Source organism: Pan paniscus, chromosome 5 (assembly GCF_029289425.2).
Source record: "Pan paniscus chromosome 5, NHGRI_mPanPan1-v2.0_pri, whole genome shotgun sequence".
NCBI lineage: Eukaryota > Metazoa > Chordata > Mammalia > Primates > Hominidae > Pan > Pan paniscus.
In genome coordinates this window covers 109,257,074-109,316,899 of record NC_073254.2, presented here as the reverse complement: position 1 = coordinate 109,316,899, position 59,826 = coordinate 109,257,074, and the positions used below count along the sequence as shown (strand labels likewise).

Here is a 59,826-nt window from a genome sequence, read left to right as displayed (position 1 = left end):
CGTGGCTTTAAGCCTAATTGATCTCACAACATTTCCTTTTTTCACCACCACATCTGCCCCTAGTGACGTCCCTGAAACCTGACAAGCATATCGAATTTGATCAAAAAGAAGCCTGGGGACTTCTTGTGAGTCTGTATTTGAGCCTAGAAGCCTATGGATTTCAATCAAAGGCAGGCTTGGAAATGAAGAAAAGGTTGCCTTAAACAATTTTTACTATGATTCCAGCAGAGGGAGACAGGACTGCACTTTCCCACAGGATATGCATTTTAATTTAAAGGTTTACAATATGAAGAGCCTGCCTGCCTGCCTGCGCCTGCCCGCCCGCCCGCCTGCTCGCCTGCCCGCCTGCCTTGCCTGCCTTGCCTGCCTGCCTGCCTTGCCTGCCTGCCTGCCTTCCCTTTTCCATCAAATCATGGTAGTCATGATTTTAATGCCCCTTGGTGGAGAAAGTACATGGCTGAAGGCCATTACAAATTCAGCTATGCTTCCAAAATGAGTTTGTGTCTATTGATCACAAAAGCCACTAGGGCATTTGGAAACAGCAGTCAAGGCACGTTATATATTCTTACTGACTCTTCATTGATAGTTCATATTTATAACCTCTAATTTAAACTGGAGATTACATTTTAAAAATCGCTTATGGCTCCTGGTGGAAAGAGCTAGCAAAAGTAAGAAGTAGGGGTTGCCTCATTGGAAGGAGACTAAAGTGCCCAACTTCCTAAGAAGGATTTTGGTCAAGTATTTAATGGATTGCTCAGAGAATCACCAGATAATTGGTCTGAGTAGTTGTAAGACATTTATTATTTGTGGGTTTTTGTGAGCCAGGCCTTTAAGCAGGAGACGTTTATTATTTGATCAACAATGAGAAATAGGCCAGGTGTGGTGGCTCACGCCTGTAATCCCAACACTTTGGGAGGCCAAGGGAGGTGGATCACCTGAGGTCAGGAGTTCAAGACCAGCCTGGCCAATGTGGTGAAACCCCATCTCTACTAAAAATACAAAAAAATTAGCCAAGTGTGGTGGCGGGCGCTTGTAATCCCAGCTACTTGGGAGGCTGAGGCAGGAGAATCGCTTGAACCCGGGAGGTGGAGGTTGCAGTGAGCCGAGATCATGCCATTGCATTCCAGCCTGGGTAACAATAGCGAAACTCCATTTCAAAAACAAAAAATGGTGAGAAATAAGAACTCAAAAAGAAATGTAATTTTTCATCCAATAGTGTACAAAGTGTTATTCTGGGTGCTGCCTGTAATAAAAAGATGAATAAAATACAGTGATGCCATTTAGATTGTCCTTTGAGAAAGAGGACTAACAAGGAATATGTGAAACAGTAGCCAAATATTTTAGGCAGCAAATAATTAAACCCTAAAGTCATGTGGTACAAAATAAATACCACTGGTACATGGACAAAGAGAGCTCCCAGTGAGCTACTGTGGTCAGGAGAGGTTATTTTATGGAGGAGATGAGCTTCACATAATGGTTTGGGTTTAGATAGACTTTTCAAGGTGAGAAAAATTGGGGCAATTATGGTATTGGGTTTTTAAAAATGAAATCAATGCTAATCAGAAATACTTTTTATTTCAACCCTTGTTGAAGTTTTTCCTAAAATGTAGGAATATATGGACATCTGAAATTGTTTCCTATATTTTGAAAATACTTCAGAATTAAACTCAGAAAAAATTTAAATGTATTTATGCATTTCCTTTTTAGGAAATAAAAGCTTTAGGCATTTGATAGGTTAATTTATTCATTTGTTAAATATTTATTGAACACCTACTGTAAGCCAGGCAAGGTTCTAAGTGGTGAGCAAAATAAATATGTCTCATTGATTATTAAAGCCTTGGGGAGATCAACAATAAAAAAGTAGTTAGACATGCTTCAAAGGAAAAGAACAAATTGAAGTGACAGCAAATAACAGATGTAAAATCTACTTAGGTAGAACAGTCAGGGAGAGCTTTGGTTGAGATTTAAAGAATGAGCAAAGCCAAGCCAGCAAAGTGGGGAGCAGAGTTCCAGGCAGGCCCCCAGGGCTAGTTTGAGGTGCCCAGGTATAGCATCATATGTAGGTTGTATGTATATGTATATAAAATCATATACATTATATATGCTATATATCCTACTTTATTTGCTTATTTATTTCAAGGAATTGCTTATGTGATTTTAGGAGCTGGCAAGTGTGAAATTTGCAGGCCAGGCCAGTAGGCTACAACTCTTGGGCTATTGCTGTAATCCTTTCTTTTTTTTTTTTTGAGATGGAGTCTCACTCTGTCACCCAGGCTGGAGTGCAGTGGCACTATCTCAGCTCACTGCAAGCTCTGCCTCCCAGGTTCACGCCATTCTCCTGCCTCAGCCTCCCGGGTAGCTGGGACTACAGGCGCCCACCACCACGCCTGGCTAATTTTTTGTATTTTTAGTAGAGACAGGGTTTCATGGTGTTAGCCAGGATGGTCTCGATCTCCTGACCTCGTGATCCACCCGCCTCGGCATCCCAAAGTGCTGGGATTACAGGCGTGAGCCACTGTTCCCGGCTATTGCTGTAGTCTTAAGGCAGAATTTCCTCGCCCAGGAAACCTCAGTTTTGTTGCGTTTAAGGCTTTCGAACTGATTGGCTAAGGCCCACACACATAATTGAAGGTAATCTCCTTCTACCTAAAGTCAACTGATTGTAGATGCTAACCACATCTACACAATACTTTCACAACTAGATCCAGGTTAGGGTTTGATTAAATAACTGGGTACTATGACCTAGCCAAGTTGACACATTAAACCAACCATCCCAGCAGGAAACCATCACATCTAGCACAGTGTCTGGAGTACTGTGAGATAGGACAAGAAAGTCAGATAAATTTGGGAAGTTGGATAGAGGTCTTGAGGCTAAGACAGAGTTTAGCTTTTATTCCAAGTGCATTGGGAAACCACAGAAATGTATCAGCAGGGAATGGAGATTCATGCATCTTACAGCCTATTTTTCATTCTCTTAATCAGTGGAAACCAAATGAAAAAATAAGTCACTCTGGCTACTCTCTGGAGAATAAAATAAAGAGTGTATTTTGGGGAGAATAAAATAGGGAGCCTAGTCAAGATCTAGTGGAGAGGCAGAAACCAGTGGAGTGACTTCAATAGAGAACATTTGATAGAAGGAGTTGTTAACTATGCACAAGGTAGATAACTTTTAAAAGGTGTAGAAGAGGGAACAACTGCCGAGAACACCTGTAGGGCTGAGAGAAGAACAAGGAAGGAACTTGGAAATCTAGAGGAGGTCCTGTAAGGTCTGTGATCAATGCTCTGATGGGAAGGCGTGACTCCTGCAGGAACACGCTATTCACCACTGCGGGGAAGAAGAAACTTGCAGGGGGCTGCTTGCTGGAACCATAAGGACCTCAGCTGCTTTGAAGAACACCACAGGAAATAGCTGCACACTGTGCCCCTTCCTGCCACTAAAAAAAAAAAAAAAAATAGAAGAAAAGATTCTTTTCTCCCTCTTCCAGCCTTGTAGACTTCATCCTGCACCTTCTACTGGCAGCATCCAGCATTGTATTGACTGGCAAAGGAGAAATGTGGTTTATAGAGTCAGTTCAAGTATTATACAGTAGGGCAAAGAAAGGTGGGCTTGAGGATAAGAGCAAATAAGTGGATAACTGGCACTGGGATCAAGGGTGGACTTGGTGGCCAGGTGTGGTGGCTCATGTCTGTAATCCTAGCACTTTGAGAGGTCAAAGTAGGAGGATTGCTTGAGACTATGAATTCAAGACCAGCCTGGGCAACATAGTGAGACCCTGTCTCTACAAAAAATATAACAAATTAGCTGGGCATGAAGGTGCATGCTTATAGTCCCAGCTACTCAGGAGGCCGAAGTGGGAGAATCGCTTAAGCCCAGGAGATTGAGGCTGCAGTGAGTGGTGATTACACCACTGCGCTCCAGCCTGGACCCTGCCTCAAAAAATAAAAAAAATAAATAAAAAAGGGTGGACTTGGAATTGAAGCTTTTAGGAAGCTATTGCAGTGGTCAAGGGGAGAGTTGATGGGGGCTGGATGAGAGTGGTGGCAACATAATTGGAGAAGTAGATTCATTCAAGTTATCTATTGGAGGTGGGTGCTCAAAAATGTTAAGTTGACATCTTTAATTATTCATTAGAAGAGAATATTGAAAATATGAAAATTCCATGGTATGACTCAGGCTCTTAACATTACATAAATAATTCCAAACATGAAGTCTTAGTGGCAGTATTTATTAATTCACTTATTTGTGTAGCAAAATAAATAAAAAAGTTTAAATAAATGGAGAGATATTCCATTTTCATGGATAGAAAGACTCAATATTTTTAAGATGTCAGTTCTTCCCAACTTTATAGATTCATTGCAATTCCAATCAAAGTCTCAGTGAGTTACTTTGTGAATATTGACAGATTCTAAACATTTATATAGAAACAAAAAAATAGAATGGTCAATACAATATCAAGGAAGAAGAACAAAATTGGACTACATATACTACTCAACTTAAAGACTTGTTATAAAGTACAGTAATTAAGACAGTGTAGTATTGGTGAAAGAGTAGACAATAGATCAATGGAATGAAATAGAGAACCTAGAAATAGACACAAATATATTCAACTGATCTTTGATAAAGGATCAAAGGCAATTCAATGGAGAAAGGATAGTTTTTTTCCAAAAAATGGTGCTGGAATAAGTGGACTGCCACATGCAAAAAAAAAAAAAAAAAAAAAAATCTAGACATGGAAGGTATCTGGCAGAAAATGGTGGATAGGAGGCAGGATCACATTGCAGCTCTCAATTGGACAGACAGAGCAGCCTGTGGAGACTTGCACTGTGAAATTTTGCTCCAAGATCTACTGCAGGAATATACCAGTAAAACTGAGAGAATCCATGAACCCTTTGAAGGAAGTGGATTGCTCTTGCAAGACCTAGGAGAGAGCCCAAATACTGCAAGTGCCCATACTGTGATAATGGGAAAGGGGAATTGTCCACCCACAAACACACAACCTCACTGGGGAACCTGAAGGTCCAGATCACAGAAAAAGGATTTGACTTTACCTGAAGCTGAGACAATTTAAGGAGCCATGCGAAATACAAGGGTAGAGGAAGCAGTAGGAAAAGCCCTGTGGGCTCTCTGGGTCCCAGGGAAGCCATTTCTGCCTTGTCTCACAGGGGTCCTTGGGGAGGGCTGCCAGAGGAACTGGGAAAATATCATAGGGAGAAGGAAAACTCCTGCTGAACTTTATAACAATTCCAACCAAACATGAAGTTTCTTGGCCAGAACTTGGGGGAGGGCATGAATCCGGTGTGCAGATCCCACAGGTGGGGAGGCATGAAAGCCCTGTTTGCTTTCTCAGCCAGGAGGCTGGTACCCTCGGGCAAGTTCTCAGCCCTGTTCAACCATTTCCTAGAAACAAACTTGGTGCTGTTGGAGTGGGGGCATGGCGGGAGTGAGACCAGCCTTTTGGGTTGCACAGGAGCTGGGTGAGGCCTGTAACTGCTGGCTTTCCCCTGCTTCCCTGACAACCTGCATGACACAGCAGAGGCAGCCATAATCCTCCTGAGAACATAACTCCATTGACCTGGGAACCACATCCCCATCTCCCACAGCAGCAGCAGCAAGCCCCGCCCAGGGAGAGTCTGAGCTCAGACATGCCTAACCCTACCCCTTCCTGATGGGCCTTCCCTCCCCACCCTGGAAGCCAAAGACAAAGGTTATATTCTCTTGGGAGTTCCAGGGTCTCACCCATAACCTGGTCTTCCCCTATACTGCCATAGCTAATGCTCTCTTGAAAGTTCCACCTCCTGGCAGGAGGCCAACCAGCACAAAACTACAAGTGCATTAAACAACTACAACTAGGACCCTCACAGAGTCCATTTTACTCCCCTGCCACCTCCAATGGAGCAGGTCCTGGTATCCATGGCTGAGAGACCTGAAGACAGTTCACATCACAGGACTCTGTGCAGACACCCCCCAGTACCAGCCCAGAGCCTGGTAGCCCTGCTGGATGGCTAGATTCAGAAGAGAATAACAATCACTACAGTTCTGCTCTCAGGAAGCCACATCCCTAGAAAAAGGGGGAGAGTGCTACATCAAAGGAGCACCCCGTGGGACAAAAAAATCTGAACAGCAGCCTTGAGCCTCAAATCTTCCCACTGACAGAGACTACCAAAATGAGAAAGAACCAGAAAAACAATTCTGGTAATATGACAAAACAAGGTTCTTTAACACCCCCCTAAAAAAAAAAAATCACACTAGCCCACCAGCAATGGATCCAAACCAAGAAGAAATCCCTGAATTGCCAGAAAGAGAATTTAGAAGTTGATTATTAGGAGGCACCAGAAAAGGTGAAATCCAACTTAAGAAAATCAAAAAGATGATACAAGATATGAGGGGAAAAATCTTCAGTGAAGTGGATAGCATAAATAAAAAAAATCACAACTTCAGGAAATATAGGACACAGAGAAATGCAAAATGCCCTGGAGAGCCTCAGCAATAGAATTGAACAGGCAGAAGAAAGAACTTCAGAGCTCAAAGACAAGGTTTTCGAAATAAACCAATCCAATGAAGACAAAGAAAAAAGAATTTTAAAAAATGAACAAAGGCCTCCAAGAAGTTTGGGATTATGTTAAATGACCAAATCTGAGAATAATTGACATTCCTGAGGCAAAGGAGAAATCTAAAAGTTTTGAGAACACATTTGGGGAAATAATTGAGGAGAACTTCCCCGGCCTTGCTAGAGATCTAGACATCCAAATACAAGAAGCTCAAAGAACACCTAGGAAAATTCATCACAGAAAGATCATCGCAGAGGCACATAGTCATCAGGTTGTCTAAAGTCAAGATGAGAGAAAGAATCTTAACAGCTGTGAGGCAAAAGCAGCACCAGGTAACCTATAAAGGAAAACCTATCAGATTAACAGCAGATTTCTCAGCAGAAACTCTACAAGCTAGAATGAATTGGGGCCCTATCTTCAGCCTCCTTAAACGAAACAATTATCAGCCAAGAATTTTGTATCCAGTGAAACTAAGCTTCATAAATGAAGGAAAGAGACAGTCTTTTTCAGACAGACAAATGCTGAGAGAATTCACCACTACCAAGCCAGCACTAAAAGAACTGCTAAAAGGAGCTCTAAATATTGAAACAAATCCTGGAAACACATCAAAACAGAACCTCTTTAAAGCATGAATCTCACAGGACCTATAAAGCAATACAATAAATACATAAATAAATAAACCAAGGTATTCAGCTAACAAATAGCACAATGAATAAAATAATACCTCACAACTCAATACTAACTGAATATAAATGGTCTAAAGGCTCCATTTAAAAGATACAGAATTGCAGAATGGATAAAAATTCATCAACCAAGTATTTGCTGCCTTCAAGAGCCTCACTTGCTCACACCTGTAATCCCAGCACTTTGGGAGGCCAAGGCAGGTGGATCACAAGGCCAGGAGTTTGAGACCAGCCTGACCAACATGGTGAAACCCCGTCTCTGCTAAAAATACAAAAATTAGCCGGCGTGGTGGCAGGCACCTGTAATCCCAGCTACTCAGGAGGCTGAGGCAGGAGAATCGCTTGAACTCGGGAGGCAGAGGTTGCAGTGAGCTGAGATCGTGCTACTGCACTCCACTCCAGACTGGGTGACAGAGTGAGACTCCGTCTCAAAAAAAAAAAAAAAGAGCCTCACTTAACACATAAGGACTCACATAAACTTAAGGTAAAGGGGTGTAAAAAGACACTTCATGCAAATTGACACCAAAAGCAAGCAGGAGTAGCTATTCTTATATCAGACAAAACAAACTTTAAAGCAACAGCAGTTAAAAAAGACAAAGAGGGACATTACATAATGATAAACAGCCTTGTCCAACAAGAAAATATCACAATTCTAAATATATATGCACCTAACACTGGAGCTCCCAAATTTATAGAACAATGACTACTAGACCTAAGAAATGAGATAGACAGCAATATAATAATATTGGGGGACTGCAATACTCCACTGACAGTGAGAGGTGACAGCGTGCTGGCAGTCCTCACAGCCCTCGCTCGCTCTCGGTGCCTCCTCTGCCTGGGCTTCCACTTTGGCAGCACTTGAGGAGCCCTTCAGCCTGCTGCTGCACTGTGGGAGCCCCTTTCTGGGCTGGCCAAGGCCAGAGCCGGCTCCCTCAGCTTGCGGGAAGGTGTGGAGGGAGAGACACGGGCAGGAACTGGGGCTGCACGTGGTGCTTGCCGGCCAGCGCGAGTTCTGGGTGGGCGTGGGCTCGTGGGACCCCGCACTTGGAGCGGCTGGCCGGCCCCACCAGCCCCAGGCAGTGAGGGGCTTAGCACCTGGGCCAGCAGCTGCTGTGCTCAATTTCTCGCCGGGCCTTAGCTGCCTTCCCACAGGGCATGGCTCGGGACCTGCAGCCCGCCATGCCTGAGCCTCCCCAGCCCTCCGTGGGCTCCTGTGCAGCCCGAGCCTCCCCAACGAGCACCGCCCCCTGCTCCATGGCGCCCAGTCCCATCAACCACCCAAGGGCTGAGGAGTACGGGCACACGGTGCAGGACTGGCAGGCAGCTCCACCTGCAGCCCTGGTGCAGGATCCACTAGGTGAAGCCAGCTGGGCTCCTGAGTCTGGTGGGGAGGTGGAGAACCTTTATGTCTAGCTCAGGGATTGTAAATACACCAATTGGCACTCTGTATCTAGCTCAAGGTTTGTAAACACACCAATCAGCACCCTGTGTCTAGCTTAGGGTTTGTGAATGCACCAATCAACACTCTGTATCTAGCTACTCTGGTGGGGACTTAGAGAACCTTTGTGTCCACACTCTGTATCTAGCTAATCTAGTGGGGATGTGGAGAACCTTTGTGTCTAGCTCAGGGATTGTAAACGCACCAATCAGCGCCCTGTCAAAACAGATCACTTGGCTCTCTGTAAAATGGACAAATCAGCAGGATGTGGGTGGGGCCAGATAAGAGAATAAAAGCAGGCTGCCGGAGCCAGCAGTGGCAACCTGCTCGGGTCCCCTTCCACACTGTGGAAGCTTCGTTCTTTCGCTCTTTGCAATAAATCTTGCTACTGCTCACTCTTTGGGTCCACACTGCCTTTATGAGCTGTAACACTCACCGCGAAGGTCTGCAGCTTCACTCCTGAAGCCAGTGAGACCACGAACCCACTGGGAGGAACAACTCCAGACGCGCCGCCTTAAGAGCTGTAACACTCACCACGAAAGTCCACAGCTTCACTCCCGAGCCAGTGAGACCACGAACCCCACCAGAAGGAGGAAACTCCGAACACATCCGAACATCAGAAGGAACAAACTCCGGACACGCCATCTTTAAGAACCGTAACACTCACCGCAAGGGTCCGCAGCTTCATTCTTGAAGTCAGTGAGACTAAGAACCCACCAATTCTGGATACAACAGCACTCAACAGGTCATTAGACAGAAAGTCAACAAAGAAACAATAGATTTAAACTATATCCTAGAACAAAATGGGCTTAACGGATATTTACAGAACATTCTACCCAACAACTGCATAATATACATTCTATTCATCAGCACATAAAACATTTTCCAAGATAGACTATATGATAGACCACAAAGCAACTTTCAACAAATTTAAGAAAATTGAAATTATATCAAGTACTGTCTCAGACCACAGTGGAATAATATTGGAAATCAACTCCAAAAGGAACCTTCAAAACCATGCAAATACATGGAAATTAAATAACCTGCTTCTGAATGATCATTGGGCCAACAAGGAAATCAAAATGGAAATTTAAAAATTCTTTGAACTGAATGATAATAGTGACACAACCTATTAAAACCTCTGGGATACAGCAAAGGCGGTGGTAAGAGGAAACTTCACGGCCTTAAATGCCTACATCAAAGAGTCTGAAGGAGCACAAATAGACAATTTAATCACACCTCAAGGAACTAGAGAAACAAGAACAAACCAAACCCAAACCCAGCAGAAGAAAAGAAATAACCAAGATCAGAGCAGAAATGAATGAAATGGAAACAAACAAAAATACAAAAGATAAATGAAACAAAAAGCTGATTCTTTGAAAAGATAAATAAAATTGATAGACCATTAGCAAGATTAACCAAGAAGAGAGAAGATCCAAATAAGCTCAATTAGAAACGAAATGGGAGATATTACAACTGATACCACAGAAATACAAAACATCATTCAAGGCTACTATGAACACCTTTACACTCATAAACTAGAAAACCTAGAGGAGATGTATAAATTCCTGGAAAGATACAAGCCTCCTAGCTTAAATCAGGAAGAATTAGAAACCCTGAACAGACCAATAACAAGAAGGGGGATTGAAATGGTAATAAAAAAAATACCAACAAAAAAAAGTCCAGGTCCAGACGGATTCACAGCTGAATTCTACCAGACATTCAAAGAAGAATTGGTACCAATCCTATTGGCACTATTCCACAAGATAGAGAAAGAGGGAATAATCCCTAAATCATTCTATGAAGCTAGTATCACCCTAATATCAAAATCAGGAAAGGACATAACAAAAAAGAAAACTACACACCAATATCCCTGATGAACATAAATGCAAAAATCCTTAACAAAATACTAGCTAACCAAATCTAACAGCATATCAAAAAGATAATCCACCATAAACAAGTGGGTATCATACCAGGGATGGTTTAACATATGCAACTCAATAAATGTGATACATCACATAAACAGAATTAAAAACAAAATCACATGATCATCTCAATAGATGCAGAAAAAGCACTTGACAAAATCTAGCATCCCTTTATGATTAAAACCCTCAGCAAAATCAGCATGCAAGGGACATACCTCAATGTAATAAAAGCCATCTATGACAAACCCAGAGCTAACATAATATTGAATGGGGGAAAAGTTGAAAGCATTCCTCTGAGAACTGGAACAAGACAAGGATACCCACTCTCACCACTTCTATTCAACATAGTACTGGAAGTCCTAGCCAGAGCGATCAGACAAGAGAAAGAAATAAAGGGTATCCAAATGGTAAAGAGGAAGTCAAACTGTCACTGTTTGCTGATGATATGATTGTATACCTAGAAAACCCTAAAGACTCCCCCAAAGGCTTCTAAAACTGATAAATGAATTCAGCAAAGTTTCAGGATACAAAATTAATGTGCACAAATCAGTAGCTCTGCTATACACCAACAGCGACCAAGCTGAGAATCAAATCAAGAACTCAACCCCTTTTACAATAGCTGCAATGAAATAAAATAAAATAAAATAAAATACTTAGGAATATACCTAACCAAGGAGGTGAAAGACCTCTACAAGGAAAACTACAAAACACTACTGAAAGAAATCATAGACAATACAAACAGAAATACAACCCATGCTCATTGATGGGTAGAATCGATATTGTGAAAATGACCATACTGCCAAAAGCAATCTACAAATTCAATGCAAATCCCATCAAAATATCACCATCATTCTTCACAGAACTAGAAAAACCAATCCTAAAATTCATATGGAACCAAATAAGAGCCCACATGTGCAAAGCAAGACCAAGCAAAAAGAACATATCTGGAGGCATCACATTACCTGACTTCAAACTATATTATAAGGCCATAGTCACCAAAACAGCATGGTACTGGTATAAAAATAGGCACATAGACCAATGAAACAGAATAGAGAACCCAGAAATAAACCCAAATACTTACAGCCAACTGATTTTTGCAAAAGCAAACAAAAACATAAAGTGGGGAAAGGACACCCTATTCAACAAATGGTGCTGGGATAATTGGCAAGCCACATGCAAGAGAATGAAACTGGATTCTCATCTCTCACCTTATATAAAAATCAACTCAAAATCTATCAAGGACTTAAATCTAAGACCTGAAACTGTAAAAATTCTAGAAGATGGCTGGGCGCGGTGGCTCTCGCCTATAATCCCAGCACTTTGGGAGGCCAAGGCGGGTGGATCACGAGGTCAGGAGTTCAAGACTAGCCTGGCCGACATGGTGAAACTCCATCTCTACTAAAAATACAAAAATTAGCTGGGTGTGGTGTTGGGTGCCTGTAATCCCAGCTAGTTGGGAGGCTAAGGCAGGAGAATCACTTGAACCTGGGTGGCGGAGGTTGCAGTAAGCCAAGATCACGCCACTGCACCCCAGCCTGGGTGACAGAGCAAGACCCTGTCTTGGGGGAAAAAAAAAAAAATTCTAGAAGAAAACATCAGAAAAACTCTTCTACATATTGGCTTAGGCAAAGACTTCATGACCAAGAACCCAAAAGCAAATGTGACAAAAACAAAGATAAACAGGTGGGACTTAAACTAAAGAGCTTCTGCACAGCAAAAGGAACACTCAGCAGAGTAAACAGACAACCCACAGAGTGGGAGAAAATCTTCACAATCTATACATCAGACAAAGGACTAATATCCAGAATCTACAACGAACTCAAACAAATTACAGGAGAAAAAAATTCCATAAAAAAGTGGGCTAAGGACATGAATAGACGATTCTCAAAAGAAGACATACAAATGGCCAACAAACATGAAAAAATGTTCAACATCACAAATGATCAGGGAAATGCAAATCAAAACCACAATGCAGGCTGGGCATGGTGGCTTACACCTGTAATCTCAGCACTTTGGGAGGCCAAGGCAGGCAGATCACCTGAGGTTAGGAGTTTGAGACCAGCCTGGCCAACATGGTGAAACCCTGTCTCTACTAAAAATACAAAAATTAGCTGGGTGTGGTAATGCATACCTGTAATCCCAGCTACTACTTGGGAGGCTGAGGTAGGAGAATCGCTTGAACTCAGGAGGCGGAGGTTGCAGTGAGCCAAGATCATACCACTGCACTCCAGCCTGTGCGACAGAGTGAGACTCCATCTCAAAAAACAAAACAAAACAGAACAAAACAAACAAACAAACAAAACCCCTGGCGGCCAGGCATGGTGGCTCATGCCTGTAATCCCGGCACTTTGGGAGGCCGAGGCAGGCAGATCATGAGGTCAAGAGATCGAGACCATCTGGCCAACATGGTGAAATCCCGTCTCTGTTAAAAATACGAAAATAAGCTGGGCATGGTGGCACATGCCTGTAGTCCCAGCTACTCGAGAGGCTGAGGCTGGAGAATTGCTTGAACCCAGGAGGCAGAGGTTGCAGTGAGCCAAGATGGTGCCATTGCACTCCAGCCTGGCGACAGAGCAAGACCTCCGTCTCAAAAAAAAAACCAAAAAACCCCACAATGCAATACCACCTTACTCCTGCAAGAATGGCCATTAAAAAAAAAAAAGATATTGGTGTGGATGCAGTGAAAAGGAAACACTTCTACACGGCTGATGGGAATGTAAACTAGTACAACCACTATGGAAAACAGTGTGGAGATTCCTTAGAGAACTAAAAGTAGAAACTATCATTTGATCCAGCAATCCCGCTACTGAGTATCTATCCAGAGGAAAAGAAGTCATTAAATGAAAAAGACACTTGTACACTCATGTTTATAGCAGCACAATTATCAGTTGCAAAAATGTGAAACCAGCCCAAATGCCCAACAATCAACGAGTGGATAAAGAAACCGTGGCATATATATACAATGGAATACTACTCAGCCATAAAAAGGAATGAATTAATGGCATTCACAGCAACCTGGATGGATCTGGAGAATATTACTCTAAGTGAAGTAACTCAGGAATGGAAAACCAAACATTGTATATTCTCACTCATAAGTGGGAGCTAAGCTATGAGGATGCAAAGGCATAAGAATTTCACAGTGCACTTAGAGGACTCGGGGAAAGGGTGGGAGGGAGGTGAGGGATAAAAAGACTACAAAATGGGTTCAGTATATATTGTTTGGGTGATGGGTGCACCGAAATCCCACGAATTACCACTAAAGAACTTACTCATGTAACCAAATACCACCTGTTCCCCAAAAACCTATGGAAATTAAAAAAAAAAATCTAGACAAGGACATTGATTTCTACCCACTGTCAGACATCAAGTTCATGATGATGCTTGTGATGACAAAATAATATGTATGGATAAAATTAAGCCTCTGCTATCAAAACGTCATAGTTTAACGGTCTATTGATCCTTGGCACCACAGTTGTGGCCGGAGCTGTTGTGAAACGCTGGGCTGGGTGTGTTCAGACCACAAAACTTAGACTGTAAAAAAATTTAACTCAAGCTAATTGAGGCTTCCTGTCCATCTAGATCTCTCATCAATCATGAAAATTTCATTTTAGATGGTGGGCAGTCTCCAAAAAGCCTATTGTCATGATCGTAATTAATAAGTAAAGTGCTTTCAGAGTGTCACCAACACCAGCTGGTTTATGGCATTGGTAATTTAGCAGGGAAGGAGAGACAGGGAAATGACAAAAAGAGCACATTACAGATGGGCATTAAAAAACCTCAAGATCAAGGAATCTGACCTGAATTAAACGAGCAGATGCAGAACGGGGGTGGTTCCTTTGGAAGCACACTATAAATACCACAGCCTTCCCGACAGGACTTATATTAACGGTCTGACTGATGTTTTGTCCCTTCTTTGTTTTATTTGGATGTTCTGACTAATCTGAGTGTTTGGCTCCAGATATGCAGTGGGCCAAGGGGAAAAGGAGCCCCACAAAGTGGGTTTACAGGAATCGAATTTAGGATCCAAGCCACTGCTACTTGACTCTTGAGATGGGAAGAAAAATTGGAGAGTTCAGCACATTGCTGACTGTTCCCCCAAATTTATTTTTTGTTTTCATCATGATATAATTTTAGCTAGGTATAAGATGACTCATCGAGAGACCACATTTCTTGGACTCCTTACAGTTAGGAGTGACTATCAGGCCAAGTTTCTTGCCAATGAAATGTGAATTGAAGTGAGGAGTGCAGCTCCTATGTCACTTGCCTAAACAGAAATTGCTTGCTTTTCATGTCTTCTCTGCCTACTGGCAGCCCAACTTTAACCAGGTACACAAAGACCATACCCTGAGAAAGGGCAACAAGACGAAAGGCACTTCTTCCTGGAGCAGATTCCCATCAGTCTGGACCACTCACCTCTAAGCTGTTCCATGACAAAGAAACACTATTCTTTTTATTGATCTTTCCATGGCTCGATTACAGCAGCAGCTTAAATAGTAGGCTTGACGATATAGTGAGTAAAGCAGCAGCTGCATCAGGAACTGAAAAATGGCTCTTCGGGTCATTGTTTCATCAAATTCCTTTCCTTTGCCTTTTTATTTGTCCCTTATCCCCTACCTGGAAAGGGCCAGTCCAAAGCTGGGAGATTATGTTTAGGCATTGAGCTCAGAGCCAAATTGGTGCACGTGTACAGTCATCCCTCGGTACCAAGGGGATTGGTTCCAGGACCCCAAGGATTCCAAAATCCATGGATGCTTAAGTCCCTTCATAAAATGGGGTAGTATTTGCATATAACCTACACACATTCTCCTGTATACTTTAAATCATCTCAGATTACTTCTAATATCTAATACAATGTAAATACTAGCAAGTAGTTGTTATACTACATTAGTTTTTTGAATTTGTGTTCTTTGTTTTTCTATCCCCAGATATTTTTGATCTGCACTTGGTTGAATCTACAGATGTAAAACCCACGAATGCAGAGGGCTGACTGTGGCTAGAAAATGTGCTGCAGGGAGCACGTAGAAACAGCTGATGAGCACCTGCAGCCACTGTTTGGGAGCAGCTGGGGTGTGCTGCCTGCCGTTCACCCATCAGTCAGTGAGTGCCTTGTGTGTGGTGTTGGGTTGGCTCTGAGGGCTTGGGGCAGGGAGACTTTTGATGGCCATGAGAAGATAAGCTGGAGTTAAGCATTGCCTGGTCCCTCTTCTGCTGAAGAAATTATTGCCCTGGAGACCCTGCATTGCTGTAGGGAAGGCCATGATGGCTGAGGAATAAAAAGGAGAGTGAGAAGAGAGAGAAGGCTGGCAATACTCAATAAAGGAAAAGAAGAGGTTTGTCAAAAAATAGTGTTTTTGGCCAGGCACGGTGGCTCATGCCTGTAATCCCAACACTTTGGGAGGCTGAGGTAGGCGGATCACCTGAAATTGGGAGTTGGAGACCAGCTTGACCAACATGGAGAAACCCCGTCTCTACTAAAAATACAAAATTAGCTGGGTGTAGTGGCGCATGCATGTAATCCCAGCTACTCGGGAGGCTGAGGCAGGAGAATCACTTGAACCTGGGAGGCAGAGGTTGTGGTGAGCTGAGATCATGCCATTGCACTCCAGCCTGGGCAACAAGAACGAAACTCCGTCTCAAAAAAAAAAAAAGCATTTTTAAAACTTGGTCTGGAAGTGTTATAGTTCAGTAAGTCAGTCTGGATCCTTAATACGCTCTGATGCTGGCCCTAACTGGTTCTCTCAGGCCTCTTTACAACTCCCTCCTACATCCTTGTCCTATAAAGAGGGCACAGATACTCTCCGCATTAGAGCCACGTGGTGTTAGTGGGAAATAAAGTTGATTAAGAACATTTACAAGCAACAAAGTAGTGAAATGCCATGACTTTCTGAGTTCTCATGACAGCAGTAAGAGGGATGCATGGTTGGCTCGAGCCCAAAGCAGAAAGGGCTCTAAGACAGGGCCCCTCCCCTCAAGGTTCTGCCATAGGAACTTCTGGATGGAGGAAGTGGCCTTGTTGCAAAGGCTCAGCAGCTGGTACCGCCTGTCCTGCCATCAAACTAACTGGGGACCTGCTGAACCAGCTCTCCTTAGCTAAGAGAGGGTAGGAAATGCGTGTTTGAGGCCTTCTGGTTTGCTCTCTTTGGTTATGCCCAGGCTCCTGGTCCCTGGAGCTAGTCCAGGATCCTCTAAACAAGAAAGAAAGGTATTTTCCAATCTGGGCATTAGGAGCCATTTAATGTCCTTTCTACCTCCCCAATTTAATGCCTTATTGTCCTGTTCATTTTGATGTACTCAGCTCCAGAATATCTCCCTTTAGACAATTTGGTCTTTACATCAGCAAGTCACTACAACTTAAGTATCCAACCATGCTTAGCTTACGTTGACCTCGGGAGACATCACATATTCTGCCTTTATTTCTATATGTTGAATGTTTTTGACATCTATTAATTGAAAGCACGTTAAAGGATGATTTATATAAGAGGATATAATCATGACTCTCACATAACTATAAAATGAACAGACATTGAAGATTTTATTTAACTCATTATTTAGTTAAGGGACCAGTAAGATGTTACAACTGGTTCAAATAAGGGCTTGATTTATAGAGATTTATACTCTCCACAGCACGAAAGGAATAATTTGCATAGCTATGGACAGGAAAGCTATGCGTTACTATCAGTTTGCTACGTGTTAACATCTACTATTACAGAATTGTAAAATAGCCTAAAGACAATCAAAGGCATACATCCCTACAGGATCAGACAATCCCTGGAGGACCCGCTGGACAAGGCTTAGAATTCTATTGAAAGAACACCCAGTAATCTATTTTGCTCATTTCAAAGTTTGACGATTTTTCCTGCCCATCTTCCTTCTCCTTGTCATTATATATAATTCTAAAGATTATTCTTGATCACAGAAAAAAGCTGGGCTCCTTAGGTTTGGCTGGTTACTTCTACAGTGCATCATAGAGGCCTCCTTTGAAGTTTGCGTTGCAAAACCTAGAGCCATACAGTGTTGAATGATTCCAAATTAGCTCCTGCCTAGAAGTTATCATAAGGAATCTTAGCTTGGACTTCTAAAAGTGTCAGTTATTTTCTTTTCTTTTTTTGGGATGGAGTTTCATTCCTTGTTGCCCAGGTTGGAGTGCAGTGGTGCGATCTCGGCTCACTACAACTTCCACCTCCCAGGTTCAAGCAATTCTCCTGTCTCAGCCTCCCAAGTAGCTGAGATTACAGGCACCCGCCACCACACCGAGGTAATTTTTGTATTTTTAGTAGGGACAGGGTTTCACCATGTTGGCCAGGCTGGTCTCAAACTCCTGACCTCAGGTGATCCTCCCACCTTGGCCTCCCAAAGTGCTGGGATTACAGGCGTGAGCCACCGTGCCCAGCCGTGTCTATTATTTTCTATCCTGCTAAGATTAGGAGACCAAGCCCAAGAAACTCCACCAAATTTTACCTGCAGTACCTATAGATTTGAGTGAATTCCTTTCTTCTAGATTTTTCAGAAAAATACCCCCAAGTACTTGCCTAGAAGTGACTTTCCTTACTAACTGTAAGACTGGACACTATAAACTGGACCTACGTCAGGTTTCCTGAGAGGACATTGTAGGCACTGGTTCCGTAAGTACAGCCAACCTTTATTCCTTAAAATGGCTTGTCACACCTCGTTAAATGAACATTATTCTCAAATAGGGCATTCAAGGCAAGGCTTTCATTGCATAATTGATGCTTCCAGTTGTATTTTGGCAAAAGGGAGGACAGATTCTTACTAAACCTATGCAAACAACTATATTGCCAAGAAATGTAGAGAGACTGGGTAAGAGTTTCTGAATTCAAATAAGGAGAATCGTGTTAGTGAGAATCATATATAATTTAAGAATACTTCATTCTGGTTTATAAAAGCAGAATTTAAAAGCTTATTGTGAATTACAGATAGCATAAGAAGAGAAAGAAAAGGCTTCTTACGATCTGGGAACAGAACCTTAAAACAACTGCATTTCAAATAACCCGAAAAAAATTTCTCTCATCAATTTTTTTTCAGTCTTGTGTAATTAATTCTCATTCTGTTGGATCTTGGGTTAGCAGTTGTGTGAAACCGCTTTTCAGCTATAGAGTTATGGGAATCCTGACTCAGTTTACCGGTACAGTCTGAAAGTTACCAAAACCATGTCAGCTCAGCTTTGAAGAGTCAATAGTTCGGAGTACCTCATGCGGTCTCTTCCACGAGGCTCTGAGACTGTCTTTTGATGAAGACACAAGATCCGGCCTGTAGATTATAGCAGAGTCTTAAAGTAAGCATCAAAGCAAAAGAAAAACTGTCTACAAATAACACAGACTTGAGGCTACAGTTAATTTATTACTGGTATTTTTCAAATGTGGACAGTGCAGCAAGGTTCATGATAAGAACAGTGCAACTGACAAGGAAATTTACTTGTTTCTGCGCCAAACAAAGACAAAAAAACCTCTTCCCCAGTTGCCCTCCCAATCTCAGCCGTATAGACAGCCCACGCAGGTACCGAGCCCTGGGGTTTCAGGGATTCAGCCACAGGAAGTGGGGGCAGGAAGCTGTCCAAATCCAGCCCTCAGCTAAAGCAAATAATAATGGCCGTAAGCTCAAAATAGATCCAGGGAGGAGCTCATTAACGTGAACATAGAAAGCAGTTCCGCACCTCTGGCCTTACTCCTTTTGGAAATTGCTTTGGTCCATTTTTACTTCCTTTTATTCGACGCACCAGAAAATAAGACTTTCACCAACGTTTTTACTGCATTTGACGATGAACTAATTTAGACCGGCTAAAATAATTGTTCCACTGGGACACAGGAATTCAACCTCAGTTCAGAAAATCCCTGACATCTGACGTAGGAGGATTTATAGGTTTAGTGGAAATTGCTTTCTCCTGCTCTCCAGATTGCATCCTGTGGGTTGATTTTTTTTTGCATGAGTAAACATCCTTCTAATAATGAACAGACCAATAATGTCTTAAGAGAGAAAAAGAACAACCTTTTCCTTTTTGCTGTTTCTGGAGAGAGCTGTTTGAATTTGGAAACCCATGTTGGCTGTCCCAAATATGAGATTTGGCATCTTTCTTTTGTGGTGGGGATGGGTTTTGGCCACTGAAAGCAGAGTGCACTGGCCCGGAAGAGAAGTCCACGAGATGTCTAAGAAAGGCAGGTGAGTGGACATTTAGGGATAGAGGATTTAGGAAAAGAGGGTGCACAAAGTGAGCTTACAGTGTTGTACTAGAAACTGAGCATCATTTCCAGCGTATGGTGTTTTGTGTGGATGCCTTTTTCTTCCCCTTCCCTTTGTTCTCCTGCTGCTCCCCTTTTAGAAAGTTAGAATTACGTTTTCTTTTAAAATGATGCTAGATTAGATCATTTTATCAGTGCATTTTTAAAATTCCTTATGAATTGTCCTGGGTGAAAGGTAGATTCTGGAAAATAGAATATATGCACATTTTAAAAAAATATCAAGGGCAATTGTTTGCTGTCTGTGTCCTAGGGTTAGAACAACTCTGAATTCTCAAATTACCAATGGGACCTGTATTTCATGAGAATGATTCTGCTCTAATTATTTCTGTTAGATTTGTGAATCACTTTTTAATATTTTAAAATAAAGCAGCTTTCTCCAAGCTGTGTGACTAGAAGGATCATTATTAGATGGTTCTCTACCTATAAATTGGGAGGGCCAGGGACGGAGCCGCCTGCAGGCAAGTGCTTGCCTGTGGTCAACACCAAAGGTGCATGCTGCCCTGTCTGCCAGCACTTGCAGAGGGAGCTTAGACAGGAAACCAGGTTCCCCACCAGCCCCTTAGCACTCGGCCTCACCTGGGCCATTCTGACGGCAGCACTGGCAATGTCTATCTGGGATGCACACCTGCTTGCCCGGCATCAGTCAATAATACAGGAGGCTTGGAGACAACCTAATCCAGTGCTCTCTCTGTACTGATGAGGAAATGGAGACAGTAGGGCGTTGTTGATTCTTGGTCCTTTATTAGCCTTAGCTTCAAATTGAACTTCACCTTTCTTTGAGTGTAAATATAAATAGAGTCTGAGAGATCAGTGAATATGAAAAGAAATCTAGCTTTTGGGAGTTTGGGGTTAGGAGGAGGGCTGTGTGTCTAGCGCCTTAGTGTCCTCCCTCTGGGGCTGGAGGGAGCCCTCCTCACATGGGCTCCCAAACAGCCAGCTGTAGCTCACAGCATTTGTTTCAAGCTGTTCTTAACAACATCACAAAACTAGGAGCTGAAATATCCAGTGGTCATGGTGAGCCCTGGGGTGCTAAGGGAGGCCACTGTGCCCTATTACCATCAGAGTCAGAAGTTGCTTGGGCAAACACTGGAACTTGTGGAGTGGTGCAGCCGTAGAGATTATTTGATCCAAATGTGCTTATAGGGATTAAAAGCAACAACAACAACAACAACAACAACAAACTCTGTTGGTCTTCATCAAAAACTTTTCCCAAGCCAGAGTTAGAGTGGCAACCTATTTGCAAATATCGGTGATTAAGAAGTCTAAGAGAGTGAATAGACTTTCTTTTAAATAATTTATTTAAAACATTTAAATTTTAAGTGACAAATTATGATTGTATGTATTAATGGGGTACATACAAAATGATGTAAGGATATATACATACAATGTGGAATGATTAAGTCTAATTAATGTATCCATTACCACAAATATTTACTGTTTTTTTGTGGTGAGAACATTTGAAATTTACTCAGCACTTTTGCAATATACAATACACTATTTTTAACCGTGGTCACCATGCTGTGCAATATGTCTCAAAAAACTATTCCTCCTGTCTAACTGAAACTACTTCTTGGCCAACATCTCCTCATACCCTCAATCTCCCAGCCTCTGGTAACCATCATTCTGCTGTCTGTTAATATGATTTCTATTGTTTTAGATTTCACATACAAGTGAGATCATATGGTATTTGTCTTTGATGCTTGGCTTATTTCATTAAGCATAATGTCCTCCAGGTTTATGCGTGCTGTTGCAAATGACAGAATTTCTTTTTCTAAGGTTGAATAGTATTCCATTGTATACCACATTCTCTTTATCCATTCATCCATTGATGGACACTTAGGTTGTTTCTATAACTTGACTGTTATGAATAATGCTGCAATGAAAATGAGAGTGCAGGTATCTCTTCAACAAACTGCTTTTAAGTCCTTTGGATATATACCTGGACATGGGATTGCTGGATCATACGGTAATTCTGTTTTTAGTTTTTAGAGGAACCTCCATCTAGTTTTCCATAATGGCTGTGCCAATTTACATTCCCACCAATGGTGTTACAAGGGTTTTCTTTTCTCCACATCTTTGCCAAGGCTTGTTCTTGTTCATCTTTTTAATTTTGTTTTGTTTTTTGTTCGTTTGTTTTAGAGACAGAGTCTTGCCCTGTTACCTAAACTGGATTGTAATGGTTTCAAGTGATCCTCCCACCTCAGCTTCTTGAATAGCTGGGACTACAGGTGCACTACCATGCCTGGCTAATTAAAAAAATTTTTTTTTCTATAGACAGGGTCTCACTATGTTGCCCAGGCTGGTCTCGAGCTCCTGGCTTCAAGTGATCCTCCCACCTTGGCCTCCGAAAGTGCCAGGATTACAGGCGTGAGCCACCATGCTTGGCCATCTTTTTGATAATAGCCATTCCGACTGGTGTGAGATGATATCTCATTGTGGTTCAAATTTGCATTTCCCTAATGACTAATGATGTTGAGCATTTTTTCGTATATCTGTTGGCCACTTGTATGTCTTGTTTTGAAAAATGTCTATTCAAGTCCTTTACCCATTTTTAATCAGGTTACTTGTTTTCTTGCTATTGAGTTGAGTTCCTTATATATTTTAGATATGAACCCCTTATCAGATGTGTATGCCTTACAAATATTTTCTTCCAATCTGCAGGTTGTCTCTTCACTGCATTAGTTATTTATTCTGCTGTGCAGAAGCTTTTTAGTTTGATGTAATCTCATTTGTCTATTTGCTTTTGTTGCCCAAGCTTTTGGAGTCAAATGCAAAAAATCCACTGCCTAGACCAATATTGTGTAACTTTTCTCCTATATTTTCCTCTATCAGTTTTACAGTTTCAGGTCTTACACTTAAGTCTTAATCCATTTTGAGTTGATTCTTGTATATGGTGTGAGATAGAAGGTCTGATTTCATTCTTCTGCATGTGGATATCCAGTTTTCTCAACATATTTATTGGAGAGACTTTTTTTTTCCATTGTGTGTTTTTGAGACCTTTGTTGAAAATCAAATGATTGTAAATGTATGAGTTTATTATTAGGCTCTCTCTTCTGTTTCACTGGTTGATATGTTCATCTATATTCTAGTTCCATGATGTTTTAATTACTATAGCTTTGTAATATAGCTTGAAATCAGGTAGTGTGATGCCTCCAGCTTTGTTTTTTTTGCTCAAGATCATTTTGGCTATTTGGGATCTTTTGTGGTACCATATGAATTTTAGGATTTTTTTTTATGTTTATGGACAATGACTTGGAGTTTTGACAGGGATTGCATTGAATCTGTAGATCACTTTGGGAGTATGGACATTTTAACAGTATCAATTCTTTCAATCCATGAATATATCTTTCCATTTATTTGTGTCTCCTTTAATTTCTTTCATTGGCGTTTTATAGTTTTCATTGTATAAATTTTTCACTTCCTCAGTCAAATTTATTCCTTAGTCTTTTTTTTGTAACTACTGTATATTGGATTTTTTAAAATTTCTTTTTTTAGGTAGTTTGTTGCTAGTGTACAGAAACACTTCTGATTTTTGCATGCTGAATTGAATCTGCAACTTTATTGTATTTGTTCATTAGTTCTGACAGTTTTCTTGGTGAAGTCTTTAGGGTTTTCTATATATAAGATCATGTCATCAGCAAACAGCAACAATTTCACTTCTTTCTTTCCTATTTCTATGTCTTTTCTTTCTTTCTCTTGTCTAACTGCTTTGGCAAGGACTTCTGGTACTATGGTTGAATAGAAGTGGTGAGAGTGAGTCTTGTTACTGATCTTAGAGAATGAAATAAAATTTCTTTGTAATTTTACTTTTAAAAGCTTTCATTTCTTTAGTTATGAAAGACACATATAACTATTATTTAAATTTACCAAAAAAAGAGAAAAAAATTTTAAAAACACCCAAGAATTACCCATAATCTCCAAGCCCAGAAGTAACCTTGTTAACATTTTTGTGTATTTTCTTCTTGTCTTTTTTGGTAAGCATATACTGAATACTAAGTAGTTTGGAATTATGCCATGCATATAGTCTGCATGTTCACTTATTTGAAAAGTCAATAGAATTATCATTTGATTGGCTGCATAATAATGCAAATATGTAAATTAATGCACAGTGTGCCACCATTTAAGTGTTTTCCTCTATTTACAGACATTTGGTTGCTTCCTCTTTGTTATTACAAATATTCTGTATTTACATCTTTGTATATAAGAAGAGTTGTTCACATACATAATTAATCAGGTTAGACTCCTGGAAGTGTTCTGGATCAAATGGCACAAGAACATTGAAAGCTCCAGATATATGCGGGCAAATTTCTTTCCAGAATGTTACGTCGACCCAACTTATACCCCACCAGCCAGGTTAAACTTCATTTTTATGTAGCCTAAACTTTTAAAGGGCTTACTTAATTTCATCCAGACTCCAAATCCATAAGCTGCTGGTAATTTGTATCCAGGCTTCTTTACATGGTCATGCTAATAAAATAGCTTAGGTAAACATGGGCACACCAGGGGGTGAATCTAGTGAGGTGCCTAGGGTGCAAAACTGAAGGAGGTGCTTACATGCCCCAGAGAGTGACTGGCTCTTTACATTTTACTCCCTATGCACCTTACCTGCCTCACTCTAGTCTCCACTCCAGGAAGTAATTCATGTTTTCCCAGAATCTCCATGGGAGGCACATCCAGATAGGACCCATCTTCACCAATCATGCAGAATCAAGATCAGAATGCCAGGGCACTGGGCAATGTTTCTAGAATCAATCAAAACTTACTGTCTCAGGCCGGGCATGGTGGCTCATGCCTGTAATCCCAGCACTTTGGAAGGCGGAGACATGAGGATAACTTGAGCCCAGAAGTTCAAGACCAGCCTGGGGAACAAAATGAGAGCCTGTTTCTACAAAAAGTACAAAAAAATGTAGCTGGGCATGGTGAGGTGTGCCTGTAGTCCCAGCTACTCAAGAGGCTGAAGTGGGAAAATGGCTTGAGCCTGGGATGTCAAGTCTGCAGTGAGCCGTGATCATGCCACTGCACTTCGGCCTGGGCCCATCTGACCCTGTCTCAGAAAAATAAATAAATAAATAAATAACCCAAACTTACTGTCGGTCCTCTCCTCCTCTCTTCCCTGGAAGAATGGAAACATAACTTGTCTACACTACGGGCCCCTGGACCATGCCAGCTCAGGCTGTGGGAGGGCAAACTGATTCTACCAGAAGCTGGAAGTACATTATCATGCATTCTTTGTCGTGCTAAAGAATTCACGTTTATTCTGAAGGTGAAGAGGAGCTGAATGGTCTCAGCAGATTTCCATTTCAGAGAGACGATGCTTGCTTGCTCAGCAGCATGATGGAACACCAGGAAGGGGGATAGAGGGGAAACAGAGAAAGTAATCCAGAGTCTATGACCAGAGTCTGAGGCCAGGTAAGAGCTGGTGCAAAGCTCATTCATAGTGGAATGAACAGGATGGGGATGGGGGAGGAATGAATATGAGAGCTTTCAAGGAGCTAGAATGGTCAGAATCTGATTGGCTTCAGGGTGAGAGAGAAGTTTAGGGTGAATGTTCGGCAGGTCTTTGGATTGTACGACTGAGTAGATGGTGATGCCAGGAAGGAGAGCAGGTGGAGGATTAGGTTTGGGGGTGAAGGTGATGAGTTTGGTATGAACATATGGACCTAGATGTGCTTGCAAGATACCCAGAGACAGCTGTCCAGTCAGCAGGAAGGGATATAAGTCTGCAGCTCAAGAAGGAAACTGGGCCTGGAGAATTAGATTTAAAGGGAGTCCCCATAGGTGGCAATGGATGAGGTGGCCAGAGACAGCATGTGGCATGAAATAAGGACCGGATCAAGGACAGACCTTGGGGAAGAGCAGCATTTAAGGAGAAGATAAAGGAAGGGGACTCAATGTAGAGCTGGAAATGAGTGATCAGAGAAATGGGTATAGAGCTGGAACACAGAGGTGTTGAGGATGTTAAGAGGCCCATTTTTTCAACAGTTATCAAGTGCTTATTACAGGGCAGGCACTACACTGGGCAATGAGCTCTTCACCAGTCACAAAATGAGATGCAGGCTGTGCCATCAGAGACCTTCCGACTAGGAAGGTGTTCTAGCAAGGTGTCAAGGGTTTTAAGAAGGAGGGGGAGTGGTCAATAGGGTCAGATCACTCCAAGGTCAAAATCAACTAGGTAGAGGACTGAGAAGTGAGCCCTAGATATGGTAGTTTTGTGTCATTAATGATCATTCCAAGAAGAGACAGATGTCAGAGGGTTGAGGAGAGTAGAAGAGAAAATGGAGTGAATATAGACAGTATTTACAAGAAACTTGGTGTGAACTGAAAGACTGAGATGGGATGAAGGCGAGAGAGGAAGACAGGAGAGTTTTAGGGTAGGAGGGACTTTGGAGGGTTCAAAGGATGAAGAGAGGCCAGGGGCGGCAACAATGTGGCATGAGGAGTTGCTGTCAAATCCCTGTCTTGCATGACAAAGAGAAAGCTGTGGGATTATGGACTGGATCTCTGATCACCCTCAACGCCTTGAAATTTGATTTTCTCTTAAGTTAGTAGTGCTCTCTTCATCTTGTCCCTCTGCTCCCCAGAAAGTTTGCTTGAACGTTCGAGTCCCCACTTTGTGCTTCCTGGTCTTTTGTCTCCCTGCTGATTACGACCTGCCCCTCCTCCTTGCAGTCTCCTAAGGCCTCTGCACCTGCTGCTCCCACGCTCACAACACCATTCTCTTTCTTATTTCTCTGACCCATTTTTTTTCTTCCTCCAATATTTAGCAGAGGTGTCACCTCCTCTGAGAAGCCTTCCTTGGCCTTCCCTCACCCCCTGCCTCTCAAGTCTCAATTAGGTGGCTTCTGAGCTTCTGCAGCTCTCCACCACCCTTCTCTCCAAGGACTAATCGCTCAGCATTGCCTTTTTTATCTCATTTTTCTCTGCTTCTAGACTATGAGTCCCTTAAGGGCGCATTTATCCTTGTTTCCCCACAATCAAGAACAATGGTGAATGTTCATGAAGTGTTGGGCATGAATAAATGAGTGAATCCTGACTCTTGCTATTTCCTGTACTTCATTCATTCATTCAACAAATATGTATTGAGGGCACTATACTCCAGGCACTGTGCCCATGGCTTGGGAGGCAATGGTAAGCAAAATAGACCTGCTCCTCCCCTTGAAGTGCTGACAGTCTAGTGGGGGAGACAGACCTTAATCAGACCACTTTTGTAGAATGCAAAAATTAAAAATTTTGCAGAAGACTGGGCATGATGGCTCACACCTGTAATCCTAGCACTTTGAGAAGCCAAGGCAGGAGGATTGCTTAATCCCAGGAGTTAGAGACCAGCCTAGGCAACATAGTGAGACCCCATTTCTACAAAAACAAGCAAAATTAGCCAGGTGTGGTGGCACACACCTGTGGTCGTAGCTACTCGGGAGGCTGAGGTGGGAGGATCACTTGAGCCTGGGAGGTCGAGGCTGCAGTGAGCTGAGATCGCGACGCTGCATTCCAGCCTGGGTGACAGAGTAAGACCTATCTCCAAAAAAAATAATTGCTGCAGAATGTCAGACCTTCAAGGACCTTAGAAACCCCCTCACTTTAAAGGTGAAAAGAGCAAGGCCCAAAAGGGTACACACACTTGTGCCATGGTCACATAACATATCCACAGAGCTCCCACAGACCCCATGTTTCCACTTCTGGTGCTTTCCTCTCGCCATCAGAAAACAAAAGAAAGTTATATTGATGGACATAAAACTCAGGTTGAACCAGGTGAAAATGTTTTTGTACGTCACAAACAGTTGAATGTCAGCCATTTCCTGTGGTTCAAATTAACATTTTCTTGCTTAATTCTTACAGCACGCCAGTAAAGTTAGTATTATTCCCCCCATCTTATAGGAAACTGAGACACAGAAAGATCAGGTAACCTGCCCAAGGTTAACAGCTAGTTTGTGGCTCCCCTGGGATTCACACTGAAGTCTGACTGATGCCAAGTCTGCACTCCTTCCAATACTGTAAGCTGCCTCATCAAATAAATCTAACCTCAGACAAGCAGTGGTGGCTCTTGGGATTGCGGTGATAGCATTGAGAAGACCTCGTGAGTCTTGACTCACCCCTGTTGAAGGCCTGCTCTCTGCTCCACTCCCCAGGCGAGAGGGCAGGAGGTGAAGCGAGGTAGAGATGTTCCGTCCGCAATTTCACATTCTGAAATGCATTGCAGGCTGTCCCCTTGACAAACACCTGTTTTTGTTTGTTTGTTTTGTTTTTGTTTTTAGGCAGCTGAGACATTTAATTGGCTATGGGGATTTCACTCAAAAGGCATTTAACAAGAGTCTAAAATGTTGGCATTAGGGTCAAATAGATGTCTACAAGTTAGAAAGTAGTACGTTCTATAAGAAATGGGAATAATACAATCTGAGAATTCTAATAAAGAGAACAGGTAGACAAAATTCAGAGCTTTAAATTAAAAAAAATAAAGTAACCCAGTGTCTTCAAGTGGGAGGCATATGGTATTCCCAGGCATAGGAATTCAGACATATATGTACAGGGAAAAAAAAGGGATGATCTAGGCTGAGATTTTTTTTTTTAAGCCCGCAACTTGGATGATAGGCTGAGATTTTATCTAAGAAGCAGTTAGACAAACATATTCTTGATGTGTTCTTTTTACTCTGTGGCAAGGCAGTAGCAGGCCAGGGCTGTCTGTGTGTTAGGGGCCCACCAAGTTGGTGGAAACAGAAGTCAGTAATGGTGGCAAGAAGACAGCTTGATCAAATACCCTGAGACCTGACAGAAGCTGATAGGTCAAAGCTGGGCTGGTACCCCCATCCTAGACAGCCCTGGCAGCCCTTTGGCTGCAGGCAACAGCTCAGATCTCCCTCAGATGTGCAGGCCTCAGAGGTCAAGGAGTGTTCGCACTGTATCAGTCAGGGGTCTCCAGAGGAAGAGAACCAGTAGGCTGTCCACATCCACATCCTTATGCCTTTCTCTGTCTGGATCACACATTTGTGGGGGCTGCCAAGTCTGAGATCTGCAGGGCAGACCAGCAGGCTGGAAGTTCTGGCAGAAGCTGGCATGTTGCCATCTTGAGTAGGAAGGCAGTCTGGAAGCGAATTCCTCCTTCTTCTTCGAGAAACCTTAGTCTTTTCTCTGAAGGCCCACAACTGACTGGATGGGGGCTCCCCACATGATGGAGGGTATCTGCTTTACTTAAAGTCCGCTGATCTAAATGTTTATCACATTTTTTAAAAATATCGTCACAGTAACATTTAGACTGATGTTTGACCAGAACCAGTACCATGGTCTAAGCAAGTTGACCCATAGAATTAACCATCACACATTTTAGAGAACATAATTTGAAAAGCACAGTATTAGTTACCAAAAATCCACTTAGGAAGGAATCAAAGGAAATGAACTATTTAATATTTACAGCCAAGGAAAAACACAAAATGCTCAACTCATTATGTGGAAGAATGCACAGCCTCTGTAACAATTCAGGAAATGCAATATAAATAACATGATGGATACATGCTCATTAAATTAATGAAAGTTAAACACACACACACACCCAGTGCTAGTGGGTCTGTGTGGAACCCACACCCCTATTGGTGCAGCTCTGGCGGGGAACCTACCCTTGTAGCATCGCCTTCAGCCAACAGGACTAGAGCAGCGAAGCGCCTCTCACATCTCAGGGAGGCTGCCACCTTCTGGAATGGACTTGAAAGGTTTCGAAGCCATCTCATTGCCTAATCCCTTATTTCACAGCTGAGGAAACAGACCTGGAGAGAAGCAACTTGCCATCTCCCACCAGTAAGCAAAACGGGTTCAAGGCAGTGTGCTGGCTTCCTAACTGCCTGCTGTCCTCCTACTGTACCAGGTCATGGCCTCAGAGAGCTGTGCAAAAGAGCTCCATTTTTAAAAATTAGAAATCACAACTTTGGCTGAACATTGGAATCACCTGAGATTTGAAAACTATTGCTGGCTGGGTCCCACCCTTAGAGGTTCTGATTTAATTGGTCTGCTCTGTGGCCTGGGATTTTTTAAGCTCCTCGGGTGATTCCAATGTGTAATCAGGGCTCAGCATTAGATGGTTGTGTGCTACATGTCCACTATTCTGGTAGCAAATAATTCTTTTCTCTCTTCCTAATTTGAAGACCACTCTCTTTGATGAAGAATAGCAAAGTAAAATTGGATTCTGTTAGCAGAATCTCAGCCTTATCGTAATTGTTTATTAACATTGCTTCACCTCTGCCAGGTGTGGTGGCTCACACTTGTAATCCCAGCATTTTGGGAGGCCGAGGCGGGCAGATCGCTTGAGCTCAGGGGTTCAAGACCAGCCTGGGCAACATGGCAAAACCCCAACTCCACAAAAAATACAAAACTTAGCTTGGCATGGTGGCACATGCCTGTAATCCCAGCTACTCAGGAAGCTGAGCTGGGAGGATAGCTTGAGTTCAGGAGGTCAAGGCTGCACTGAGCTGAGATTGTGCCACTGCATTGTAGCCTGGGCAACAGAGTGAGACCCTGTCTTCAAAAAAAATTAAAATTAAAAAAAAATTTAATCTTGCTTCATCTTCTCCAAGTGGTATATTTCCTTCTACTGACTCTCCTAGCTCAGGATGCAACTGGAAAGAATTCTGCTTGTCTTTACCATGTCTCTTGAGTCTAATTTAGACTCTGGCCTCCCTTGACTCATTTCTTATGGATCCCTTCAATTCTGTGCAACACACCCTTGGGTTTGTGCTTCTCCTTCCATATTTGGTACCTGTCTTTGTAAAGTCAATTCTGCACACTGCTAAGGTTTTACAGAGATGTGTAACATAGAGGCCGGGCATGGTGGCTCACAAATATAATCCCAACACTGTGTGAGTTTGAGGCGGGAGGATCCCTTGAACCTAGGATTTGGAGACCAGCTTGGGCAACATAGTGAAACCCCTTCACTACAATTTTTTTTTTTTTTAATTAGCTGGGCATGGTGTCACACAACTGTGGTCCCAGCTACTTGGGAGGCTGAGGCAGGAGAATTGCTTTAGCCTAGGAGGTTGAGGCTGCAGTGAGCTATAATTGCACCACTGCACTCCAGCCTTGGGCAACAGAGAGAGATCTTGTTTCAAAAAAAAAAAAAGTACAGTCTCTCATCTATTGATCCCACGGTGAAGTGAGTGGGATGGTCAGAAGGCCTATCACCACAACAGCACGGTGTGCACATTCTGATGGAAGCATGTAAAGGAGAGAAGCTCAAGAATGCTTTCAGGAGGAGGTGGCATTTTATCTGGGAATGCGTGGAGTTGTCTGGGTAACAAAGGGTATGAAGAATGATGGGAAGGGCATTCCAGACAGTTGGGACATCGGGAGCAAAGCATAGAGATGTAATTGACAACGGCAAGAAGTTGGGGGCAGAGTGGGAGCTGAGAGTGGGAAAGTGAGTGGGAGCCTTATTATGGGCCTTATATGCCCAACTTCCACGGATTTTACTTTGAGGATGAAGGGTTTTAAGAGGGGAAGTGACATAATTGTGATTTTCATTCCATGGTGTTGGTGGGGTGGTTGGATTAGAGAAGGATAAGACCAGAGGCAGGAAAGCCTGCTGCCTCCCATATGCTAAGTAATGACACCTGAGGCAGGGGGCGTGGGGATGGAGAGGGCAAGACAGCAGGGGTGGGGCAGGGGGTGTTGAGAAGGAGGTCAGCCAGGACTGGCTGCCTGACTGCTGTGGGCAGGGCCCCAGTTGGCCTTTCGTGGCCTTTATGCACATCAGAAAAATGTAGCCCTATGAGCAGTGCATGTCTAAGAAGTGGAGCTAGAGCCAGTGTTCTCAGTGTCCCTGGAAGAGGATGTGAGAGATGGGGGGGCGGGGGGTGGAGGTGCCAAGGACAACATCTGGGTGTTTTGCACTACATACAAGGACTTCTTTTCTTGGCTGTTAGAAATGCCGAGAAAGCATGATCATTTTCATTAGCCAGTTTCTGCTTCCTTGTAAAAATTAAGTTCTCTGTCTTCTCAGATGAAATAGTCAGCAAGGTGAAGTGTAACTTATCAGGTGCTCGGCCATTAGCTGAATGAGCTTTCCAGCAGACCTCCCTCATCACAAACCCCCATCCGTGCTCCAGCTCACCTCCAAGAAAGTTCTGACACCTCTTTTGGGAAAACATCCATGCACAGACTAAGAACTAGAACAAGCAGACATGAAGAAGAAGTCTTGTAGGTTGGAATTTGTCATTTGATCCAAAATAAAAGTGGGTGTTCAACAAATGTACACCCTATGTTCAGTTCAAAAAGCTGTCTCATGTCATCCTGCATCATCTTAACATGGTACATGCCTATCCTTTCTTCATAACCTCCTGGGGCTCATTCAATAAATATTTATCATGCACCAACTTTGTGCAAGGTCTATGTTAACTTCTATATGAGGAGACGATAAGCTCAGACCTTCCACATCTAAGCCAATTTCCTGGCAGTGGGAGGCAAATCTTCCAACGTGATGCTGTGGCCAGCCTTGCTTCCAACCCTGGAGCCGGAACCCCTGGCTCTGACTTCTGGCTCCTTCACTTTTACAAGTTATTTAAAGTCTTTGTATCTCAGTTTCCTACATATAAAATGGGGATAATGACGAGGCCTACTTCATAGGGTTGTTTTGAGGAATAACCTGAGTTAACACATGCAACAGGAGTTAGCATGGTAACTCACACATAGGAAGTGCTCAAGCAGTGTTAGATTTTCCTATTATTTGTTTTGTGTGCTACATCCTTTCAAGATTAATAATCATACCCTCAGATGGTGAAAAGATGCCAATGACGCAAAAAAATTCCATGATATATTATAATTTGAGTTTAAAAGAAAGTTTCAAACAGTATAATTCTCCAAGAATCATAAGAAAATACAGATGCAGAATGGCAGAGGTTCCTTCTGAGTTATATTCATCTTCTCCTTTACGATTAATCTATTTTCTAAATTTTTTTACATGGGCATGTAAACAGGAAAAAAAGTTATTTAATAATATTAATAATGAAAAAGACTATAACTGTATTCTATTCATCCGTCTTCTCTTGGCTAGAATCGAGGCTTCATGAAGGCAAAGGCAGTGGCATCTCAGAATTTGACAAACCTCCTTTCGTCAGTGACTGGTTCCATTTCAGGCTGGCCCAAAGTCAAAGTAAGAGCTGGGCCAAGCTTTTTTCCATTCCAATCTCCTCTTTCATTCCCTCCTGTCTCCCTTTTTAGGTGCCCATGTAGGGGGCTGATTCCTTCCTTCATTCAACTAATAGGTATTGAGGGTCCACAGGGATCCAACACTGTGCAAGGGGCTGAATGCAAAGAGAACTTTGTCCCCGGTGTCCTTTGGCCTCATGCTGCCCATCAACTGTGATGGCCCATCGCCTGAAGTGCATGCCACTCCCCAGTCTTAGCTCTGCCCACGCCTGCAGAGCACACACCTGTCTCTGCTCCATTTTCTACAGATGACATAATCCTTGTGCATCTGTTCTGATGTGTCCCTGTGCATCAGTCGAGTCCTGGCAGAAAACAGCATTGCCTTCAAAAGGGCTTAACTCATGATGATTGAATAAAAGGACAATTCGAAGAGATGTGGGCAGAGTTCAGTGATCCAGTCAGGCACGTTGATGCCCCCAAGGACTAGGAATAGGAGGAAGCCAGGACTACCACTCGACTAGAAGGGGAAATATTAACTATTATTGGAGCTTATTGAAGATACTGTGATTATCAGCAATCACAGAGTAACACAGGCATTGCTAGTCCTGGCATCAAAGCCGGGAGAGAATGAGGAATAAATACCCTGACCTCTTTCTTCCTCCTCCTCCTCTCTCATCTCCTGTCGGTGCCCATTTGGCTGAAATCATGAGCCAAAGAACGAGGATGCTCAAGTGATGCAGTTCACCTGGCAGTGTGTTACTCTCCGTAATGAGGGTTTTATGGTGGATCAAAGTTAAAATGTACACATCCTTAAGAGCCTTCTAAAAGAATGGCGTCCATTTCACGCCCGGGTAGACCAGTGGGGGAGATATTTTAGCTCAGACCTCTTCAAATTAGGCCTTCTGAGTAATGAATCCTCCAGTTTCTACTGTAGGTACTTGGAAAATGCTCAACAAGAGGCTAAATGAATGCATTGAATCTTCGTAGTTTTTTCTTCTTCTTTTACATTTTATTCTGGATAGATTTGAAGCAAATCTGGAGGGAGAGGGGTGCTTGGTTGATCTGAGTACCTAGACTTTCTCTACAATGTCTTTACTTTTTATGTTCATAGTAGGCCTCAAAGACAAAGACGAGAAGTACATGAAGATGCCCACAAGCAAGTCAGGTATGGCCATAAGCACATGCACACTGTTCTGCAGATGTTTCTTCCCTGAACCTCAACTGTAGTGATTTTCAGCAGGGCCCCTCACCGACCCCTCACCAAGGATCAGAAAGTGGAGGGTGGGGGACCAGAGGAAGGGGAGCCTGAAAGGAGACGGCAGTCGGGGGTTGGGGGGTGGCTCCTGGATCGAGCTGGTGAGAGAGGGTGTCCGCGGCAATGGGAGCTGGTGTTCCTCCTCTTGACAAGCCCGGCTTCCTCCCTTATATCTGTAAGCAGCTCAGTGGTTCCAATTCTTTCCCTGGGCCACCTCCTTTGCTGCCAGCACGGTAATTCCTCACTTTAGAAGGACACTTCCTGGTGGGTTCAGAAATGGCAATGGCTCCTCCCATTTATATAGCACTTTCTAGTTTGAGAAGTACTTCCAGGTTGGGTGCGGTGGCTCACGCCTGTAATACCAGCACTTTGGGAGGCCTAGGTAGGAGTTGCTTGCAGGCCAGGGGTTTGAGGCCAGCCTGGGCAACATAGTGGGACCCCCATCTCTACAGAAAATTTAAAAATTAACTGGACTCCGTTGCATGTACCTGTAGTCCCAGCTACTTGGGAGGTTGAGATGGGAGGATCACTTGAATCCAGGATCACTCGAGCCCTGGAGTTTGAGGCTGAAGTGAGCTCATGATAGGTCACTGAATCCAGCTTGGATGACAGAGCAAGACCCTGTCTCTAAAAATAAATAAATAAATAAAAAATATAAAATAAAGAGGGGATAACTAAGAATATATGTCTGTATATACTTGTATACAAGAAACTCTGGTCAGATAGACAAGAAACCAGTAAGAGCAACATGTGGCCAGGTGTGGTGGCTCACATCTTTAATTCCAGCACTTTGGGAGGCTGAGGTGGGTGGATCACTTGAGGCCAGGAGTTTGAGACTAACCTGGCCAACATGGCAAATCCCCTGTCTCTACTAAAAATATAAAACTTAGCCAGGCGTGGTGGCAGGCGCCTGTAATCCCAACTACTTGGGAGGCTGAGGCATGAGAATCACTTGAACCTGGGAGGTGGAGGTTGCAGTGAGCCGAGATCACACCACTGCACTCCAGCCTGGGTGACACAGTGAGACTCTGTCTCAAAAAAAAAAAAAAAAACAAAAAAAAACCGAAACACCTGTGGATGAGGGCTAGGAGCGGGTGGAGGCAGAAGTGGGAGGCTGAGTCTTCACTACATTTCTTCTTTTAAAAAATTGTCAACTGCTAAAAGTATGTTACCAATCGAGAAAAAGAGAAAATAAATACAAATGACCCCAGGTGTGGTTCAGAAACAGTAGCAGGAGTAGCCACCTTCCATGCAAACAGGATGGTCAGCATTTCCCTCGAGGGCAAGGTCCCGCTCCCTCCACAGTGGGCCAACAGAGATCAGGGGACCAGGCTCAGACCATACTCACTGGCTCTCCCCTCCAGCTCAAAACCCCTCAAAAGGCTGAGGCACTTTAAGGGAATTTGGGCTATTAATAACAAGACTAGAACCAGCTATTTTTCAGTCTTGGTTACACATTAAAATCATCTGGGAAGCTTTAAAAATACCAGGCCCTATTCCCAGACAGTCCAAATCAGCATCTCTGAGGTGGGGCCTGGGCATCGGTATTTTTTTTTTTTTTTGAGACGGGGTCTCACTCTGTTGCCCAGGCTGGAGTGCAGTGGTGCAATCTCGGCTCACTGCAAGCTCTGCCTCCTAGATTCACACCATTCTCCTGCCTCAGCCTCCCGAGTAGCTGGGACCACAGGCGCCTGCCACCACGCCCAGCTAATTTTTTGTATTTTTTGTAGAGATGGGGTTTCACCGTGTTAACCAGGATGGTCTCGATCTCCTGACCTCGTGATCCACCTGCCTCGGACTCCCAAAGTTCTGGGATTACAGGCGTGAGCCACCGCACCTGGCCCAGGCATCAGTATTTTTAAAGCTCCACAGTCATGGTCAAAGCCAGTGTCTTGGACCTTCTGGGTTAGTTCATTTATCCAGAAAGATGGGGAAAGAAAGAGGGGATGTCCAATAGCTTAAAAGAAGAAATAGCACACCCCATCACACCTATCAAGATCAAGTCAGAATGCAAGTTACTGTTTATTTGTCTTGGTTGGAATATATGATCAGCCTGGTTTCTTCCCCCTTGGCAGCCCAATTCTGAGACGAAGCCCTGACATCACCAAATCGCCTCTGACAAAGTCAGAACAGCTTCTGAGGATAGATGACCATGATTTCAGCATGAGGCCTGGCTTTGGAGGTATGGGATGTGTGCTCTCAGGGTGTCCTCTTTCTTCTGGTCCTCTGTCTGTGGGCAGGAAATTAGCCAAGGGACAGCACAGCTTTGCTCTCCGCTGACCCGGTCTGCCTCAGTTGGGCTTGGTGGACAAGACATCGAGCCCACAGTACATTTTGAGCATCTGTCTTGCCCCGCCCTGGGTTCTGCTGAACACAGTCTCAGGAAGCATCTGCTGCTGGGTGGCTGCTGCCCCTCTAGGATGGCTCACGATGAGGGAGGCCAACAGCTGGCTGTAGGAAGGGCAGGGGAACACAGGGCAGCTGCAGCCCAATGCGGCCTCCTAAAAATACTTGGAAATAACAACCTTGGACTAAATTTGTTGTCATCTGGGAGCTGGCAGACAGAGTTCAGGGTATGTATCTTACGGCGGAATGTGGTCTGCTCATTTTAATTAAATGAAAATAGCTTGAGAGAATAATGATTTAGTGCAGAAGAATAGCAAAGCCCTATGAAGCTTAGCCTGCAGCTACTGGGTTTCAGCCTTCTTAATGTCAATAATTTTTCACCCTTATGGGTTTATTTTCCTGGAAAAAAAATACTCATTTTAAAAATCATTCTCGGCTGGGCATGGTGGCTCATACCTGAAATCCTAACATTTTGGGATTTCATCTGCCATGGCTGAGGTGGGCAGATTGCCTGAGCTCAGGAGTTCGAGACCAGCCTGGGTAACATGGTAAAACTCTGTCTCTACTAAAAATACAAAAATTAGCCAGCTGTGGTGGTGTGCACCTGTAGTCCCAGCTATTCAGGAGGCTGAGGCAGGAGAATCGCTTGACCCCAGGAGGCGGAGGTTGCAGTGAACTGAGATCACACCACTGTACTCCAGCCTGGGCAACAGAGTGAGACTCTGTCTCCAGAAAAAAAAAAAAAAAGGGAAAAAGAAATAATTATCTTGCCATTTATTTTTCTTCCAGTCACTTTTACCCAAAGAATAAATAGGCTGTAGAAGAGAGTCTCTATGCAGTCCCCAATCCACCATTGTTGAATCCAAACCCACCTTTTTACTCCAAATGATTCAGTGTGCTCCATGCTTGCCCTTCATCCTCAGAGCATCAGAGCAGGGAAGAAAGGGGGCAGGAATTGATTCCCTTCATTATACTTCCTTACTCTTTATCAATATTTAGTCCGTATGGCCCAGAAATAACAAAAAATCTTATGTTTTAAGGCCATCCTTAAAACAGGCATCCTGTCTTCCCTGGAAGCTACTCCATCATGTTGCAAAGATGCAGATCTGTGGGTTTGGCAAATGACCTGAATATGACTTTGGTTCTGAGTGCCTATTACCAAACAATGCCTTTCTCATGTCCAGACAAGAGACAGTGGCTTCCAGGATGAAAGAGGGTGCAACACCAGAAGGCAAATATAGAGAATAATGTGGGTGACCTCATGCTAAGACGTCAGTTACTCTTAGATCAGACCCAGCTTTTGACCTAGGTCTTCATCATACCTTCAGATGAGCATATATAACCAAGAAAGGATGTTTTCAAACTTTTGTTGGAATATTTCAGAAAGCCAGCCTATGATTCCATGCTTTTATCTCTGGTTTGACTTCAGGTTGCCATGACCAAACCTCCAAATCTGATATGACATTGAGGTTCCAGGGGAAATGCTCCTTTTGCCTATTTCCTCCATAGTAAAATTTCAAGTAAAAACAGTGAATGCTCTTGCCATGCTCTGTCCCCAGGCCCTGCCATTCCTGTTGGTGTGGATGTGCAGGTGGAGAGTTTGGATAGCATCTCAGAGGTTGACATGGTAAGTGCTTCTCTGACCAGGGCCGTGGCAGGGGGATTCACAAAGCCGGTCCAGGGCCAGGAGCTCCACGCACCTGAATTCACTTAGTCTCACAACTGCCCTGGGCGGTGGGAATCCCCACACTACTTTTTCAGATGGCTCAGGAAGATTTGCCCAAAGCCACCCAATTGGTATGAAACAGAGCCAGATAACAAGCTTAACCTTTCTCACTCCAGTGGCCAGGCTCTTGCCACTGGGATGCATTTTCTGGACAAAAGCTCTCAAATGTAAGCAGCAGGGCCCAAGTTTGCAGCTGCCAAGTAGTCAAACACATCTTATTCCTGTGGATTCTGTACCTGGCTGTGGAAATGCAAAAGAAGCAAAAGAGTGTCCTTTCCCCCCGCCCGCCCCCTTTTTGGTCGGTTCAGATAAAAAGTGCAACATTCTCCAACTCCTTGACTTACAGGATGTTTTAGGGACCTACCTTAGTTTGGGTCCACCAAAAAGCAGACCTGAGACAAGCAGTCACAAGCATAAGTATAAGCACTTTATTTGGGAAGTGATCCTGGGAAACACCAGAACAGAGTGGGGAAGGGAGAGAGGAAGAGAAGGAAGCAAAGAGGGCTGTGCTATCAAACCAGTTACTGTGGAACTGGTATGGAACTCAGTTATAGAACCACAGAACTCAGTGCCACTGGAGTACTCTGGGAGTCACTGAAGAACACACTTCAGGGTTATTCTGACTCAGGGGTGCAGGCTCTGGGGTATGTATCCACCGCCTTCTCTCTGATTGAGTGCTGCTTGCAGATATGAACTTTCTGGCACCTGTGGCTTGAGTCACACATGGTGGCAGTAGCAGCCTCTCAAGTGTAGAGTGAATGCCAGGGGCTTGAAGCAGGGCCAGGCACACTTACACTGTCTGCTCCAGGCTTCTCTCTGAGTTCCACGCTGTGCCCCGCCCCCCGCCCCCTGCAGCGTTCTCTTCCTCCTACTGCAGCAAACTCTGGAGACTAGAAGCAAAACCTCTCTTGGTTCGGTTTCATTCCCCAGCCAAGTGATGGCTCCACAGGGGCTACAGAATCCACATCTCAGTGGGTTTGTGTGTGTCTGGGGTTCCCTCTCTGCCCTTCTGCCCCCAGGACTTTACGATGACCCTCTACCTGAGGCACTACTGGAAGGACGAGAGGCTGTCTTTTCCAAGCACCAACAACCTCAGCATGACGTTTGATGGCCGGCTGGTCAAGAAGATCTGGGTCCCTGACATGTTTTTCGTGCACTCCAAACGCTCCTTCATCCACGACACCACCACAGACAACGTCATGTTGCGGGTCCAGCCTGATGGGAAAGTGCTCTATAGTCTCAGGTAGGAAGAAAGGCAGATCATTCATATTAACCAAGAAAAGCATTGGTTTCACAACAGCAATTTGGGTTTTTGGCTCTGAATGTCTACTTTCTAACTTTTCAGTAGTTGCCAGCTTCTCAACATCAAGGAAAACTAACTTCATACATGAGTAGAAATTTTAAAGAATTATTCAGTCTTGAAAATACCTTTGGGGCAATTTCTCAAACTGATACTATTCTATGTGTTATATTTCAATAACAAACAAGTTTATTTCTCTAGTAGGAGTCAGAGAAATAGATAATGTGTTCTCAAGGATTGTAAGAGGTAACTCTTACAATCTCTCTGATTCCCATTTTTGGGAACATTTTAGAACTTTGGTTAAAAAAAAGTTCTTCTGCTTCATCTGGCCACCACAGGCATGTTTTCTCTCCTTTCTCTCCGCAGTGTCCTACTTGAGAAACTATGGGGACCCCCGGCTACTTTATGACTTGACGTGCCATTCTGAACATCACTTTTTAAATATAATGAATAAAATCTTCTCACCAGTTCAGACACTTTAAAAATGTTTAATTGCTCATGAAGCGCTGGCCTGGGGAAGCTTTCCTTAAACACAGCTCCACAGTGTGGTTTTCAGGCTGCACAGGAACTTTAGAAACTCATGGTACTCAAGGCACATGGAGATGAGCAGCAGGCCTTCACAGAGAAGGGATGTGGTCACTTGCTGTGGTCTGCTCCTCTTGTGCTGTGTGGACGGTGCATTCCAGTTTCACAGACTTTGCTTTGGCTTCCGTGCTGATGAATGGTAAAGATGAATCCACACATCAGTGTATAAGTAGAGGGTTCATGGATGCTTGCACAGTAGACTTATAAACCTATGGAGTCAGAGATTGCAATGTTGAAGCTGACTTTCTGTCCCCATTCCCCAAAGGAATATTTATGATGATCCCTCCATACTCATTCTGGCCTGGAACCTAAGTAATTAGGTACCTAACACAGAGTGGGGTTATGGGGTTTTCATCTTTAAGGCTTAAAATGCTTCCTCCCGTAAGAAGTACTCAGGCGGGTCCAGGATGTGCAACCCCTTCCCCAAGCCATGTTGAGCTGGTTCTCTCTGAAGTCTTCATTTCTGAGGCAGATTTTTTCTTTTCTTTTCTTTTTTCTTCTCTTCTCTTCTTTCTTTCTTTCTTTCTTTCTTTCTTTCCTTCTTTTCTTTCTTTCTTCTTTTCTTTCCTTCTTTTCTTTTTTTATTTACAGAGTTTTGCTCTATTGCCCAGGCTGCAGTGCACTGGCGTGATCGTGGCTTACTGCAGCCTCAACCTCCCAGGCCCAAGCAGTAATCTGACCTCAGCCTCCCAAGTGGCTGGGACCAAAGGCATGTGTCACTATGCCCAGCTAATTTTTTAAAAAATTATTTTTGTAAAGACAGAATGTCCCTATGTTGCTCAGGCTAGTCTTGAACTCCTGGGCTCAAGCCATCCTCCCACCTTGGCATCCCAAAGTGCTGGGATTACAGGTGTGAGCCACCACACCTGGCCCACTGAGACCGGTTTTCAAGGCATCTTAAGGCTCAAAAACTACCAACACAACAACACAACTCAATGGCACCACCAAGGCTACAGAGTACTAGACCATAACATATGTGACCATTGGTATGCTAGTAAATGTTTAACAATTGGTTACCTGGGGGGAAAGTATGCATACCTATGTGTATATAAGTTTGTTATAAACATCACTGACATAAAGGATGTATAATGCTCTTTATTATAAATTCCATATATTTATAACTTGAGCATGATTTCCTAGTTCTTGGAAAAACCACTATAAGTTTTTATAATTCTATCATCAACAAATGAATGTAGATCTGATGAATGTTGGTTGATATTTTCTTTTCCATTAGTAAGATAAAAGTGAAACAATGAAAAACTATATAGAAACTTTACTCATTCATCAAAGACATAAGCAACTTCTTTGCTGAATTGGATGATAGCTTTCAAATACTGAAATATGTCCTCAATATTTTGTACTACTCACAATGTAATGATAATAGGCATAACACCCTTTTAGGCTTAATCTGCCTTAAGTCTAGACAATCAACAAAACAATAAATCAAGCCCTGATTTGTAGTGTTTGCTGATTTCTGTAGTATAAATACTCCCATCCTGGCTGATTTCAAGCTCCCACCTGATGTCACTAAATGCAGAATTAGGAAGAAATTCATGGCAGCACACCATTATGCAGTGTTTCCACCATATAGATGCAATAAGTGTAAATGGCTTCAAGAATATACATAATAAAATGTAGTGAAATAATTAGGAAGTGATGAGTATTTTTTACTTTTGTTTTTACAAGATAAGTCTGGTGATAGTGAATTATCTCAGGTTTTGTCTATCTGGAAAAGACTATCTCTCCTTTATATTCAAAATAATTTTGCTGGATATAATATTCTTGGATGACAGTTTTTTTCTTTGAGCACTTTGAAAATATTCTTCTACTTCCTCCTGGTCGGCATGGTTTCCATTGGGAAGTCTGTTGCCAGACAAATTGGAGCTTTTTTTTTTTTGGAGGTGGAGTCTTACTCTGCTGCCCAGGCTGGAGTGCAGTGGCGTGATCTTGGCTCACTGCAACCTCCACCTCCCGGGTTCAAGCAATTCTCCTGCCTCAGTCTGTCAAGTAGCTGGGACTACAGGCACATGCCACCATGCCTGGCTAATTTTTTTTGTATTTTAGTAGAAATGAGGTTTCACCGTGTTGCCCAGGCTGGTCTCAAACTCCTGAGTTCAGGCAATCTGCCTGCCTCAGCCTCCTAAAGTGCTAGGATTACAGACGTGAGCCACCATGCCTGGCCCAAATTGGAGCTTTTTAATGTGTTATTTGTCTTATTTATCTTGCTGCTTTTAGGATCCTCTCTTTGTTCTTGACCTTTCAGATGGATTACTATATGCCTGGAGATAGTCTTATTTGCATTGATTCTGTTTGGTGTCCTCAGACCTTCCTATACCTGTATATTTATCTCCTTCTTGAGTTTTGGAAAGTTTTCTGTTATTATTCCTTTGACTAAGCTTTCCACCCCTTGCTGTTGCTCAGCTCTGTCTTGAACACCAATAATTCTTAGATTTGGTCCTTTGAGGTAATTTTCCATATCTTATAAGCAGCCTTTGTTCCCTTTTATTCTTTCTTCATTTTTTCTCCTCTGACTATATTTTCAAATAGCCAGTCTTCTAGCTCACAGATTCTTTCCTCTGCTTGGGTCATCCTGCTGTTGAGAGCCTCTAAAGAGTTCTTCAGTTCAGCAAATGTATTTCTCAGTTCCAGGATTTCTGTTTGATTTTTGTTGTTGTTGTTATTTCAGTCTCTTTGTTAAATTTCTCTGATAAATTTCTGAATTGCTTTTTTGTATTATTTTGGATATCACTGCACTTCCTTAAAATTGCTATTTTGGATTCTTGGTCAGAGAGATTACAAATCATGGTCTTGTTAGGATCCCCTTTTGGGGAGGTCCTAATTCCCTGTTTGCTGTTGTTTCTTGTTGGTATACATCTATGTCTTTGCATTGAAGGATTAGTTTTTTATTCCAGTTTTCTCTGTCTAGTTTTGTTTTTTATTGACTATATTTGCTTAGTGAATCTGTCGCTAGGTTGCTGCCTCCTTTTCAGCTCCAGGTGGCACCTTAAACCCCGGTTCGCCTCGCTCCAGTAACCAGTCTGTCTCTGCACCGCCAGTCCCGAATCGGGGAGGTCCTGCAGGGATTATCCCGGCAGTGTGGGAAGGCTGGCTAGGGGTTCGTGCCCAGGGGACCTACAGAATATTCTTCCTACAGTGCTACTGAACAGCCACTCTGATTTGGCATCTCCTTTGGTCAAGTTACAGAGCATAGTTTCCAGGATGGGGATGGTTGTCCTGCCTCCCCTTTGTCTCTGCCTGTTCTCAGGGCTATTTCTCCCTTCAGGCAATCATGATGCTTCCTGTTGGTTAAGGTAAGGACAAATCTCCTGCCAGGGAACCTAAGAAGGTAGGGAATCTGATTGATCACCTCAATTTCACTTTTTCCAGTGTAGAAGTCATGAGTTGGGGGGAGATTTTCCATGCATTTGGTGGCAAATAGAATGGGAGAGAGGAGCATCGGGGATGTGTAAGTCCAGTTCTCCTACTGGCATCTCAGTTTTTCTACTTCTCTGTGGCCCAGGGAACTGTCTCATCCTCATCCATGAGCTCTGGGTTGTTGCTGTTGAAAATCTTGGCGTGATATGTTTGTTTTTGGTTTTCTGTGGTGTGGAGTGAAGCAGCTTGCCTTTATGCCACGATTTTGGAACTGGAAGCTATTATTTATGTTTTTTAATGTGACATTTAATTTTAATGCTTAATAGTGACTGTGTTTAACAACTGGCTCACAAGCTTCCTGAAAATCTAGCAATCAGCTCCCGAAAGCCTGTAGAAGTCCAGTCCAGTGCACCACTGGAAGTGAGTGCAGGAAGGGAGTAGAAAATCTTTTGTATGTTCAGAATAAAAATCCTCAGTAAGCCTCAACCACCAGGAAAACACCCCCTTTCCCTCCCTGTGCCTAAAAGCAGATGAGTTGATTTCTCATTGCAAATAAAGTGATGAGTTTGTTTGATTTAAATGAAAAAAAAAAAGAGATCTAAGTTTCTGAAGACCACCGCTTTGAATTTATTTTAAGGAAAACATGTCAACTCTGTCAGCCACTGGCCAGCTCCTAAAATACATCCAATTTACCATCTCCTCACTTCATTCATCCATTGATTACTTCAACAGATTCTTATTAACAGCATCCTGGGTGCCACGGTGGCCTGTGGAGTTGTACGAATGAAAGCCATGCCAGATTCTAGATCAAGCTCTGGGGACATAAAGACAGGAATAGAGGTCACTGTCCTTCCTAGGACTGCAGGCTAGTGGAGGAGACAGGCACAGAACCCAATGCTTAGGACACAAATGAGGAATGCAGCAGTGCAGTGGGTGGAGGAGCAGGGAGCCACAGATAACAGGATGATGAGAACAGTTTCCTAGGCACCAGCATACAATAAAAACTGAAATCCACAAGTGAGATACTCTATTATGCTTGGTAGATTTTACTAAGGTAATATTGAAAAACCAATTCCATGACTTTTGAATCCCTAGTCAACTTCAAGATATAAAAGAGTCAATGAGGCCGGGCGTGGTGGCTCAGGCCTATAATCCCAGCCCTTTGGAAGGCTGAAGCAGGTGGATCATCTGAAGTTGGGAGTTCAAGACCAGCCTGGCCAATATGGCAAAATGCCATCTCTACTAAAAATACAAAAATTAGCTGGGCATGGTGGCACATGTCTGTAGTCCCAGCTACTCAGGAGGCTGAGGCAGGAGAATCGTTTGAACCAGGGAAGTGGAGGTTGCAGAGTTGAGATCGCACTACTGCACTCCAGCCTGGGCGACAGAGCGAGACTGTCTCAAAAAAAAAAAAAAAAAAAAAAAAAAAAAAAAGAAGAAGAAGAGGAAGAAGAGGAATCAATGACAGCGGGAGAAAGGAAAGATTTGTGAAATTTTCTCGGGAAAGCATTGTGGGCATTCCGTGAGTGGGCCTTCACTGGGGCCTCTCAAAAAGCTTGGTGTGTGTGTGCCTGCAGTTTGGGACACTGTGCAGTTAGGTGGGAGAGAAGAGCTGTCTGACCACCCTGGGGGCAGAGCCAGAAGTTTTTGCCATAGTGGGATCAGACTGTACTTATCTGTGAGTGTATGTGGAGAGGACGGTGGGTGAACCAAGAGCTGGAGAATGGAAACCTGCAGTGTGGAGGCGCCCAGTCGTGGGAGTGAGGAAGCCAGGAAAGAAAGTATCAGCTTCCACCAGGTAACAGGCCCAGAAAGCAGGAAGCCGCCCAGCCACAGAACTGCCCTGCGCCCACCTCCCTGTCTCCTTGCGCTTCCACCTGTGTGGGAAGAGATCGGAGATAGGCAGAAACTGACCACTCAAATGCCAACTTTCTTTTTCTTTTTTTTTTTTTCGATGGAGTCTCACTGTGTTGCCCAGGCTGGAGTGCAGTGATGCGATCTCGGCTCACTGCAACCTCCGCCTCCCAGGTTCAAGCACTTCTCCTGCCTCAGCCTCCTGAGTAGCTGGGACTACAGGTGCATGCCACTACGCCCGTCAAATGCCAACTTTTATCTTAGCTGAGGAGGGACAGCAGAAGTGTTCATTTGAATGAACTTTGAAGCTGATGAATACCTCAGACCAAAACTCTTAATTTCTGAATTAAGGTGTGGTTTGTGACTTAAGAGGGTTTTGACTATTACATAAGAGTGAGCAGAAGAGCCATGGGACCTGCCAAGTTTCCATCCAGGGCAGGGAAGAGCCCCTCCAATGAATCAATTTAAAGAGACTTGTGGAAACAAGAATAAACATGAGCTTTGATTACATCACAAATGGTTGCTTTATGTGTAAGTTATATGGAGAGAAGCATCAACTCAGGGTGGGAAGACCCATTCTGGTGATGTCTGTAATTCTGAAAACAGCTGTTCCTGTACCAACTAACAGAATGAGGAGGAGTATTCAGTCCCCTTGTTCGTAGCAAAACATTTCCTTCATTGGGCATTCTATGTCTCTAAAGTTAGCTCGAAGTGTCCCTGAAGTTAGTTCTTAGCTTATTTCATGTTGATGATGCCATTGGGCATCGTTATGCGATGATGTACCCATAGAAATGGAAACCCACCCATTAGACATCCAGGTCAGCTGCCAGCCTGACCCCCACCTCGACCTCTGCACTCTAACATTCCCTGTTTATCAGGATTTCCAGGAGACATAAGACCACCCAGCTGCTGGCAATCAAAAATGCCTCATAGATAGAATACAACCATTCCACCCTCAAAGCAGTGGGAAAAAATGAGGCAAATATTTGAAAAATTCCATTTCAAGAATGTTCTTTTCCTTGAAATTTCCATTTAAATTAAAAGTGATTTTTCTTTTTTTTTTCTACCATGAATTATTCATATAATTTCCACAACTTTTGCGTAGCAAATATTGCATGGTCGAAGGAAAAGGAGTCCATTCAGCACCAGTGAACAAATGTTAATCGTGTCCTGCTGTGAAATTCCCCACTGGATAGGAGGCTTTTCACTATGAAGAATGATCTGTATGTGTTTGGCTTTTGATGCGGAAGCCTCTTTCCCAGTGTAAATTCTGAAATAAAATCACTCAATGCCAGCAAGTGCTTGCCTAGTAACACAATAAGACCTTTCAGTGTTTTTCCGTTACTTTGATCTCCAAGGAATTATCCACTAACAACACATATGTCCACTAGTAGATACTATTATCAATATAAAAATATCAACATCGTTAAAGAAAAAGTGCCAAGCTTGGCAACTGGGGTAAGTGTACACTGTATTGTATATGATGTTGAATATCAATAAAATCAATAAAAGAACAAAAGAACTGGAATTTATCTGAAACAGGAGAACAATATATGGTCCTAGAGCTTCTTTTAAGAAACCATATCATGTAAATTTTTATTTCACATTATTATATTCATTGAGACCATTGCTTCTTTAAAATGCTTGAATGTGATAAGAGTTAGTAGAGACATTCCATTTGCCTCACACTGACCCTTGGGTTAAACATAAATGCCTAAGAGTACTCCAGTGATGGTATCACTCATAAGCTACTTATCTAAACCCTGACACATTGCTTATGAAGTATGAGAAGAGGCATCTATCATATTGGAAGGAAGCAGAGGCCTTTTCCATTTATCATTTTGCACTCGTCTTTTGCAGGCTCTGAATAAATCAATTTTGTCTTTTTGGCCCTAGGGTTACAGTAACTGCAATGTGCAACATGGACTTCAGCCGATTTCCCTTGGACACACAAACGTGCTCTCTTGAAATTGAAAGCTGTGAGTAGACTTGTCCCTGGGCATCAGCACACAGCTCCTGATAATTCTCAACACCTCTAACTCTCAACTGCAGGAACAGTGTGTGTTCCTTATTCATGAGTAGACTTTTTTTTTTTTTTGAGACAGAGTCTCACACTGTCGCCTGGGCTGGAATGCCGTGGCGCAGTCTCTGCTCACTGCAACCTCTGCCTCCCAGGTTCAAGTGATTCTCCTGCCTCAGCCTCCCGAGTAGCTGGGATTACAGGCATCTGCCACCATGCCTGGCTAATTTTTTGTATTTTTAGTAGAGACAGGGTTTCACTATGTTGACCAGGCTGATCTCGAACGCCTGACCTTGTGATCCACCTGCTGGGATTACAGGCGTGAGCCACCATGCCCGGCCTTCATGACTATACTTTTAAAGTAATGTGTTAGATTGAAGCTAGGTCTAGGGTAATTTTAAATATCAGGAACAAATTTGAAACTAAAACCTTCATTGCCATAACTGATCTTTTTAATGCCCTGTGGCAATGGTTTTAAACTTTGTTCTGTTGAATCAGGGTAACTGCTTGGGGAAGGGAAGTAGAGGGCTAAGCGAATGTGGGTCTCCTTCCAAGCCCTTTGCCCAACACACACACACACACACACACACACACACACACACACACACACAGAGAGAGACATGAGTTCATCCAGAGAGCTCATTTTTGATGTGTTTTATTGCTCTTCTAAATGTAATTTCTGCTGAAGAAAGGATTTCCTGGCCAAAGCAAGTTTGACAAGAGTTGCCCTAGGGAACTGCCACTGTGAGTTTGTGTGGTGGTTGAGACACTCAGGCACAACAAGGGATTTCAGGAAGCTTGCACACACACAGACATCCTGGAAAAACTGAAAACCAGGCGCTATGACACCACAGGTGCAGTCAACAAAAGAAAAAAATACGCAAATTGGACTACATGAAAATTGTCAATTTTGTGCATCGACATTATCAACAGAGTAAAAAGGCAACCCACAAATGGGAGAATATATTGATAAATCATCTATCTGATAAAGGATTGATATCCAGAATATAAAGAGAACAGCTAAAACTCAACAACAACAACAACAAAACAATCTGCTTAAAAAAATGGACAAAAGACTTGAATAGACATTTCTCCAAAGAAGGTATACAAATGGCCAAGAAGCACATGAAAAGATGTTCAACATCATTAATCATTAGGAAAATGCAAACCAAAACTACAATGAGTTACACTTACTGGGATGAATACTGTCAACAAAACAGAAAACAATTCTGGGGAGGATGTGAACAAATTAGAACCCTTATCCTTTGTGGGTAGTAATGTATAATGGTGCAGCCACTGGGGAAAACAGCTCCTCAAAAAATTAAAACAATGGCTGGGCACGGTTGCTCATACCTGTAATCCCAGCACTGTGGGTGGCCGGGATAAGAGGATCACTTGAGCCCAGAAGTTGAAGACCAGTCTGGGCAACATAGCAAGACCCTGTCTCTACAAAAAATACAAAAATGTGCTGGGCATGGTGGCTGGCACCTGTGGTCCCAGCTGCTCGGGAGGCTGAGGCAGGAGAATCACTTGAGCCCAAGAGCCTGAGGCTGCAGGCTGCAGTGAGCTATGATTGCACCACTGCACTCCAGCCTGGGTGAGAAAGCAAGACCCCCCCGTGTCTTAAAAAAAAAAAAAATTAAGAACATATGATCCAGCAAATCCATTTCTGGGTAAATAACCAAAAGAATTGAAAGCAGGGTCTTGAAAAGGTACTTGTATGCTCATATTTATAGCAGTTCTATTCACAATTGCTAAAACATGAAAACAACCCAAGTGTCCATCAATGAATGAATGGATACACAGAATGCAGTATCTGCATACAGTGGAAGAGTGTTCAGCCTTAAAAAACAAGGATTTCCAATACATGCTACAGCATGAATGAAACTTGAGGGCAGTATGCTAAGTGAAATCAGCCAGTCGCAAAAGACAAATACTGTATGATGTCACTTTTAAGAGGTACTTAGCGTAGTCAAAATTATAGAGACAGAAAGTAGAATGGTGGTTGCCAGAGGCTGGGGAGAGGGGAAACAGGGATGAGGCGTTATTGTTAAATGGGTATGGAGCTTCAGTTTGGGAAGATGAAAAGAGTTCTGGAGATGGATGGTGGTATGACCATCATAATGGTTGTATTTATGTAGTAATGTAGTACAACATAGATACTACATGAAAATTTTAAAATGCTGTGCATCAAAACTTTATCAACAGAGTAAATGCAACCCACGAATGGGAGAATATACATTGGCAAATGATGTATCCTACCGTAAGAATGGTTGTATTTATGTAGTAATTTTCATGTAGTATAATTTTAATTATATTTATCATGCATCATAAATACAACACTAAGAATGTAGTGCAATACCACTGAAGTTACACTAAAGAATGGTTAAGATGGTAAATTTTATGTGTATTTTAACACAACACAACACACACACACACACACACACCCCCCCCAGAAACCAGGCCACAGAAAGAGCCAGGCTGAGGCAGTATAAAATGATCCACATGCGTCTCTGTCCCTCTACATGTCTGCTCCATTCTCCTCCCTGCCCAAACACTTTCTCCCACAGCACAGTGGACACCCCTGTGACTCCTACACTCCTCCTGAACACTGGCACTCCCTGGCAGTGTCAAAGCCCTAGTGAGGGTTCTCACTGGTCCAGGGCACTTTATCAGCCAGCCTGGGCTTGTAGCAGTGGATCAGGTGTCCCCTGGCTCCAATCATCTGGGACCAAGGAGTGCAGGGATGTTGACATCACACACCGCTGGGGCCAAAGGGACAGCTGCACAGGGCAGTGAATGTGGGGAAAGGGTGTAATAAAACCCAGGACCAAGGGAGTGGCTACTTATTGCACAGTGGCTTTACCTCCGCCTTGTCATTCAACCCTCACAAGACCCTGAAGAACAGGTTATTATCATTATACAAAGGAGGGACAGAGCTCGGTGGCAGAGCCAGACTGAAATACTGAGTTCATTGTCTCCAGAACTTAGTTTTCCCCACTATGCCTGGGCAGCTTCTGCCTCCATCTGGAATGTAGCCTTTTTTCAGGTTGTATCAGTCATGGCTCCGCCAGATAAACAGAACCAGTAGGACATACAGAGTAGAGATTTATTGCAAGGAAGTGGCTAGCAGGATTGTGGGGGCTGGCTAAGAGTCCCACATCTGCAGGGTGGGCCATCAGGAGTGCAGGAGGGGCACTCTGGGGCAGGAGCGGATGCCGCAGGCCACAGGTGGGATTTCTTCTTCCAGGAAGCCTCATCTCTGCTTCTAAGGCCTTTCACCTGATGGAATCAGGCCCACCCAGATTATCCAGGAAAATCCCCTTTAAAGTCCAGTGGTTGTAGATATTAGTCACATCTACAAAACACTTTTACAGATTAGTGTTTGATTGTATAATTGGGTACCATAGCCAAGCCAGGTTGACACATGAAACTGACCATCACACAGGTCAAGTGTTAGAAAACAAGAATAAAATAGTCCCAGGGACCCCTGGAAGGAACTGTTTACACATCAACAGGCTGGACTGGCAGTGCCATGAGGCTTCTCCTCAGTTGTGCTCAGGCTGGAGGTAGGTTTGTTCACTTGGAGTTCACCAGAAGCAGGTGAGGGAAGGGGAAATGGTAGCACCAGAAAGGGTGATGATCATGGATTCACTTCGACTTTACCCTGAGTAGGAGTAACTGGAGTCCTACAGAGAAGGGACTTGTTCCACTCCCGTCTCTTTATGGATCTTTTCTTGCTAAAATTCAGCCTTTATTACCTGATAGTGTTTACAGGTGCTTGCCATCAATTGATGAGTCGCCACACTTTGAAAGAAGAAAGGAAAAGGCTAAATTACTCTCCATTTATAAGGCTGAGCCATGTGAAATTTTGCCAATATTTAACCATTTCTAACCTACAAAAATAGAATTCCATTTGATTTAACCTAATAAATGGCAGGCTGAATTGTAGGGTGAACCCTTTTGCAGGAATTATGTGCATTTGGGCTTGAGAACTTTGCTCTGATGACTTTTGGAAGAGTGGAGATAATTAGATTTGTCTTTTTGGATATTGTTTTGCTTTGTTTAGACTGTGGTTTGTTTTTCAAACTATCATATCACAATCCCAGTAGTCAGTGTGGGAGGTCAGGACACAGCTTCTACATAGCCCCACAGACCATCCTGTCTTGCCACCACCTTGTGTCTGATGCTGGCCCCTGTCTTTTCAGATGCCTATACAGAAGATGACCTCATGCTGTACTGGAAAAAGGGCAATGACTCCTTAAAGACAGATGAACGGATCTCACTCTCCCAGTTCCTCATTCAGGAATTCCACACCACCACCAAACTGGCTTTCTACAGCAGCACAGGTAAGTGTAGAGTGAGGGCTGAGAGTCAGGGCAGGCTTCAGCTTGGTCTCCAAGGTTCACCCTCTATTATAGGAAAGGTTTGAATTGGTCGTCAGGTGAGCAGTGTCACTTATATTTGAAACTAAAGACAGAGGCCGGGTGCAGTGGCTCATGTCCCAGCACTTTGGGAGGCCAAGGTGGATGGATTGCTTGAGCTTAGGAGTTCAAGACAAGCCTGGCCAACATGGTGAAACTCAGTCTCTACTAAAAATACAAAAATTAGCCAAGTGTGGTGGCACACGCCTGTAGTCCCAGCTATCTGGAAGGCTGAGGTGGGAGATCCCTTGAGCCCTGGAGTTGGAGGTTACAGTGAGCTGAGATCACACCACTGCACTCCAGCCTGGGCGACAGAGTGAGACCCTGCCTCAAAAAAAAAAAAAAAAAAGAAAGAAAAGAAACTAAAGGCAGAAATCCGAAGTGAAGTCTAGTGGGTAGCAAGCAGTGGGTGGAAGTGATTTTTTTGATATTACCAATGCATCAGAGTACTAACCTAAAAAAATTAGTAAGAACTTAAAGCATAAGCCACTTGAGTGGGTTTATTTGAGACAATGGCATTGCCAGCTTAGTAACTGGCATCTCAGCCGTGATACGCTGATCCGAGTCCCCTCCTTGACAGCAGGAAACAAATACAATTCAGGTCTGCTGTTTTCACTTTACGTTCTCCCTGCTCCAGCCAGCCCCGTGGGGTCGCTCCACTCTTGACCAGTCTGCTCTTGCTATGCTGCTTGCACAGCCCCTCCTGGTGACTCTCTTCTAAGTGTCAGTGCAGGAACCACTGGTCAGTCCCCTGTGGACCCAGTTGTTCCTTTTTGAACCAACGGTTGGGACAGGCTCACCCCCTCCTGTTGCCTGGGGGCGTGCTCTGTGACCTTTCTCCTGGGAGCTTGCCTGCGCTAAATAGCTGAGGTTAACTTGCTTCATTTCTTGCCTTAAAAAAAAAAAAGTAGGGACACAAGTGGGTTTTGATTACATCGATGAATTGTATAGTGGTGAAGTCTAGGAATTTTTTTTTTTTTTTTGAGACGGAGTCTCACTCTGTTGCCCAGGCTAGAGTGCAATGGCCAGGTCTGGGCTCACTGCAACCTCTGCCTCCTGGGTTCAAGCAATTCTCCTGCCTCAGCCTCCCGAGTAGGTGGGATTACAGGCACCCACCACCACGGCTGGCTAATTTTTGTATTTTTAGTAGAGATGGGGTTTCACCATGTTGGCCAGGCTGGTCTTGAACTCTTGACCTCAAATGATTCGCCCACCTCGGCCTCCCGAAGTGCTGGGATTACAGGCATGAACCACTGCGCCCAGCTGAAGTCTAGGATTTTAGTACATCTGTCACCTGAGTGGTGTACATTGTACCCAATGGGTAGTTTTTCATCCCTCACTCTCCTCCCACCTTCCCCACTTCTGAGTCTCCAGTGTCCACTATACCACTCTGTATGCCTTTGTGTTCCCATAGCTTAGCTCCCACTTATAAGTGAGAACATGTGGTATCTGCTTTTCAATTCCTGAGTTATTTCACCTAGAATAATGGCCTCCAGTTCCATCCGAGTTACTGCAAAAGACATTATTTCATCTTTTTTTTTTATGGAAGAGTGTATTCCATGGTGTATATATACCATATTCATTCATATCCATTCATCTGTTGATGGGCACTTAGGTTGATTTCATATCTTTGCAATTGTGAATTGTGCTTCTTGCCTCTTTTTTGACCAGTCACCTTTCAGGATGATTTCGCTCAAATCTTCATGCAGTTTCTATGGCTAAAACTTGCGCAATTGACTGCACAGGGAAGCACATTCTTTTTAAGTACCCCATGGTCTTTCTAATCTGTAAGAGGGAGCACCAACATAGCACTGCAACCCAGCACAAATTATCTCCTGTATCCATCACCCCAAAGTATTGGTTCCTTGGAGGAACCCTGTTCTTTTGACCCTCAGCATTCTGACAGTCCCTCTGCAGTAGCTTGCTGGCAACCAGAGGCATGTCCCATGCATTATAATGACCCAGGGTGCCAAGTTTCCAAGTTCATATTGCCAAGTCCCCATCCATTTTATTTTTAGTCCTAGGCATCTCACGCATATAAGGCCTTTTCCTTTTTTTTTTTTTTTGTCTTTTTTTTTTCCATCATCCTCCCTTTCTCTTCAACTCCTCCATGCATATGTTTTCCTTGTAAGGACACAAAAGAAGAGCTAAAATGTAGCTGGACCTGTGATTGTTCACTGTGTTCCTAAATACAATGTTGTGTTTAACTTTCTTTTTTAACTTAAAGCACATTTCTCCCCATAAAGAAATCTAAAGAGATTGTTTAAATCAGTGCTTCTCAAACTTTGACGTGCATATGAACTATGAACAAATTACATATATATATATAAAATTATTTTTTTTCCTAATAGAGACAGGGTCTCATTCTGTGGCTCAGGCTGGAGTGCAGTGGGCGATCATAGCTCACTGTAACCTTGAACTCCTGAGCTCAAGCAATCCTCCCGCCTTGGCCTCCCAAAGTGCTGGGATTACAGGCATGAGCCACCGCGCCCAGCCGAGAATATTGTTAAATGGACCTCCAATTGAGTAGGTTTGGGGTGGGGCCCAGGTATCTTCATTTATAACAAGCTCCCAGGTGACGGTGAGGTTGCTGAACCCTAGACCAGGTAATGAGAGTAACAGGAGTTTAAATGACCCAGGCGTGATGGTAGTTCATACCTGTAATCTCAGCATTTTGGGAGGCTGAAGTGGGTGGATCACTTGAAGCCAGGAGTTCGAGACCAGCCTGGTGAACATAGCAAGACCCAGTCTCTACCAAAAAATTTAAAAATCAGCTGGATGTAGTGGTACCAGCTACTTGGGAGGCTGAGGTGGGAGGATTGCTTGCACCCAGGAGTTCAAGGCTGCTGTGAGCCAAGATTGCACCACTGCACTCCAGCCTGGTGACAGAGTGATACCCTGTCTTAAGAAAAGAAAAAAGTTTAAATGGTCTTTTCAAGGGATTCCGTTTGTAAATAGGACAACGGCCAAAGGTTTCTTGAGATAGATTCACCCAGGTGGTATGTATTACTATATAATCACTTTGTTTCATGATTTCTCTCAATTTCACCTTATAAAGACATGGTAAGAGTCCATTGGAGTGTCTAAGGCACTTAACAATTTCCTGAATAAAATGTGTTTTATGAAGGAGCCATGATGTGTACTGTCTTTTATTCCTGTGTCCCCCAGGCTGGTACAACCGTCTCTACATTAATTTCACGTTGCGTCGCCACATCTTCTTCTTCTTGCTCCAAACTTATTTCCCCGCTACCCTGATGGTCATGCTGTCCTGGGTGTCCTTCTGGATCGACCGCAGAGCTGTGCCTGCCAGAGTCCCCTTAGGTAAGGAATACCTCAAGTGCATATTCCAAGCATCTGCAAATATAGGTATTAACAATTCCTTCCAGATAAAACCATTCTTTTCAAATTGATTCTATATCCCTTTTGGCGTTATGACTTGGAAAAACTCAAGAGTTATTTATTTATAGTTAAAATCCTGTAATTAGGAATCTATGTAGCAAAATGCTTTCCAGGACTCTGCAGGTGCCCATCCAAACAGCCCACCTTTAGTCTTGTCGAAGCCGTGTTCCAGGGTGGGCGAGCCTGGTCTTTAGGTGCCTTCTTTGCTCACCTGCAAAATGAATCATATCCTACAACAGTGTTTCTCAAATGGTAGCTCAAGGGGTCTTTGTGATAGAATCTTTGTGGGAAATTGTTAAAAATGAAGGGTCCTGGGTCCCATCTGCATCTATAGAATGAGAATCTCTGAGGGAGGACCAGGAACCTGCATTTTTAACAAGCTCTCCCAGTAATTATTCTGTGTACTCAAGTCTGAGAATCCCTTCTCTATAAGCATTCCGCTTATGGCTATTTGCTGTCAGCTCTTTTTCTCACCTTAAATATTATACCCATTTATACACACCACCATTGCTCAGACAGTTCAGGGGCTGCAGGGGAGAATGCGACCCACCAGGTTTTAGTGAAACTGGATTGGAGCTGGCCCTTAAGATGACCCCAATCCCCTGTGATTTGATGTTTGCCAAACAAATGTTCTGAGCTTAATTTGAAATCCTGGGCAAATTTCCATGGACAGATGCCTTGTCCCCTAACAGTTGTTCCATAGCTTGAACAGTTACTGTGCTAAATAGCTACACACTCTAGTTTTAAAATCTGTTTCCTATAAATGAAGTTAACATTGTCATCCTTGGTGAAATTGACCCTCAAGTCCTCAAGTGGACAATGCTGAATGGGCAGCTAGGTCCAGCATGGTGGTGGCTGCTGGGGGTGCCCTGACAGCTGTCGACGCAGGCCCAGGACAACAGGACTGCACACCAAGAGCCAGGACATGATATTAAAATAAACCCCATGGGCTTTTTCCCCTTGATGGAGCAGTAGTTATAAGAAACATATATACCTGCTCATATATGCAACCTCTTATTTTGTAAAAATCAATTGAAATAAATGTTTTAATGCCAAAATGTCTAGGGTTCTTTGCAGAAGAATAGTGACACAGATGCTACGATGAATACACAGGGTATGCAGAGGGGCGAAAGGGTAGGGAAGCAGGGGGAGAGGAACGGGAAAAGCTTCATGAAAAGCTAAATCTTGAAAGATGTGTAGGTGTTTGCTGGGCAGTGGAGCAGGGATGGAGACATTCTAGATTGAGGGAGCAGCAGGGACAAATGAGCAGAGACATGAAACCATCCTGTGTTTGGTGAAAGACAAGCAAACACTTGTTTCTCATTCTTGTGTTTGCAGGTATCACAACGGTGCTGACCATGTCCACCATCATCACGGGCGTGAATGCCTCCATGCCGCGCGTCTCCTACATCAAGGCCGTGGACGTCTACCTCTGGGTCAGCTTTGTGTTCGTGTTCCTCTCGGTGCTGGAGTATGCGGCCGTCAACTACCTGACCACCGTGCAGGAGAGGAAGGAACAGAAGCTGCGGGAGAAGGTGACTTTGCCATGCGCTTATAGTGTCTGGTCAGGATGGAACCTGATCTAGCTCTGGAACCTCAGGCAGGGCAGACCTTCTCTGTAAAGCAAGGTCATGATACCCTCTCCTGTGCCTACTTCACAGGGTTGTTGTGAAGAGCAAACAAATTGGTGTATTTCAAGTCATTGTGAAATTTACTTTGGGTGACATCTTTCATTCATTGAAAAATTTTTTTGCACCTACCACATACTTGGACCAGGTCTTAGTTAAGTGTTAGGGAACATCTTGGTGATGTTCATAGTTTAGTGAGGGAATCCCAGGAGAAAAATAAGTGACAATTTAACATAGTGGGACAAATTATTTATGAACATAAGGGTGTAATAAAAGAACTGTCCAGGGAAGAACATTTCTCATTCTAGGAAATCTTCCTTCATATGTAACCTCATGCATGCTCCACCTTTTCCCAGGTTATCTTTCCTCCCACCTGACTCTCCTTTCCTCCTCCAGTGTGCAGCTCAATGGTTATCTCCCCCAGCAAACTCTAACCATGTTACAGTAATCTATCCCTACAATGCCAATCCCCATCCCCATGACAAATGCACACATTCATGCACACACTTGTAATTATGTGATCTGTAAACATTTTTATCAAGGGCTCATAACAGATTATGATCTCATGGAGAACAGGGTGATCTATGAATCATGAGCATTCTTGTTGGTCTTTGGTATGGCACTGTGATATTTTCTAAGAGTCAGTATGTAGATTTTAGATCAGCAAAAATGGATACCAGGCTGGGCGCAGTGGCTCACGCCTGTAATCCCAGCACTTTGGGAGGCCGAGGCGGGTGGATCACCTGAGATCAGGAGTTTGAGACCAGTCTGGCCAACATGATGAAACCTCATCTCTACTAAAAATAAAACAATTAGCCTGGCATGGTGGTGTGCATCTGTAATCCTAGCTACTTGGGAGGCTGAGGCAAGAGAATCACTTGAACCCCAGAGGTGGAGGTTGCAGTGAGCTGAGATTGATCGTGCCATTGCACTCCAGCCTGGGCGACAAGAGCAAAACTCAAGTCCCCCCAAAACAAAAACAAAAACAAAACAAAACAGGATACCTACCCTCTTCCCAAACTGGGAATACCAGAAACCAGGCAACACCCTCCACTATGCAGTTCCTTTTGAAGGACTTCTGAGAGATGATGCTGAGCTCACACCCCAACATGTGTTTACTGTTTGCAGCTTCCCTGCACCAGCGGATTACCTCCGCCCCGCACTGTGATGCTGGACGGCAACTACAGTGATGGGGAGGTGAATGACCTGGACAACTACATGCCAGAGAATGGAGAGAAGCCCGACAGGATGATGGTGCAGCTGACCCTGGCCTCAGAGAGGAGCTCCCCACGGAGGAAAAGTCAGAGAAGCAGCTACGTGAGCATGAGAATCGACACCCACGCCATTGATAAATACTCCAGGATCATCTTTCCAGCAGCATACATTTTATTCAATTTAATATACTGGTCTATTTTCTCCTAGATGCTTGTAATTCTACAAATTTCACATTTCCATGGCATGCACTACAGAAATAACTGTATAATGAAAAAGTATTTAAGGATATGGTTAAAAAAAAAATCCCAGGACCCACCCATGTTTTCACTATCCCTTCTGCAGCTTTCCAAAGCTACATTGACAAGACACTTACTGGTTTAATTTGCACTTATTAACCATCTATTGAATACACAGCATTATATTAGGTGCTGCAGGAAATACGACACTGTAGCGACTGATGTTAGTTGTTACCCAGATCCCCTGGAAAAGCACACCACCAGTGTTGTGGGCACATTTAGTTCCACCCGTGAGACCCTTGATGCTATTCACATGAATAATTTATTTTCCTCAAGTGTCATTACATTGTTCAGGCTACGTGAACTTGGAAGCACCTACAGGCCATTTGCATGAAATTCACATGCACCTAAATCCTCACTTTGACAGAAACTCATGCTTCAGTTTATAACCTATTACCTATTTTGTATGCGACTCCACCTCTGCATGTTTATTTTAATAAAAGGCAATGATAACATTCACATTATTTTTCTTTATATGCTGTGGTTCACAGGCTTTACCTCTTCACAAGAAAAGCTCTTTAGATTGGTGCAATTGCTTCTGATTTTGGTGAAATTTTCCCTGGTAGGGAAACTTTGAAGATAAGAGTACACACATGCATTTTGTCTGTTGTGTCATAGAGGTAACTAGGCTATAAAATTTGTGTTTAAATGTTCCCTATTTTATATAATCACCACTTCATGTTTCTTCTTCTTGGAGCATGTCCTTGTTCAAAGAGAAGTGCTTTCTCAGTGATGTGATATCTTCACTGAGGAACTTGGGTAGAGAATGATTTCTTCTGCATAAACATTTCAAGGAAATACATAATTTGGGACTACTTGTAACTCATTAGAATGAGAAATGCTCACATGGTTTCTTAAGAGAAAAAGAACATCGGAAAGCAAAATAAATGGGAAGATATCACTGGACATCTGCATTTATACTCGAAATACCAGCATTTTCTATGGACCAGAAAACTGCCATCACCTAGACCACACAGCCCAGATACCAGGCAGAAGGATGGCCCAATGGCAACTGATGTCAGGGCATGGGGTAAAGGAGAGGGTTCTAATCTGGTGTATCACTTAAAAACAGTTATTTATATTATATATCTGCTATATAGATCAACCTCCACCAAACTTACCCAAACAGCATTTGTTTTATTTGAAACTCACTTTAATAAAGTGAATTATATACACAATAATGTCATTTTCATTTCAAAGTTAATTTGACTCATCACCAATACTAAATATTATGATATTTCTACATATGCAGGACTATATTTTAATCTGAAAAAACCTATTTGCATAAACCCTAATTACAATGTAATCTCCCATTATCTCCAATGAAAACTCACCGAAAGAAAGTTTTTTGGCAAGCTTGAATAAACTTAAAGGGATTTAGATGAAATAGTTGAATGTTGACTATTTAAATTTTGTATTCTTATTTTACTTT

At 43.2% G+C, this 59,826-nt stretch overlaps 1 protein-coding gene across 1 annotated transcript; it reads left to right on the top strand.

Annotated features, from left to right (window-relative positions):
- The first annotated feature begins 19,193 nt into the window (after positions 1-19,193).
- On the top strand, positions 19,194-59,572 carry GABRR1 (gamma-aminobutyric acid type A receptor subunit rho1). Its single transcript, XM_003822870.5, has 10 exons — positions 19,194-19,769; positions 34,083-34,136; positions 36,302-36,408; positions 38,132-38,199; positions 39,318-39,541; positions 47,309-47,391; positions 51,641-51,781; positions 55,025-55,177; positions 56,594-56,790; positions 58,012-59,572. The coding sequence occupies exons 1-10, from the start codon at positions 19,648-19,650 to the stop codon at positions 58,303-58,305; spliced, it is 1,443 nt and encodes a 480-aa protein (XP_003822918.1). The 5' UTR covers positions 19,194-19,647; the 3' UTR covers positions 58,306-59,572.
- The last annotated feature ends 254 nt before the right edge of the window (positions 59,573-59,826 follow it).

Coding starts and splice junctions, on each gene's coding strand:
- GABRR1 (XM_003822870.5), top strand. CDS start 19,648: ATGTTGGCTGTCCCAAATATGAGATTTGGCATCTTTCTTTTGTGGTGG. Junction 34,137..36,301: donor GATGCCCACAAGCAAGTCAG/GTATGGCCATAA, acceptor CCCCCTTGGCAG/CCCAATTCTGAGACGAAGCC. Junction 38,200..39,317: donor GCATCTCAGAGGTTGACATG/GTAAGTGCTTCT, acceptor TTCTGCCCCCAG/GACTTTACGATGACCCTCTA.